The 71,254-nt window shown below is 48.1% G+C and overlaps 1 protein-coding gene across 1 annotated transcript; it reads left to right on the top strand.

Annotated features, from left to right (window-relative positions):
* The first annotated feature begins 34,478 nt into the window (after window positions 1-34,478).
* ACTL8 (actin like 8) lies at window positions 34,479-37,311 on the top strand. Its single transcript, XM_003783854.1, has 2 exons — window positions 34,479-34,826; window positions 36,559-37,311. The coding sequence occupies exons 1-2, from the start codon at window positions 34,479-34,481 to the stop codon at window positions 37,309-37,311; spliced, it is 1,101 nt and encodes a 366-aa protein (XP_003783902.1).
* The last annotated feature ends 33,943 nt before the right edge of the window (window positions 37,312-71,254 follow it).

Raw genomic sequence — 71,254 nt, 5'->3', positions numbered from 1 at the left:
GAGTGGCTGGTATGGGGGTAACAGAGGGGCTGATGACATAGGCCCTGCCAGGGTTGGGAGAGCTGGCCCCATCTGCTCAGCCAGCCTTCCCGAGCACTCTTTTGCTTAGAGGAGTCCCTATCCCTGCCCTTCTCACTGACTCTGTGCCCCTTTCTCTGTCCCATTCTCCTATACACATGTGCATGGTACCCAATTCACAGCTCTGAGTTTGTTTTCTCCCACGGGCACCTGTACCTGCTGACCCCTCTTCTGACTCTCTCTTTCCCTCAGCTCCTCCCACCTCCAGAACTTGGCCTTGGTGCACCTCCATGGAAAGCCTCCTCTGGCTTTTAAGTCAGAGGCAGTCCCAGACCACCTCCCTCCCTATTAAATTCCTTGCCGCCCTGTCTGGGTTGACTGCTGTTCCTCTGCTTTGTAGCTCTGTGAATTTGGGAATTCCTTTTGTCTTTCTGCCTGGATTGCTCATCCTCAGATCCTCAGAAGGAGATAGGACTTGTGTGAGTCAGGATGGGCCAGGCTTTCCTGCATTAATAATAAATACATCCTGAAATCGTGGAGGTTTCAAACAGGCAAGTCTAGTTCTTGCCCCTGCAAAGTTGAGTTTAGTATATTTCTGGCATGGCTGTCTTCCATGTAGTGACTCAGAGATCCAGGGCTGCTTTGACCGTGGCTCCACCCTCTCAACACGGTGTATCTGTGGTTACCACCAAAGGGGACAGGACACAGAGTTGGGCCACTGCCTTTTAAATAATTTAGCCCAGAAGTGATCACTTCAGCTCATACTTTATAGGCCCAAACTAGTCTCCTGGCCCCACTTGGGGCTGAGAAGCTAGTCTTTCATGTGTCTGGGTTTGGGGGACCTGGATACAGGTGAGTGCTAGTATATGAGTCCCAAGAGGTTAGGTTTAGTGATTGGCAAGAAGCAGCATTAATTCGAACAGACCTTCGGCTGCCTCCCATCTGATAGGACCAATGAGGGAACCAAGGTCCAGAGAGGGCTGGGTCTTGCCTGAGATGTTACCTAGAGTCTGTGGAGGGGCCAGATGGGGGGCCCTGGCCTCCCACTGTGGGATACTGGCTGGGACTGGGGCATCATCTCTGGGGCTCTGGTAAAATTATTTTAAGACCTCAGAAAACAAATTAGAATTTCAAACCATCCAGCCCTCTTGAAAGCAAACTGGGGGTGTGTTCAAGGCAATTTAATTTTTGCTTTGTTTTACTAATAGGATATGGGAGGTGGAGGAGGCTGGGAGCTGATAGCAGTTGAGGTGCTGGCTTCTGTGCCTGGGTTGATGGAGCAGTCCTGAATCAGGATTGCTGGAGGAAGAGTCAGGGTGGGGATATATTGGGGGTGAGGGGCTGAAGTCAACGTTGGGGCACACTGAGGCTGAAGGGCTATCGGACAGCCCGAGGAATGACTGTCCAGGGAGCTCTGGACTGAAGATACAGATTTGGGAAAATCAGCTCACATCATGGAGGTCCTGACCTGGGTCTGTGGTCTCTCTGGGACTGAGGGGCTGCTTTCGTTTTGGCAGAGCTGCTGTCACAAATGACCATGAATTGGGTGATTTAAAACAACAAAAAAGTATTCTCTCACAGCTCAGGAGGGCACAGGTCTGAGATGGGTGTCCCTGGATTGAAATTGAGATGGTGGCAGAGCCACGTTCCCTGCAGAGGCTCTGGGGGAGGGCCCTCCTGGGCTCTTCCAGCTTCCAGTAGCTCCTGGTGTTCCCTGGCTGTGGCAGCATCACGTCGGGTCCTACCCCCGTCCTCCATGGCCACCTGCCCTGTGTGGTTCTGTATCCTCTTCTCTTGTTATAGGGACACTGGAAACTTACTGTTTAGGGCCCTGCCTGAATCCAGAATGATTTCATCTTTAGATCCTGATTACATCTACAAAGACCCTATTTCCAAATAAAGCCACAATTTGGGGTTCTGGGTGGATATGAATTTGGGGAAACATTCAACCCAGTCCACGGGCCACTCATGGGTGGGCTTCGGAAGGGCTTATACCACGTAGATTCATATATAAAACCCCACGTGTACATTGACCCCCTGTAAAGACATAGCTTTTGGCTGGGTGTGGTGGCTCATGCCTGTAATCCTAGCAGTCTGAGAGGCAGAGGTGGGAGGATTGCTTGAGGTCAGGAGTTTGAGACCAACCTGAGCAAGGTGAGAATATATCTCTATTAAAAAAAAAAAAAAGCAAAAAGCTGGGTGTGGTGTGGGTGCTATAGTCCCAGCTACTCAGGAGGCTGAGGCAGGAGGATCACTTGAGCTCAGGAGTTTGAGGTTGTTACGAGCTATGATGCCATGACATTCTACCCGGGGCAACTGAGTGAGACTCTGTCTTCCCTGCCAAAAAAGAAAGACATGTAGCTTTCTTCTATTTGTCAGAGACCCTAAAGATGAGACCCCCACTTTCTCACTCTTGCAGGACCCATCCCTGGTGGGTGGACTATTGGGGTTGAGGACAGGCCTTTGAAATACAGAAGAGGATCTGGAGACTGGGACCTCTTTGAAGGGGCTGAGGACCAGGCAGAAGGACGTTTGAGAGGGTTTGGAACAGTGGGTCATACCTCCCCGTGGTCCTGGGTATATTTATGAACTTTTCAGATATGTCTGCAGAAAAATGTACATAACAAACACACATGCCTTTGGTGTATACAACTCCAGGGCCACGACCCTCACTCACCCCAAAGTCCATCCCTGGGCCTCTGAGGACCCCAGGCTGGACCCCCTGCTGGAGGAGAAGAATGTGAGGAGGACAGAGTGGAGAGGACAGTGCTAAACACTGCTGGCAGCTCGAGTTGGATTTGGCACTTTAGGAGGTCAGGGGGACCTTGGCGGGGCTGTTGCATCGCCTCTGGCGATGAGGATTACAAGAGATAATGTGGGTGACAGTGCTCCCTGGCTTTAAAAGTTAAATTACTTATTTTGTCTTTTTAAAATTTTTGTTAAACCGTATAAAGCAGTATCTGTCCATGATAGGAAAAAAAAAATGAGGAAATGCAGATAAGCCAAAGGAGGCAGATCCCTTTAATCTCATTATGCACAGATAGCCTCGGTTACCGCCTTCGCCTGCGACCTTCTGAACCTTTTCCTCTGGATTTTATTTGACATGAAAGGGATCATAATATACTTGGTAGCGTAACTCACATTTTCACCTAGACTATAATACCTTTCCATGTGAAGAAACGCTCAGAAAGCCGTCTTTACCAGTTGCATAGAATTCTGTTGTCCGACTGAACTGTAACTTAACCAGTCTCCTGTGCTTTTGAACACATTTCTGCATTTTATCGAAACAATTCTGTAGTGGACACCCTGGTCGTTTCTTCTGTGTTTCCGCTTCAGGGTGGGGCGGAAAGGCTGCTGTCCATCTACCCACGAGGCACGTCACTGCTGCGCATGTTTCAAAAGCCTTTATTTGACATCGTATCTGTGTGAGGCTGGTCTTGAGTTGCCCACGCCGAGGGTGGGCAGTGCCACCCTAACTGGTCCCTTGTGTTTGATTACACCAGGAGGTGGCAGTCCTTATTTAAAACTTTCATCACTTAAAATAGAGGCCAGGGAGTCCCACTTCTTCTGCCCTTTGGCTCTTTGTGGCTTCTGCAGCTTTGCCCTCCTTGTGTGTCCCAGGGATGAGTTCTTCCTCTCTTGTGAGGTTTAAGGGATCTGGAACTACGGGGTCATTGAGCTGGAGATGTTGTCTCGCGGTCTGGTTTTTTTTTTTGCAGTTTTTGGCCGGGGCTGGGTTTGAACCTGCTGTCTGGGGCCTCCGGCATATGGGGCCAGTGCCCTACTCCTTTAAGCCACAGGTGCTGCCCTCTCGGCCTGTTCTGTAGACAAGCTGCCTAGAGATCACAGCTGTGTTCACATCTGTTTTCCAGGGGAAGCTTCTCTTACTTTCCACCAGCCTGGAATTCTGGAATAAGAAATAACTCTTAGCCTGAGTTTGTGTAAAGGGGACATCTTGGCTTGCTGGCAGAAAGCCTTTGAATTACCAATAACTCAGAGCTTGGGATCTCGGATGGGGCTGCTGTGATCTAAGTAGGTGTCCCCCTTCAGGCCTGCCTCTCATTGTGCAGACTGGCCAAACTGGCATTAGTTGTCTAGTCCCTGATATGGGAAGCCAGCTCCTTCCCCCTTGTAGGAACGTCAGAGAGCCAGTTACGTTGTCCCCTGTGGGTGGAGAAAAAGTACCAAGTGCTTGGAAGGGTGATTTATAATAACCTATTTTTCCAAGAGTCGTTACTCTTCAGAAATGGAACTTCTGTTCTTTTCATCTTCATTTTTATTTTTTATTTTTGTGAGAGCAGCATAGAACATTAGGGAAGTGATTCTGTGTCTCTCCATGTTGGGGACCATGAGGCGTCCTCTCAGAGCTGTGCAGGCATTAGCCCATGAGATAAGCACCACGCTTCTCCCCACTTTCTAGGTGGTAGAGACCGAGGCTGGGAGGCAGACTGGTATGGGTCAGTGGAGTTAGACAAGATACAACATGATTTGGGTGTCTGGCGGGGCTGGTTTGAATAGCTGTGTGACCTTTAAACCTCTGTTCCCTCAACCAGAAATCGGAAGTGATACTTGCTCTGGGTGGGTCTGTTGGGACCACTCAGCACCTGGCTGGTGAGCACACGGCAAGCTGTTTTCACTGGAAAGGTTTAATTATTCTGCAATGTGCATTGATTTTCTCTAGGAGGATTTGGACTATTCCTTTCTGTTCCAGGGAAAAAAGCACCCACCTGATAGGTTGTTGTGATGATTAAAGGAGCAAAGGCCGGTGAATTCTTCACAGGATATGAGAGCTCAAACGTCCACTGTCCATCCATCTCCTTGGCTCCTTGCTTCATCCCTTAGGTTCTTAGCTGTTAATCTCCCATCCCACTGTGTTGGGGATGCTTGCAAGGTCCATTGCCCCAGCCCACAATGGCTCCTAACCATTGGGTTTTGTATGCTATTTTTGATCCTAATGCTCAGTTCTTACAGTTATTAGTCTCCTTTTTCAATCTAAAGTATTTTAGATTGTATTTTATTTTAGTTTCTTAGTTTGATGTGTGTATTCATTACAGATTTACAGGCTGAAAACAACACACATTATATTATCTCACCATTTCTGTGGGTTGAGAACCCAAGCAAAACTTAGCTGGGTCTTCTGCTTGGATCTCACAAGGCTGCAGTCAAGGTGTTGACTGGGCCGTGTTCTCATCTGGAGGCCAGACTGGGGAAGAAGAGCCACCAAACTCATTTACATTGCAGGCAGAGTCATTCCCTCTGGCTGTGTGCCTGAGGGCTCCAGTTTATTTCGGGCTGTTAGTTAGCTGGGCCTGTCCTTAGGTGTGTGTTGTGGGTTACCCTGGGCTCCTAGAGGCTCTCCTAGACCATTGCTGTACTGTCTCCATGGGCAGTTCACAGCATGGCCCTTTGCTTCTTCATGGCCAATTGGAGAGCATCTTTCTCTCCAGCCTGTGAAGATGGAGACTGGTAGAATGAAATACAATCACAGGAGTGATGTTTCCCCCACCTTTACATCATCCTATTGGTTACAAGGAAGCCGTGGGCCCACCCACACTCATTATACAGGGTAATTATACAAAGATCTGGATCACTGGGGTCACCTTCAGGCGTGTCTGCCACAGTGAGTTTAATAAGCGGATAGCTTATTAAAATGATATAAAATAAGTTCATTAGCACAAAGTACTTTCCTTTGAGCAAAGTGTATACAATCTATTTTGGCCACTAGATGCCCATGTACCTTGTGGTCATAGGCTGTGTTCTAGGGGGCTAAGGGTGCCAAATAAATAAGTTGTTTAGCCTCTTAGCATCTGTTTGTTTTTCTTCTCTGATGGGCTGATACGAGAGGGAGAATGGAGAAAAGGGGGAGAAAGTAAACAGGGCCCCAAAAGGGGTAGAGGAAGGAGGGGAATGTGTACATGAACTTTCCTTGCACAAACATGCAAATGCCTTTTAATAGGCTGTTTTACGGAAGTGCATAAACGTTAGGCACTTCAGTGTGATTTCCTCCTTGGTCTCCTAACCCTCTTTTGGTGACACCACCCTCACTCCCACCATGGAACCCGATTCATGATCGTGAATTTTTTCACATTTTTTCCATGCTCTTATAATCACAGACACATAAGAATGTTTTCATATTCCTCATTCAACTGTGCCCTGTGGAATCCTCCTGCACCAATAGCTATAGTTCTAGTATGTTCTTTTCAGCAGCTGTATAGTATTCCTGGGCGTGGATGTCCTATAAACTAGCTGACCCTTCCCCTGTCCCCTGGTGTTCTTTCCATTTCTCATTTTTTACCATAATAAGCTGCTTACCCTTTAGAGGGTACCCGCATACCCTCTAAAGTACCAGCTTTATTTCTCTGGGGTATAATCCCAGGAGTTGAATTGCTGGGTCAAAAGGTTTATGTACTGTTAATTTTAATAGCTGTTGCCAACTTGATTTCCCCAGAGGCTGAAACACTTTGCATTTACCCCAGTAATTTGAGAGTAGTGCTTTCCTGTATGCCGCCAGCGAGAGGTGTTATTGGTCTTGTTAGTTTTGCCCGGGCGGAGAGGTATAAAGTGATATCTCATTGTTGCTTTTAATTTGCATTTCCCTGACAAGCGGTGGGAAGCGTCTCCTGAGCAGCTCTTCATCTGTGTGGCCCTGTGGGTGCACTCACTTGTGTATTGCCTCTGTGAATCCTTTGCTCGTTTCTCTGCTGGGTCATTTGTCCCCTTCTTGTCCACTTGTCAGCTCTCTGTAGAGCATAGATATTAGCCCTCTTGTTGCCTTCTGCATAGCAGTTATTTTGCCAGAGACTGAGTTGTCTGTTCACTTTGTTTCTCAAAGTTAAATAACTGAATTGTTATTCGGTTAAAAAAAATCTCTCTTCTGTGGTTCCTGGGTCTCTGGCATCAGTGAAGAAGCTTTCCATTTGGTTTCCTTTTGCATCCGCAGTTCATTCTGGCAAATATATATTAAGTGTGTGGTCTGTGGTAGGCCCTGGGCTAAATGCTGCAGAGGTGGGATAGGCAGGAGATATGGCCCTGCCCTCAGGGAGCTCAGTGTTATCCAGGTCATTATAATCAGCCTGATAGGGCACAGGCTGCAGTGGGCGGGGGGTGAGGGTGAGGGTGCATGTCCACTCAGAGATTTCCAGCCAGGATGCAGGGGTACCAAGGTCTGATAGCCTTCAGAGCAGCCGGTGAGGGCCTGGGATGGCCAAAGTCCCAGGTAGTCACCACCTTGCCCTGTGAAGCCTCCTCCATTTATCACACACAAGTATAATTTTCTCGGCCCTCCATATCATGGGGCTGCCTAAACAGATACTTCAAGGGTGATGGCTGAGTTAGCTGGGGGAGGAAGGAGGGTAGGGGGAGGGAATTCTTAGAGGATAGAACAGCAAGAGGGATAGCAGGAGGGACTGTCCTAAGCGAGGAATCCCTCCCCTACCTGGGCCATAGGAAAAGGAAAGTCAGGGAGGGGTGGAGTGTGGAGACTGCACCACCTCCAGGCTGCAGATGGCCCCATGCAACCCAGAGAGGGACCCAGAGCTGATGTCCACTGCAAGGGGAAGTGGGGGACATAGTAGAGGGGTGAGTTGGACTTGGAAACGTCACCTCCTTTCCGGTGCATTTAACGTGGGAGGTGCAGGGCTCCTGCGTGCCAACTGCCCCCCTGGCACGCCTCGGGCCATTTCCAGGCTGCCAACTGCTTTGATCAATGGTCGCCAAAGGGGAGTCTGTGTCTTTGCAGGAGAACGTGAGAAGATCCACGGAGTGCAGGCGACAGAATTAGAACTGCATTTCTATTTATGGTCTCATTTCTTCCTCTCAAGGTATATTTTTGTGTGTGTTTAATGATGTACATAATATTAGGAAGGCAGTGCATGTTCCCAACTATAAACAAATACATATCGAGCAGTCGTAAGTTTGGAGACCCCCTGCTCTCTGTGGGATGTGGTTCTGCAACTCTTGGTCCCCTCACCTTCAGCCAGACCCAGGCCTGAGAGTGAGGGGACCCCGGACATAGAAGGGAGGGACTCATGTGGTAGGGGAGGTGTGGGAAAGGGATTTCTGGGAAGGAAATAACTTCTTCCACATTCCCAGAACGTCTGGCTCCTTCTCATACATCACCTCCTTGGAATAGCCTCCTTCATGTTATTTTAGTCCCTCTTTTCCTTTGGAAAAATGCCTTGTAATTGTAGTTACTTTGTCTATTTACCTTTTTTTTCTATTTCCCTATGGGACTGTCACCCTATGAGAGCAGGGACTGAATGTTTTCAGTGTTTGCGATGTCCCCAGCACCTGGCCCAAAACTGACCCTGTAATGTACAATGAATGAATGTGTGCAGCACAACTTAGGTTTATTTCCACTCTCCAAGAAGGCAGGCATCATCAGCTCCATTTTGTAGGCAAGATACTTGGGTTCAGAGAGGTTGAGTCATTTGCTCTAGGTCACACAGCCATTTGGGCACAAGGGTGGGAGAAAGAGAGCTAACGTTTTCTAAGTACCTACTGAGTGCCTGGCTCTGACCATGGCTTGGTAACCCCTCACTGGGTATGAAGATCAAACCTTGTTCACAGAAGAGTAAACTGAGGCGATCAGAGAGGAGATGTGGCTTGTCCAAGGCCACAAAGGGTAAAAGAGCTGGGATTTGAACCTGGGCCTGTGAGAGTTCTGTGCACATTCTCTTTCCTCCACTTCAGCAGTGATTCCTTTTTCTGGGTCAACTTCAGGGGCTCTGAGGTCCACAATGGACACACACAGGTGCAGACTGGATGGTGGGAGCCCTCGGCACACATCTCCCCATGGAGGCGGCATGGTGAGAAGGCTGGATCAGGCTGCTGCAGAGGCGGGCACTCGTCCATGGGCACCAGGCCCCGAAGCCAGCCTCATTTGCCTGCTTAACGAGGAGGGTGATGTTTTATGCATGGCGCCTAATTTTGCCCCGGCAGTCTCTGGCTATATTTAACACCATTAATCATTATTGTTGGCTCCCAGGGGGATAGATCCCTGATTAGTGTCAGAAACATATCACACGAGGAAGAGAGAGGAAAAAAATAAGAGCTCGCCCCCAACCTGATTTCTTCCAACTAGAGATGAGACTTGCATCCTAGCGCTGGTGCCGTGTCTCTGCCATCTGCGGAACTCATGACTGCGGCTTCCTTGGCTTGGGGTTCCTGCCCCTCATCAGCGCCCCCTGTTGTTGGGTTGCAGCCAGGACCTATTAGCCCCGTCAACCCCTCCTGGAACCTCAGTGTCGCTTTGTATCAGAGCACTGGGCAGATCCCGCCAGGTGAGGACAGCTATGCCGGTTGCTCCAGAAAGGGCAGACCCAGCATTCATTAGGCTCCTGCGGCAGGCAGGTGTCCCTGCTCATTGCCACCCCTACTGAACCCTGATTATCCTGACTCCTATCTTGACAATTGGGGAAACTGAGGCTCAGAGTTACATTTCACAGGTTTGTGGCTGGTTTGATGAAATGTGTGGAACTGTGTGAATATGGGGTAACTATGTGGTTTTGTCTTCAAATATCTGCAAGGGACTTCTGGTCACATCCAGTATAGGCAAGTACCAGTCTCTTTTGTAATCAAACTCAACCGTGTGTGGGGAGCAGGGATTCATGTACAACGTTCGTTTCTGCTCCCTTTGGGTAGGTGGCTGGAAGCCCCTTTCGTCCAGCTTCAACCCTCCAACTCTGCCCCTTGCTCCCCTGCACCCAACCTGTACCTTCTGCTGCCACCTTTGTGTTGACATCGGGGACACTATCTCCTCGTTTCATGTTGGAGTTCATGGGGCTCTTTCCTCATCAGAGTGTCTGCTCACCTGCTCATAGCAATGATACTCTTGGCATGACTGTGGACTTTGCTGAGACCCTTCCCTGCAAGGGTGAAGATGGGAGAGTAAATACAAGGTGAGGATAGGGGAGCCCATCTTGTCATCTCTTGTCACCCAGAGAGGTAGCAACTGAAGACCCAGGAGAATTGGACAGAGGTCAGTGGAGAGGGCCAGGAGGTGAACCCAAGGAACAGTTCTCATGGGAGGACATGGGATCTCCCTCGTGGGTGCAGGAGGAGAAAGGACGGCCATCAGGCACATGTCTGCATTTTCAGGGCCAAAAGTCATCTTGCCCCAGGGGGATGAAGCAGGAGGTGGACAATAAGCAACTCCTGTGCTGTCCATCCTGGCCATGACTGTCCAGTGTGGTATCTTCTGACTTTCTTGCACCACCGAGGGGATGCTGACCACGCAGACCTGGGAACAGAAGTGGTTTTTCCTAAGCAAGAGCTGGATTTCCCTTCTTTTTGCTTCAGATCCAATCTCTGGGTTACAGTCCTGGGTGCCCTTGGCCTGAGATGTTCAAATCTTGCAGTTCCCCTGGAGGAAGGCTGGCCCTGTGGGGTTCCCAATTAGGGAAAGGGTTTGGAGTGGCCAGCTATGGTTCTCTTCTGCTTGCGTGTGTGGAGAGCTGATAGTTAAGCACCTACTGTGTGCACAGGTCTTTATCCAGGCAGCCGGGAACCTGAGCAGTCTTTATGTGTAGAAATGGGAGCTGGGATTCATTTTTTCACTTGTTGCTTTTAATGGAATTTCTTCAAGTTCTCCTTTCTTGGGCCTTAATGTCCTTAGGCAGATTTTATTAGCTGCTGGTCATTTTTAGTTGTTAAAATGTAATTTAATATATTTTAGAACCTGAGATCGGAGATCTCATATCCCAGGTTCTAAGGTTTTTCCTCCATGTAAGTTTTTCCAGGCTTCTCCAGGAGGAGGGGAGGAAGGAAGCTCCCTCTTTACTGGGTCAGGCAGGTTAGGAGGGGCTGCTGCTGCCTTGGTTTTGATTGGTTCTGCCCACTCTGGTGGTGTCCACTGCTATGATAGGACAGCCTTACTCCTGTCCCCTAATATCCTCCATCTCCAGGCCTGTGTTACCTCTCCCACCCAGGCCCTGCTGTCTGTGAAGCTGGCCCTTCTGTACAGAACTGGTGTTGGGAGCTGGTTCTGCTGTATTCTGAACAATCCTGGTGGGGGCGAGGAAGGTGGCACATTTGGCTCTGATTGTGGGTCATTTCTTATTGGCTCTCTCTAGAATCTGGAGATACTTGGCCCTCCTTGTCCTTCATTTGGGCCTTGGGTGTAATTTCAGGGTTCTAGAAAATGTCTCACTCACATTCTGTTCTGTGAAAATTTCTCTTGCTGAGTGCTGCTTAGTTTATGGGATCATTCTCATTGACAGATGAGGAAACAGAAGCTCAGAGAGGTGCAGTCACTTGCCCAAGGTTGCTCAGCAGGGGATAGTAGGGAAGATTTGAATCCAGGTCTGGCAAACGTTAAAGACCTTGCTCAAGAGCCTGGACTGTAAGGTCTGACTTCCTGGACAGGAATCTCAGCTCTGCCATGTTCCAGCTGTGCGACCTTGGGCAGAGTTCCTTAATCTCTTTGCCTTGATTTCCTCATCTGTATGACGAAGATGGTGATTAACAATAATAACCTTGGGTTGTTGAGAGGATTAAAAACACCATTATTGCATTTGCCATGAGGACTGCTGCTGAAACTATCTGTCAACTGCACTGTCCCCTCTAGGCCCCATAGGAGAAATGGCTTTCAGACTCTGAAGTCTGGAAAATAGATGTCAATCAACCATCACTACAAGTTGATTGTTTTCCTCTTTGCTTTGGCTGCTAGGAAGCTCAAATTCCTGCAAGTATATACATCTTCTTGGTCTCATTTTATTTTTTCTACTTTTCTCATTGCCATATTTTTTTCCACTTAGTTGTCTTATGTACTATAGTATGAAGGGGTATAATGTTCTAAATTCTTATGTGAATCCCTAGTTGTCAGAATCTGTTGTTGCCATCAGAAGGGAAATTGAGGGCAATGTAGGATCCTAGAGAGTTGCTCTTCCAGATCGTGTCCAGTCCTTACCCCTAAGAGAAAAGCATCTTTGAAAGCAGAACTGCTCTTGTGGGAGTAGAGGAGGGTGTTGGGGGTGGTTAGTGATACTAGAAAGTCCCTTTGCATACTGAGGGGGGTAGGAGAATCTGCTGCTAACACCTGCAAAAGGAGGAATAGCCAGCAGGGTACATGCCAGTTTAAGATTAATGCAGAAGACCCCCAAATAAGAGGCTTAAACAATACTGAACTTGATTTCTTGCTCATGCTCAGATAGTTTAAAGGTGGATCAGTCCTGGGGTGACACAGGTCCCACAGTCTAGGAAGACCTAGCATTCCTTTCTTTCTTTCTTTTTTTTTTTTATTAAATCATAAAGGTCATGTATACATTAATGCATTTATGGGGTATAATGTGCTGATTTTGTGTACAATTTGGAATGCTTACATCATACTGGTTAATAGCATTCCTTTCTTTAACTCCACTGTGTAATAGCTTTCTTCCTCAAACACTCAGGTTACAAAGTGGTTGCTGGAACTTGCCATTGCATCCTGCATTCCAGGAGGGAGAAGGGCACTTCCTAGAAGTTGCAGATAGACCCCCCTCCTACCCTGCTTTAGTTCTCAGTGATGAGTTTCAGGACTACACTTTGCTTCAAGGGGGGAGGTTGGGGAAGGAGTCCTTGTTCTGTGCAAACTTGAGCTTCTCTGAGCTTGTACCCTCCAGTATAAACACTCTAACTACCTTGCAGGGTTAGTGTAAGGATTAAATAAGAATGTAGTAAAATAGAACAGGTGTTCCACACATGTAAATTTCCTTCTATTTTTAGTTTTCCTTTCCCTCCATTACTTGGGACTAAGAGAGAAGCTTTATCTACCTGAGGATAGATTTAGGAGCCGTAAACAAAGAAAACTCTTTAAGCTGGTACGTTGTAGCACACACCAGGAAGCTGGGATTACAGACTCCCTCTGGCTCCAATCAGGGAGGCTGTAAAACGGAAACTGGAAAGGAGGGTGGGGTCATGTGTCAACCCTAGTGCTTAGATATGTGTAGACATGGGGCACAGACCCTCAGAAGGAACTTCCGTGCCCTTTGATTCTGAAATCTTGCTGCAATTGTCTTTCCCAAGTTCAAGATGCGATATATATACAAGGCGGGAGGGTTGAATGTGCAGCTGTTTTCATCCTCAGTATGACCTTGGGCAATCCCAGGACTGTTTGCACACCAAGCACACAGGCATGGGCTGCAGTACCGTGCAGCATCTCATTCCCCTGACCCCCCTTTCTGCCAGCACTGAGCCCCCAGGAAGTCCTCTGGGGTCTTTAAAAGCTGAGCTAGTGAGTGAGGGAGCCTAGCTGGTCCCTCGCTGTACTCAGAGGGGGCTGCTGGGAAGTGATGCTCTCGCATGGGAGTCTCTCCTGGGTGCAGATATTGAAGGCAGAGGGGTGTCAGGTCCTGGGAATCCCCAGCTGCCCTGGCTACTGGGCATGCCCAGACTGACCCTGCTGGGTGTTGTCTAGTTTCCTGGAGTGTAAAGGAGGAGGAGTAAGAGGTGGGGTGGGGTGGACTTTAATTGAATGGATGGAGGATGGCAGCTGTGTGTGGGTATTGGTGGGGTTCCCTGCTGTTCCCAATATCCCCTGGCATTGCTGGAGTGATGAGGAACAGAAGGCGTCTCATTTAATCCTCACCATCCCCTGAGAGGTGGGCGTCGCTTTTCCCACTTAACAGAAGTGGAAACTGAGGCTCTGGGTGGGTGGGCAACGTGTCCAGGTGGGTGTAGCCAGTGGCATACAGGCGGTCCTCCAGTTATGAACATCTAACATATATGACTTCCATATACGAACAGTGGCTATTATAAGTAATTCTATTAATACAAATTCAAATTAAGAACAAATCTACAGAACCTATCTCGTTTGTAACCTGGGGACTGCCTATGTTTGGAGATATCCAGGTCCAGTTTTGTCACTCAGCTCTCAGCCTCACCTGGGACTCCTGTGGAGGGTGCTCCAGCTCACAGCTCCCGTGTGGCGATGCAGGGTTCAAACCCCAGGTCCACTTGGTTCCAAAAGCCAGCAGTGTGCACCAGGGTCCCCTCTTCTAACCTCTTGTATCTGGACTGGCCTTTGGCCACTGACAGTGTGTCCCACATGCAAACTACAGCATGTAGGAAGGTCAGGGGCAGCTCATTGGAGAGTTAACTTGCACTTGATCTCTTGACGCATTAACGTCTAAGCCTCAACTGGATCAGCTGCAAGGGCCGAGGGGGTGTGGAGCCCACTCTTGCCAGTGACAAGGACAGACAAACGGCCCCTTTGTCACTATGGTCTGGCCTGCTCTAGGGATGAGCTGCTTGAGCATGGCGTGTCTGGGGCCCCCCGGCAGCCCTGGGCCAATGTCCACACTCCTGGCTTCATGTTCCCTGGACCACAGGCTGATGGCTGAGATCCAAGCATCTGGACTATGAAGCTTGGTACAGCGGAAAGAACTCAGATGTCCACCTGGACTAGGGTTGGCGACTTGAATCTCTCCTGCCTCTCTTTGGTCCCGATTTTGGACGCTTAGTTTTTGCACCTCAACAGACAGGACAGCAGTTGCCACGTGCTATGGCGATTTGAGGTGACACTGATGTGTCTGAGTCCTGCTTTGAGAGTGTTTGATGTATACTATCTGTGAGTCATACATCATATTCGGGCTCCTCTGTCTTTTCTAAGAGACCGTGATTACCTTGGAGCCAAGCATCCCCCTTTCCGAAGTGCCTTGAACTGACTTAGTCCCACGTCGGCATTTTCCAAGCCGTGTTCTGCAGACATGAGTGTTTCCAAAAGGCATATTCTGTAACCAACTGTGTGTGGGAGACTCTGTGTCAAATAGGCTCAGGGTTCTTAGTGTGACAAAAAGCCCTGTGACTCTATAAGGGACACAGGGCAAGGTATACATCATTCCTCAAACTAATGCAACAATCAGACCTTCCTCTCATTCTCCCAACAGAACACAGTGTATTATGTGGTTGAGAGAATGTTCTGGAGCCCATGGGACTGGGTATGGCTTTGGCAGCTTCCTCCACGTACTGGCTACATGTTACTCTCTGAATCTTGCCTTGTTCATCTGTCAAGGGGGACAGGAATCCCCAGATTTCCCAGTGACTTTGAGAATTAACTGGTGTGATGGGGGTTAGTGCAGCACTGGGCCATTGTGGGTGCCCAGTGCACAGAGCCACTGCTCCCTGTGGTGGTGGGGTGTGCTCAGGGGAGCAAGGATCCGACCTGGCTTGGGACCAGCATAATTAAGAGGCTGAAATGCTATTGGATCTGAGTGGGGTGGAGGATAGAGCTGAGGGAGAAGTCCCCCTCTCCCCAGAGCCAGACCCTCAGGTAAATTCACAAGCTAAGCCACTCAGGTCTACATAGTAAGGGTAGTGGGTTTTCTCCCTGGATCTTAAAGACTTGGCTAATTAGACCAGCTCTGCCTAGAAGGCAGAGGTCTGTAATTCTGTGCAATGGAACTAAGCCACCCTAATCAACCCGGCCTCTGCCTCTGTCTCTTCCTGAATTATATAGCAGAAGTGCTATGGGGTGTGGGTACCTGCCACCACTTTATACTCCACCAACATTTGCCACCTCAAGGTGTCCAAGGAGCTCAACATCTAGGCAGGAAGACAGACCAGCAAATACATAATTAGAATAGGTAGCCAGGGTGGGGCTGGCAGCGGGTGTGGTGGGGAGGATAGGGACCCACTGATGCTGGGAGGAAGGGACCTGGATAGCACCTTGGGGTAGATGCCACGGTGTACCTGGCGGATACTGAGCGTGAGCCTGGGGAAGGACATTTTGGGCAAAGAGAGCTCTCTCTCTCTCTCTCTCTCTCTCTCTCTCACACACACACACACACACACACTCCCCTTTTGAAAATGTCATGGAGTATTCTTGGGAGCTCTATTGCAAGATTTTAGTCTGAGTTGTGACCTAATTTCTACCAGAATGATTGAGAAGCATGAGATTGCCTTGCATTCATTCCAAGCATGCTTTTCAAATGCAAATATATATATATATACTTTTCCCCTGTCTATTTTTGTCACTCAGGTGAAACAGGTTCATGTCAATTCTACCATTTGTCTGGTCACAGGACCCTCTTAGGTTTTCACTTTTTTATTTAAAAAAAAAATCTTTCATTCCGGATCCCTGCTGGCTTACCCTGCCTGTGGGAACACACGTGCCTGGTTGACCTGAGATGTAAGTGCGCCGATACAACATAAGCAGGCTCTTGCCTTGACCGACATCCCTAGGATTATGGTGTTAAGGCCTCATTTTACTTTACCATTTCTACTTAACACTGTTTTAAAGATGTGTCCGTGTTGCTGTGAAGTCCACTCCCAAGCATGCTTCCCAAGGACGCATTCACGCTTCAGTCTCTCCCTGAGTGATACCCGCTCTGGCTGTGTCTCCAGTTCTCCACTTTACAAATGATGCTGCAGGGAATGTCCTTGCAAAGTCGCGTCGCAGGCGTGGAGGGCATGGTTTCTCTGGGGTGTGTGCTAAGCAACAGGAACGCCGACTCACCAGGATATGCATGTGGGATTTGCCAAGTTCCACCAGATGGTCCCACTGGGCTCATTCCCATCAGCAGGGTGGGGAGCGTCCTTTTACCCACATCTGCATCCACCCTTATTGGTGATTTTCTAGTTTTTCAAATCCAGTGAGTGTAAAACGTCTCATCACTTTACCTAGTGTAGCTGATCAGTGTAGAAGGTCTAACAAATTCACAAACTCATCCCTCATTGCTGAATATCATTATGGTCACCTTCAAAGCCCTCCCCTTGGTAAACTATGCACCAATGCCAGAGCCTAGTTTACCCTGCAGAGCAATTCTGGAACTCTTTTTCTGGAATGACCATGAGAGCTGTCATTGTACAGTACACAGAAACATGCAAACAACAATTATGAACGCCATTCAGCAAGACACTGCCACACCTTGACATGAACACAGCTACGAGACACTGATATATCTAGGTTATGAAACTGTCCCAAGTTGTTTGTACAGTGCCGCCAATGTAAACGCATGGTGAGAAGTTCACAGATTTAATTCTCAGGCCTTTGTATGATGACATCTCTAATGGCCATTCAGAAAACAAGTCCTAAAATTGCTTCGAAGGATGGATTAGGCACTGGCATCAGTGCATAGCTTCCCAAGAGGAGAGCTTTGAAGGGGACCACAGTGATATTCAGCAGTGAGCTATGTTGTCCTTTTTCTAGGATGAGCTCATGAACTTAACTAACAGACCTCATATGCAGTAGTTGAACTTCATATACTTCCTGGCTGTTTGGATGGCTGGTCTCTGAATGGATGAGTTACATGCCGTGTTCATTTCCCCATCTTTTGTCTTTATTGCCTTGTTGGTTTCAAAGTTCCTTATTTGTCACTTTAAGACATTACTAGTATCAGCTCTCCTTTCATACATTTCTGTTAAATATATCTGTTTTCTCTAAACAGAAATTTATTATTTTTTTGAGACAAAGTCTTACTCTGTTGCCCTATGTAGAGTGTCATGGCGTCGTCATAACTCACAGCAACCTAAAATCATTGAGCTCAAGAGATCCTCTTGGCCTCAGCCTCCCAAGTTATTAATATTATTTTTATGTGGTTACATCTCTCTCCCACCCATTCTCTCTTCCTCTCACCTTAGAAATTGCGTGTATGTGTCGAATGTCTTGTTTTTAGAAGTCTTTCTTTACACCAAGGCCGAAAACGATTCTCCCACAAGCTCTTCCCCTATCTTTATAGTTTTCCTTTTTTAATTTAGTCTTTAATCCATCTGGATTCTATTCTGTGTTCTCTGATAAGACACACTTACTTTTCTCTATACTATAAATCAGTTCCGCCCCGCCCACTGTCCATCCTTTCTCCTCCAGTTTCGGGAACCACCTTTCTGGGGCTGTGACTTCTCATGCACAGCAGGTGCTAGTCTGAGCTTTGCCCAGCTGATCTGTGGGCCTGTTTTTATAGGAAAGCCTCAGCTATTTGTAATACCATGCCAGGCATGTTTCTTAATTCCTTCGAGGCCAGGGATTTTGCTCTTCTTTTTCCTAAGTTTGATCAATTGGCAGATGTTTCCTTCTAGATAATTTTATAATTTGTTGAACACGTACTCTGAAATCCCTGCTGTAAATGTTATTGAAATAGCATTAAAATTTCTGCATTACTTTGGAGAATTAGTGTATGAACAGTGTTAAAATAGTATTTAGTTATTTTTGGGGGGTCATTTTAATAATTTAAAACTTTTCTCTATACTTGGCCATTTGGATCAATTCTAAAATAGTTTATATGTTTGATTGACACTATAAACTGCATTTATTTATTTATGAATGACAGAGTCTTGTTCTGTTGCCCAGGCTAGATTGCATCATCCTAGCTCACTGCGACCTCCAACTCCTAGGCTCAAGCAATCCCCCTACCTCTTGAGTTGCTGGTACTACAGGCATATGCCACCATGCCTGGCTAATTTTTGTATTTTTTTTTTTATTAAATCATAGCTGTGTACATTAACGTAGTCATGGGGTACATTGTGCTGGTTTGTTTTATATACAACTTGAAATATTTTCACCAAACTGGTTATCATAGCCTTCATGGCATTTTCATAGTTATTGTGTTAAGACATTTACATTCTACATTTAGAAAGATTCACATGTACCCTTGTAAGATGGACCATAGGTGTGGTCCCAACAATCACCCTCCCTCTCTCCCTTCCCCATATTCTTGGGCTATAATTGGGCTATAGCTTTCATATGAAAGTTATAAATTAGTTTCATAGTAGGGCTGAGGACATTGGATACTTTTTCTTCCATTCTTTTTTTTAATTAAATCATAGTTATGTATTTTCTTCCATTTTTGAGATATTTTGCTAAGAAGCACATTTTCCAGTTCCATCCATGTAAACATAAAGGAGGTAAAGTCTCCATCTTTCTTTAAGGCTGCATAATATTCCATGGGTATACATATATCACAATTTATTGATCCATATATTTTGTTGTTGTTGTTGTAGAGACAAGGTCTCACTCTTGCTCAGGCTAATCTTGAACTCCTGAGCTCAAGAGATTCTCTTATCTTGGGCTCCCAGAATGCTAGGATTGCAGGTGTGAGCCGCTGTACCTGGTCAGGATTTCAAGTTTTATTGTGTTTCTAGTTGGTTATTGCTCGTGTAGACGGACATTATTAATTTTAAGGTTGGTCATTCTGAATGTGTTCAGATTCTGTTGGATTTTTTCCTATAAATGATAACATTGTTATCTTACAGGTGAACAGTGGTTGTTTCTCTCTTTTTCCAATTATTTTACATTTGATTTATTCTTGTCTTACTGCATTTTCCAGGATCTCCAGTGAGATCGTGCGTCATAGCAACATAGTAAGGCTCTTTGCTATAGTCTCAGTCTTAAAAGGAATGAGACTGAGATTTTTCAGCTAAGGGTGGCATTGGTTCTAAGTCGTACTATGTAGCATGTTATCCAGTTAAGGAGATTATCTTGAATTTCTTGTCTGAGGTATTAAAAAGAAATAGATGTTAAACTTGATTAAATACTTTTGTCAGCCTATTGAAATAATTTGTGTACTTCAATGCTAAACCTACTTTGCCTAAGAATACTCACAAAACTCTACGTGGCAGACTGTGTTGTAGATGCTTTATAAACCTTAACTTCTTTAATCCTATAATAACATTTTAGAGCTAGGCGCTGTTCTTACAGATCAGACAAGGGAGGCACAGAGAGGGTAACTAACTTACCCAAAGTCACACAGCTGGTCAGGCACAACTCTTGAATTTGTGATGTCGTGCGAATAGTTTGAATGAATACACTTAAGCGAATTCTAAATATTTAAAGTTACAAAACAAATAAACTGTTAAAACATACTCTGTCCTCCTATCTAAGGAGTACATCTCGATTAAGATAAAATGAATGAACAAGATACCAAGATGACCAAATTTAACTATTATTGAACATTTCGGTATTCTGTTGATAAATCTGAGCTGTTGGGATGAGTGATAAAGTCATACAGCACTCAAATTGTGTATTTATTCCATCAAACTTACTTTTCTTGGCTTCTGTAAAATAACTAAATTCTAATGGAACCAAGGTTTTCATATCGTTTGTGTTCTATTGATTGTAGTGATAGAAAGGATTAAAAAAATAAAACATTATTCTGTTCAAACTATACCAAAATTAAACTTTTAACATCTAGACGTTAAATGTAAAAAATTCTTAAACTTTCAAAAAGTTTTTCATCTAAAATCCAGTATTATCTGTAAATATTAAGAGGTAAAATATAAGTCAGGAAAGAATTTAAAAAAGTTATTAACGTTTAAAGCATCAACGTCTTCACCCTTTGAAAATACGATTCTAGCATTCAGTGTCCATCTAGTTGCCAATACATGTGTAAATCATTGGTGTCGTGCTGCTTATTCCATCCAGATCTAGGTACATATCATGCAAATGTAACAGTCAGATGACTCATTCAGGGCTTTGCTTTGTCCCAGAGCTGTGAGTCACTGCTGTTGGGAATACAGTTCTCATTCAGGTAGTTCATGAGGCTCCCTCCTACTCCACGTTGGAGCATAAAGAGAAACAAGTAACCCACCTGCCCAGACCATCCTTGTCCTGGGGCCAGGTGGGAGATCCCAGGGACCAGATGTCGCCGTCCTGATGATTTGTGATCCGTGTCCTGGACATAGGTGTGTCCACTCTGGTCCTTGGGGGAAGCTGGTTAAAGGCATTTCCTTTCCCTCCTCCCTCTAGGCTGCCAGGATCTTATTAGCCCTGTTTACATGGCCAGGATGTGGAGCGATTAATTTTTAATGGCTTGGTTTATTGCATGTTTGAACGGTTTATTGAGTAATTCCCACATTTAAGTGATTAATTCCCCAGAGTTCAGAACGACTGGTTAGTTTTACATTAATCGGGGTTTCTGAATGCCAAGAGACAATCAATCCTTCCTGCCAGGGAGAGTGATGTTAAAATACCTCAAGGTACAATGAGGTTAAGAAAAGGAGTAATTAAAACCCTGTCTTCCCCTCATGCAAATTTGATCTCTCTCTCTCTTTCTTTCTCTTCTCTATTCCGGCTCTCCCCTTTCTTAATAAGGGGCCTCAGTGGAACCAGTTGCTCATTAGAAAGATCAAATCTACCTCTGGCCCTGGAGGATCTGACTTTCCTGGTAGTGAGGCTCAATCCAGCGGTTGCTGGGAGGTGGGCTTGGCCCCCCGGAGGGAACTTCGGAGCTAAAGAGGCCTATCGTGGAGTCCTTGGCTTCTTTCTGCCCACACTGGTTCTTGATTTGCAAGGAAACTGGGTCATATCTGGCCTTGAATAAAATGCCTGGTTATGCCATATAGCCAGATAGAGCCCAGGTGGGCCTCAGGCAGATCCCTCCACTCCACTGGAAATAGGGGAGGGTGTTTAAGAAGAGGCCTTGTCTTCCAGCCCTTCCACAGAGGCCTGGGGTCTGCTCAGCATTGAGCAGGAGAAAAACAGGAGCTGCTTTTGCATCTGTTTGAGTCGCCTAAAGCTGTTACTGCAAATGACCAAACCAAGCAGCTTAAAACAGCATGAGTTTATTATCGTACTGTCCAGGAGGTCAGATGCACAACATGGGTCTCGCTGGACTATGATCAGGGTGTTGTCAGGGCTGCCTTTCTCCTGGAAGCTCCAGGGAAGAACCCATTTCTTTTTTTTTTTTTTTTTTGAGACAGAGCCTCAAGCTGTCCCCCTGGGTAAAGTGCCGTGGCATTACAGCTCACAGCAACCTCCAACTCCTGGGCTCAAGCGAGTCTCTTGCCTCCGCCTCCCAAGTAGCTGGGACCACAGGCGCCCGCCACAACGCCCGGCTATTTTTTGGTTGCAGCCGTCATTGTTGTTTGGCGGGTCCGGGCTGGGGATTCGAACCCGCCACCTTAGGTGTACGTGGCTGGCGCCTTAGCCAGTTGAGCTATAGGTGCCGAGCCGAAGAACCCATTTCTTTGCTTTTTCTAGCTTGTAGGGGCTGCCTGCCCTCCTTGGCTCATGGCCCCTTCCTCCAAGGCCAGGCGTGAAGCTGCAGCCTCCCATCTTTCTCTGGCTCTGACTTCTCCCTCACTCTTCCACAAGGAATGGACCCTTGTGATTACACTGGGCTCACCTGTGTAAACAAGGATCCTCTTCCCCTCCCAAGGCCAGATGATTAATAACCCTAATTCTATCTGTGGCCTTAATTGCGCTTGGCCTTGAAATCTGACCTATTCACAGGTTCTGAGGATTAGGGTTGTAACTATCTTTGTGCTGTGCCAATCACAGCACTGATAGCATGAGAAACAGGATGGCTGACAAATTGGGGGCATAGACTCTGGAGCCAAGTTATCCTGGGTTCAAATCCTCACCCAGCCCCTCATGGCTTTGGGGACTTGGTAAGTTTACTAACTGTGCTTCAGTTTCCTTATATATAAAACTGGAAGCTGATAACAGTACCTTCCTCACAGAGAGATTGTACTGGGGAAATGAGTGAATTGCTTGGCCTGGTGCCTGCATTATAGGAAGTGCCTAAGTGTTATCACAGACAGCAGTGCTGATATTCATTAACTGGAGTGGAAACTAGAATGATGTTGCCTGCTTCCAGAGGCCGTCTAGGATTCAGTGAGAATGTAGACAAAACTGCTGAGCAAGTGGGAAATTCCCTGCAAATGTTTACAATCATAAAGCAATTCATAAGGACCTGCAATGGAGCTTTGATGGACAAACCCTTGAGAGCCTATGTATACAAAAGCTGTGAAGAGTCGAGGGAGAGGAGACCCCAGGTCCACCATTACCAGGAGGTAGACAGCAGGAAGGAGCAAACAGGCGACTGTATCTTGTTCAGATACGGTTCTGTATCTTGTTCAAATCTTTCCAATGGTATTGCTAATCCTTTGAGCATCCCTGAGAGGTATTTATTCTCATCTGAAAACTAAGGTTTAGAGAATTGATTAACCTGAGGCCACTTGGTTAACCAGGACAGTGGTTAAGAGCTTGGGCTCTGGACCCATAGGCATAGGTTGGGGTCCTGGTTATATCCCAAGGTGGGTGGCTTCCTTCACTTCTCTAAGCCTCAGTTTCTCCATCCATAAGCTGGAGATGATACTGTGCCTTTGTCAGTGGGCTGTCAGGCAGATTAAATGAGATACTATGTGGAAGGTGCCATGCCTAGTGCCAGGCACATAATATGTGCCCAGCAGTAGTTCTGTGTTTGTAGCAGTGGTTCTCAACCTGTGGGTCACGACCCACCGGAATTATATGAAAGGGTTGTGACATTAGGAAAGTTTAGAACCACTGGGTTAGAGGACTGAGCTCTGTTGGGAAGTTATCAGAAGCTTTATGGAATAAAGGTTTGGTTTGGGTCTTAAAGAACTGAGGAATGTGGAAAGTATTTCCAGCAGAGAAAGAGAGAGAAAGGACATAGTTCTCTAACAGCAAATGTCCCAGCATGGCCGTGGCCTCAGGTGCGTGGAGAGGATGGTGGCTTGCATGCCACGCTGATGTTAGATTTAGTCTTGTTGGAGGTGGGAACTGGGGAAGGGCTTTGAGGGGGAAAGTAACCAGAAGCCTGTAGAAGAAACTCCTGTTTCAGGGACACGGGAGCAGAGCCCAGATGGAGCTATCCTGCTGCCAGCAAGCCAGTGTATTTTTAAAAATTTATTCATTCAACACAAACTGATTTAGCAAAAATATGCCCATTACGTGCTGGGGATAAGGAAGGGAAATACAAATATGAACTTGTCTGCCAGGAGCCTACGTTCTGGTGGCACTCGGAGAGACAGACCCCAGCCTGGAAGCGCATAACGTAATTATGTATGGTAGTACGTGTTATGAAAATAATAAAATGAGCTGATTTGGTGTTGGCTTGGAGTCGAGTGGCCAAGGAAGGCTGTTTTGGAGAGGTGAGTGGAGACCAGAACGATGAGAAACAGATGGTTTCTGGAAGGACTGGCCCGGTGTTCCTGCCAGAGAGGAAAACAAATTCAAGGTCCAGGGACAGGGAGCAGAGCAGAGAGGCCAGTGAGCTGGGGGAGAGGGCAGAGGATGGCGTTGGAGAAGCGGGCAGAGGCTTCATCACAGAGCATCTAGATTGAACTGTAGCTCGTTCTGATTTGATTCAACTTTTTTCCTCCACTAGATCATTCCCAGCCTTATAAAACCTTACCAAATTATTTCACATCTTAAAAAAAATCTCCAGCCCTCCCGGGGCTCCATCGCTCTTGCACACGCACTGTGGTCTGTCTTTGCTCCCTCTCACAGCAGAACTCATCAAACTTGTCTCTCCTTGCCGTCTCCAAATTCTCTCCTCCCATCCTTTCTTTTCCTAAAAACCTTTTCATTTTAAAAACTGCCCAGACTCAGAGAAGATGCGAGAACAGTTCAATGTATTCTCGAATACCCATCATCTGCATTCGCGAGTTATTACCTTCCGACCGCATTCGCTTTGACACTTTTTCTAGCCGCACATACACACGCTGGTTTTTGTCTTGATCTAGTTGAAAGTAGATCGTATGACATTTTACCCATAAATACTTCCTCATGCGTCTGCTTAAAATCGAGGGTATTCTCTTTCAGAACCACAATGTAGTGATCAACTACAGGAAATGTAACATCGAAAATATAACCCGTATTCAAATTCACCATCTGTCCCTACCACGTTCTTTAAACATTTTTACCTTAAAAGTTAACATGCAGCCAAACCCGGTCTTTTTGATGTATAATTCTAAGAGCTGACAATTGAATGGCGACAAATCACCACGATGAAAATATAATACAGTTTCATCACCCCGCAAATTCCTTCCTGCCTGTGGCGTTAACTCTTCCTTCTGCAACCTCTAGTAATGACTGATCTGTTCTGTGACTATAGTTTTGCCTTTTCCAGAAAGTCATATAATTGGGAACATACAGTATGCAAGCCTGGATTCTTCCATTTAGTGTACTGATTTTGAAAGTTGTTCATGTTATATGTTCGTATCAGTAGTTTCATTTCACTGCTAAGTAGCGTACATTGTCTGGACCCACCACTATTTGTTTATCAGATCACTGGCAGAAGAACCTTTGGGTTGTTTTCCAGTTTTTGTTGATTATGAATAAAGCCTCTAAAAACCTTGGTGGAAGGTTATTTGTGTGCATGTAAGTTTGTATGTCTCTGAGGTGCTTAGGAATAGGTTTGCTGGTGTGTCTATATATTTAACTTAAAAAAAAAAAACAAACTTCAAAATTATTTTCCAGGTTGTAACTTTTTATATTCTCACGAGCTATATAATGAGTGTTCTGTTCCTCCACATCCTTACCAGACCTTCCTATTACCCTTAAAAATTTTTTCTTAGCCATTCTAGTAGATAGGTAGTAGTCTCTCATTGTGGTTTTAATTTGCATTTCCCTAATGACCAGTGATATTTAGCCTCTTTCCACATAATTATTTGCCATCTCCATGGCTTCTTTGGTGAAGTGTTCAAGTGTTTTGCCCATTTTTGAAAGTGAGTTGTTTGCTTTCTTATTATTGATTATTGAAAGTTTTAAAAAATATATTCTGGATACAAGTCCTTTATCAAATGTGTGATTTACAGTTATTTTCTCCTTGTCTGTGGCTTTTCTTTTCTTTTTTTTTTCTCATAATAGTGGTGGCATGGTAGCTCACATCTGTAATCCTAACACTCTGGGAGGTGGGTGGATTGCTTGAGCTCATGAGTTCGAGACCAGCCTGGGCAAAAAAATGAGACTCCATCTCTACTAAAAATAGAAAAACTGAGGCAAGAGGATAGCTTGAACCCAAGAGTTAGAGGTTGCTGTGAGCTATGATGCCATGGCACTACCCAGGGTGAAAGCTTGAGACTCTGTCTTAAACAAAAAAACAAAAAAACAAAAACCAGTGTGTTTCAAACAGCAGATGTTATTAACTCTGATAAAGTCCAGTATATCAACTTCACCAACTTTTTCTTTCATGAACTGTCGTCATTGTCTTCTCCTCCTCCTCCACACGAGTTTAATTTTTTTGTATTTTATAGAACCATCTTGCTGTTTTGTTGAGGCTGGCCTTAAACTCCTAGCCTCAAGGGATCCTCCTGTCTCAGCCTCCAAAAGTGCTAGGATTACAGATATGAGCCTGGCCTGGATTTTATCAGAGCCAGATATGAGCCAGCCCTGGATTTTACGTTTGATGTTTCTTCTAAGAACATTTACATTTTCTTCAATCTAAGGTCAAAAAGATTTTCTATTATGTTTTCATATAGAAGTTTTTGTTTTTTTCTATTTTCTGTTTACATGATCCATTTTGAGTTAATTTTTGTTTGCAAAAAAGGTAAAGACTGATTTGAGGCCATTACTTTTTGTGCAGAGAGGTACAATTTTTCTAGAGCCTTTTGTTGAAAAGCCTCTATGTTCATCACCAAATTGCACCTTTGTTAAAATCAGTTGATGAGATTTGCATGGGTTCATTCTTGGACTCTATTCTTCTCCACTGATCCAGGTGACTAACTATTTTTTTCACCAATATCACACTGTCTTGATTGCTGTACATTTATAGTGGGCCTTGAAATCAGATAGTGTGAATCTTCCAACTTCATTCTTCTCAAAATTGTTTTGGCTACTCTAAGTCCTTTGCCTTTTTGTATTTAGAATCAACTTGCTGATATCTGAAAATACTCCTGCTGGGGATTTGGACTGGAATTGAAACTATAAATCGATTTAGGGAGAAATGACATCTTAATGATCTTGAATCTTCTAACCTGTGAACATGGATTTATTTAGGTTTTCTTTGATTTCTTTCATCAGTGTTTTGTAGTTTTAATTATATTTATGTTTTGTTAGATTTATGCCAAAGAATTTCATGGTTTTTGATACTACTGTAAATGGCACTTTTTTTTGAGACAGAGTCTTACTAAGTTGCCCTCTGTAGAGTACCATGTCATCACAGCTCACAGCAACCTCCAGCTCTTGGGCTTAAGCGATTCTCTTGCCTCAGCCTCCCAAGTAGCTGGGACTGCAGGTGCCTGGCTATTTCTTAGAGACAGGGTCTCACTCTGGCTCAGGCTGGTCTCGAACTCCTGAGCTCAAGCTATCCACCTGCCTTGGCCTCCCAGAATGCTGGGATTACAGGCGTGAGCCACCACGCCTGGCCCTTGTTTTTCTTTTCTTGTCTATAGAGTCTAGCGTGATATTGCTTCATCTTAACATCAGCTTTCTGTCATTTCTCTTTTTTTCCCAGTCTGGCTAGAGGTTTGTCAAATTTATTGATCTTTTTCCCCCAAAGAACCAGCTTTTGGTTTTATTAACTTTTACTATTGGTTTTTTTCGTTTTTGATTTCCATTATAGTCATGCACCACATGACGATACTTTGGTCAATGACGAACCACACATACAATGGTGGTTATCATCAGATTATAATATTGCATCTTTACTGTACCTTTTCTATGTTTAGATAATATGCTTACACAGTACTTACCACTGTGTCACAGTTGCCTGTGTTTTTCAGTATCATACTGTACAGGTTTGTAGCCTGCGAGCGTTAAGACTATACCATAAAACCTACGTGTATAGTAAGCTATGCCATTTGGGTTTGTGCCAGTACATTCTCATATTCCCATGACAATAAAATTACCTAATGACACATTTCTCAGAACATATCCCTTTTGTTAAGCAATGTGACTATCTTTTTCTTTTTGTAGTTTTTTTTTTTGGGGGGGGGGCCAGGGCCGGATTTGAACCCACCACCTCTGGTATATGGGCCAGTGCCCTACTCCTTGAGCCACAGGTGCTGCCCCATGTGACTACCTCTTAATTGTAATTACTTCCAGCCTCTTTTGTCTTTGGGTTTAATCTTCTCTTTTTTTTTTTTTCTAGTTTCTTAAGGAAGAAATTTAGGTTATAAGAATTAAAATATAAAAATTTAAAAACAAAATTTAAGTCATTAATTTTAAACTTCTTTTTCTTCTAATATAGACATTTGATGCTATGAATATCCTCTGAGTACTGCTTTAGCTGCATTCCACAAATTTTGATATGTTGCCTTCTTTTTATTTAGTTTACAATATTTTTTTATTTTTTCTTTGATCTGTGAGTTATTTAAACATGCATTTTTTTTAAACTTCCAAATATCTGGGGATTTCCGAGATACCATTCTGCTTTTGATTTCTAGTTTGATTGCCTCGAAGTCGGAAAACATACTTTCTATGATTTTAATCCTTCTAAATTTGTTAAGGTTTGTTCATTTTTTATGGTGTGGCTTATTTTTGTAAGTATTCCATGTGTTCTTGAAAATAAGCTGTTGTTTGATGGAGTGTTCTATAAATATCAGTTAGAAGATTAACAAAGATAGGACATTTGTGAACAACCGACTTGACTTTTCTACCTGTCCTATTGATTACTGAAAAAAAGAGTCGAAGTCTTCAAGTTAGGTGGTAGATTTTTCTGTTTCTCTTTGCCTTTCTTTATGGTTTTGCTTTACGTGTTTTGAATATTTGTTGTTGGGTGCAAATGTGTTCAAAATCTTTGCGTCCTCTTGGTGAATTGACCCTCTTGTCATTGCATAATGCCCTTTATTCTGGTAACATTCCTTGTTCTGGGGTCTATCACATCTAACATTAAGATAGCTACTACAGCTTTCTTTTGATCATTTTTTACAGTTTTGGCCGGGGCTGGGTTTGAACCCACCACCTCCGGCATATGGGGCTGGCGCCCTACTCCTTGAGCCACAGGCACCACCCTCTTTTGATCACTTTTTACACAGTATATCTTTTCATCCTTTCACTCTTAACCGATCTTTGTCTGTCTATTTAAAGTGGGTTTCCTATGGATAGTTGGTAGTTTGTTTTTTCTGTTTTTGTTGTTACCATCAGAGAATCTGCCGTTCAGTTGGGGTGTTTGGAACTTTTAAAAAATGTAATTGTTGATGTGTTGGTTATAGGACTATCATTTTGCCTTTTCTTTTTCCCCCGTCTGTTCTTTTTTTGTTTATGTGTTTGTTTCTCTGATCCGTCTTTCCTGCCATGGTTGGGTATTTGACTATCTCATAGTATTCCTTTTTAACTTATCTACGGACAGTTTTGCTTTATCTCTGTTTATTATGTTTCTTTGTTGTTGTTCTTGGAAGTACAATGCACACTCTTGACCTTTTGCAGTTTAATTATTAGAGTTAATATTTACACTTAGGTACTGTGTGAAAGCCTTGTAGCTGTGTGGTCTCTTTATCCTGTCTCCTTTTTCTTCATTGTTTGTGTATATTACATCTATCTATATTAAAAACTCCATCATACATTGTTACAACTTTTTGCTTTTAAAGACCGTACATATTTTAAGACGAGAAATACGCTTTTGTAAGTTCTCAGGTGTTTACCATTTTTCTGTTGTTTTTTCTTCCTTCCTGAAGTGCCAGCTTCTGGTATTATTTCTGATCAACCCAAAGAGCTTTCATTACCATTAATTTTAAAGCATTCCTTCTAGTAATTAATTTTCCTTCCTCTAAGAATGTCTTATTTTGTCTTCATTCCTGAACAGTACTTTTGCTGGGTATAGTATTCTGGGTCGACAGCTCTTATCTTTCAGGATTTTAAAGCTATTTGAATGTCTTCTGGCTTCCATTTTTTTTCTGATGAGAAATCTGTAGTCAAAGTTTTATTCCCTTATAGGTCATGTTTTATTTTTCTCTAAATCCTTTCAAGACTGAAAAAAAAAAAAAAAACCTGATACTTAGCAGTTGAATTATGATGTGTCTGTAAATTTAAAAAATTTTTTTTTTCTCTTTGGGGAAATCTACAGCTTCCTGAAGCTTTTCAGATTTATGTCTTTGACTAAATTTGGGACGTTTTTAGCCATTATGTCTTCAAATTTTTTCTGAGATAATCTTTCCCTCTCATTTTAGAACTTCAATAGTGTGACAGACGTTTCTGTACTATCCCACAGGCCTCTGAGGTTCTGCTTATGAAAAATTTTTTTCTCTGTTTTTCAAATTGAAAGATTTCTATTGATGTCTTAAAGTTCTCTATTTATCTCTATTCTGCCGTTGAGCAGAATTCACCTGTATTTTTATTGTAAGTCGATAATTTGTAGTTGTATAAATTTATGGGGTACAAAGTGATGTTATAATTCATGAATACAATGTGGAAAATTAAGTCAAGCTGGTTAGCACATCCATCACCTCAAATACTTAACATTTCTTGTGGTGAGAGCATTTGAAATTTACTTTCTTAGCAGTGTACCATTTCAAAATACCCTATTATTAACTATATTCACCATGCTGTGCAATAGAACTCAAAATATTAATGCTTACAGGATGAAAATATTTGAACATTATGTTACAGGACCCTGTGTTCTGCTAAAATTCTCTGCACTCAGTCAGCCCAGTCAGGCTCTGCCCATCATTCTGTTGTACCCACAGTGGGTAGCGGTTTCAATGTCCAGTTCAGTTCAAAGGCCTTTGCTCTGCCCCACCCATTCCCAGGTAGGCCTAGGACCTTAGCCAGTCCATACACCAAATCAAGGGAGTCTTCCTCTGTCTGAAAAGTTCCCTTGCCTTTGGTATTCATCCCACATTCCCCAACTTGCATGAGCACCTTTTCTTGGTCTTACGGTCAGAAAAACAGGGTTTTGCTCAAGTGTGGCTGCTGGTCAGCTCTGCTGGAAACCTGCCGCCTCATAAAGCTTTGAGAAAAAATAGGAAAGTAAAAGAAATAGGAGCCTCACCCTGTGCAGGTTGCTTCTTAGATTCTCCCCTTCAATCTTCCTGCTTTTCTCTCCATTGTCCTCAGGGAGTTGTTTTTTACGTTTTGTCCAGAATATTTAGTTGTATTCTGCAAGAGAGAGGGCTGAAATGGGCTCATTCCATCTGGCCTGGCACCAGAAGGCTGCAATAATGTTCTTGATGACCTGGGATCAGAAAGTTTGACATTGCATCTTTTAATTTTGATTGCTGCCTTCATGTTTTGTTGTTTTCTATGCTGCTGTTGTTTCTGCAGGGCTTGGGCCAGTTTCATATCATCTCTGTCAATCTCTTATTCTTTCTCAAATCATTCTTTTATGGATTTTGTCCTAAGCTCTCCAATGAACGGCTTTGGCTAGGCCTACTGATGACCCCTGTGTTACTAAGTCCGATGGATATCCCTGTGTCTTTATTCTCATCTGTCACCCTGTTTGAGACTTCCCTTCTTGAAATGTTTTCTCGGCTTAACCCCTGGAGTACAGTTTCTGCTCGCCACCCCCACCCAGCCCTCTTTACTGTCCAAGGCCTGGCTACTAGACCTTGGATGGCCTCAGACATGAGTCTCTGTCTACTCTAAGTCCCTTCCCGATCACATCCATCCCAGCAACTTTCACGACCATACATCCAGTGAGTCCATTGGCTTGAACATTTTTACTGTGTCTCACGGACACCTCAAACTTAACATGTTCAAAATAATTTTGAACCTAATTTTGTCCTATTTTCCCCCCCAAACTCCAAACTGTTCTTCCATTTCCATAAATGGATACTTCCTCATTCTTACAGCTTTTCAGGCTCAACATCTCAGGGTCTTCCTTCTTCTCCTGGTCTCATGTTCCAGCAGGTCAGCCTTTCTTAAACGTATCCGAAATCTGACCACTTCGCACCCTCTTCCCTGCCACTGACTTAGCACAGGCCACTCACATCTTTCACCTCCTTTGCTATTCCTAATGCTTTTGTGCCCTGCAGTCTGTCCTTCATATCAGCCAAGATGATTCTTGTCCAACTCAGGTTAGATCAATGCTGTTCCTTGGTTAAGCCCCACGGTCTTCCCACACCTGTAAGCACAGAGGCTTGCAAGGTCCTTCCTAGATCTTCAGTATCCTTCCCTTCACTTAACTACTTCCTCACTACACTGGCTGATCGTAGAACACATCTGACCTTTCTTTCCTCAGGGCCTTTGCAGTTGCTGTTCCTTTGGTATGCAATGCTTTTCCAGGCATTCACACGCTATATTTTTTCACTTCATTCACTTCTGTGCTCAAGTGTCACCCTGTCGAGAGGCCTTTTGTGGTTGCCCTATTTAAAATAATATCGTGCATCTGTGCCTCTTACATTTCTTTTTCTTTTACTGAGCTTTATTTTTCTCCACTGTACTGATCCCCCTTGGCATGCTGTGTTTGATTTGGTGCTTAGGGACAGATGGTCTTTCTTAGTAGAAGGTAAATTCCATAAGGGGAGAAACCACGTTGATCTAGAACAGTTTTTGGTACCTAGCAGGTGCTCAGTAGGGATTTGTGGACTTGATGGCTCAGGAAAAATGCTTTCAAATATGTAGATTTTTATCTCTGTCCTCATTGCTGGCTCCGTGAAGCCCTCCAAACTTTCTTCTTACAGTCATAGCCCAGGGGTGGGGGTTGTCAACACTCCCAGGCCAGGTCTTTTGGACCTCTAGCCTGCAGTCTGCCACCTCTCCACCCCGACAATGAGCACCTTGATTGACAACTACAGTGGAGATCACCCTGCCAGCATCTCCCACAACTCCAAATGCAGGGCTGAAGAAGGGTTTATCAGTCACTGGTGCTCTTGTGGTGCGGAGGAGGTCGTTGGCAGAGCCTGTTTCCCGGAATGTCATCCAGGCGGCCAATCCATCAGTCTGGGTGACTCAGCGTGAGGATCCATCACTCGGCCTGGCAGCAGGCAGGGTAGGAGACCCGGTCGCCTTGGCTCCGTCTCTCTGCTCCTTCTGGTGCTCCTTGAGTCTGATGTCAGAGCTAATTAAAGGCAAGGAAGCCTAATCTCTGCCCCAAGGCTGGTGACAGCAGGGAGCCACTAGCTGGGGCTAGGCAGTGGCTGTCATGCTCAATAGTGTTGTACAGAGGCTACTGCTGCCCAGAAGCCAAAGCTGAGCAGATAGCTGGCGAGTGACAGCCCCAGAGCACAACCCCTGAACAGCCTCCCTGGAGGGCTTAGTTACGGGAAGCATCATGTGCAGTCTGGGCACCCCGTCTGCTGTCTCAGGGACAGTCTGTGTTCTGTCTGCAAGGTGATTTCATAAAACTTTCTCTGGATGTCCCCACACCCAATAGATTTTTCCTTAATTTTTTTTACTTACTGTAAAGTTTACTCTAAGAAGGGTACAGTGGGGAGAATTTGACAAAACACGTACAGTCATGCGTCTGTCCCCCCAGTCAAGATACGGCACGGATCCATCACTGCCCCTGATTCTGCTGTGACCCCTGTAGTGAAGTCCTCTCCCCACTGGTGGCTGTTGGCAGCCACTGACTTGACTTTGGTCCTTATGCTTTTGCCTTTTCTAGAATGTTCTAGGAATGGAATTATGTAGCATGGAGTCTCTTGAGTCTGTGACGGATTCGTGTCCTTGTGTGTATCAGTTGCTGCTTCCTTTTTATCGCTGGGTCATATTCCATTGAATGGAAATTTGTTTATCCTTTCCCTAGACGAAGGAGATTTGAGTTGTTTTCAGTTTTGAGCCATCATGAGTAAAGCTACTATAAACATGTGCATAAAGGTTTTTGTGTGAACATAACTTTTTATTTCCCTTGGGTAAGTACCTTAAGAGTGGAAATGCTAGATTGTATGCTAGCTGTATGTTGAATTTTTTTTTTTCTTTTTTTGGATACAGAGTCTTGCTCTGTTCCCTGGGCTAGCATGCAGTGGCATCATCATGGTTCTCTGCAACCTCAAACTCACACCATCCTCCTGCCTCAGCCTCCTGAGTAGCTGGAACTATAGGTGTGCACCACCATGCCCAACTAGCTTTTGATAGAGACAGGTCTCACTCTTTGCTCAGGCTGGTCTCAAACTTCTGAGCTCAAGCAATACATGGATATAAATATATATATATGTGTGTGTGTATACATATATATATATATTTATTCATATTCCTGGGAAAGTAACTTTAACCTCTCTGTTCCTCAGTTTCCCCTGTCTGCAAAATGAATGTAATGATGGTACCTGCCTTATAGATTGTGGCGGAGATGAAATGAGTCTGTGTATCAGGTTAAACCATATGAAGTTGCTGATACCCGACCATTTTTCATGACACACAGGGCAATTTTACATAGTTCAGCTTACCATGCAGTGGTCCTTGTAGTGCTAGACAGAGGCTGGTCCTGCAGAAGCGGCACCTATAGCTATCGTCGTCATCATCACCGTTATAACAACTGCTGCTGTTGCTATAACATTGGTATTGTTGAAGGTGGTGACTCTGAAGCTGATGTTTCATGTTCCCTGTGACCTCTAATCAAGCAGCCAGTGTCTACCAAGGACTTTTAGGACAAGCTTCTTTCTGAGGCTACAAAGAGTAACTTGATCCAGGCTCTGCTCTTATGGAGCAGAAATGTCCAGCTGGTGTGACGGACTTAGGTGCAGAGTGCAATGGGCAAGCTTGGTGGGCAGGCCCGTTAGGTGAACCGTGTAGGGTGATTGGGAACTTGGGATAGGGAAAATGAGATGGGCAAAGGCTTGGGAGGGGTGACAGACATGCTTCAGGAGGAGGCTGAGATCTGACTCCAGGGTGGAGGGTAAGAGGCAGCTCATGGTGGCCAAGACTGGGTTCAAAAATAACCCCCATCCTTTCCCTCCACAGCTAGAAGACATCTCCCACCTCTGCCTCCACCATGTCCTCAAGAACCATTATCATTGACCACGGATCTGGCTTTCTGAAGGCTGGCCTGTCGGGGTGGAATGAACCCCAGATGATCGTCCCAAGCATTGTCAACTACATACCATGCAGGGAGAACCCGGGCCCCAGCTACGCCCGGAGGCGCGTGAGCCTGGGCATCGACTTTGGCCGTCCTGACACCTTTAGCTACCCCATAGAGCGTGGCCGCGTCCTTAACTGGGAAGGTGTGGAGCACATCTGGTCGTTTGTACTGGAGAAGCACAGACGGGAGCATGAGGACTCTCCCGTGATGGTCACAGAGTTCCCCATAACTGAGCCAACAGACCGGCAGAAGACGCTGGAGGTGAGTCCTTCTGGGGGCTGCGCCTACTGGGAAGGAGGGATGGCCTGACACTGTGTCCAGGCAAGACTGGGCACCAGGAGTACTGCTTTGCCACACAAGTGTTTCCTTGGGTACCTTCAATTTTGAGAGCCTCGTGGAGGCTCCCCTATAGATAGTGAGCCACAGCCCCGGTGGTGGACAGGGAGTTGCTGGATGTGTGCTCATGGGTTCCATGGATGTTCACACACTGAGTTCTGGTCCTTACACTTGACCATGAGGAGGTTAATAAATAATTACAGATAGTGACCAGTTCTAGAAACGAAATGACATGGGGTGATGGCCAACTGCTGGGGAGCAGGGGAGCCTGTTGGGAGAGGGTGACCAGAGAGGGCTTCTCTGGGGAGGTGATTTCAGCCTGTTAGGCTGGAGCCCAGCAGGAGACATGGCAAGAGACAAGTAGGACAGTGAGGTTGGCAGGAGCCAGATCTTCAAGAGCTATGGTGGGCTATGGGGAGCATTTGGGTTCTACTCTAAATCAAGGATTGGCCAACTCTGGCCCAGCACCTTTTTTTTGTAAATAAAGTTTTATTGGAACATAACCACACCCATTCATTTACATATCGCCTGCGGCTGCTTTCACAGAGTAGAGTAGTTGTAACAGAGACTGTATGTCGTGTAAAGTGTAAAATATTTATTATCGTAGGTTTGCTCATTAACTACATGGTGCCTAGTTAGATTTGAATTTTAGATGAACAACAAATCGTGTCTTAGTGTAAGTATGTCCCCAGTACTGCATGGGGGGTACTTGTGCTAATACATGATTTGTCATTTATCTGAAATTCAGATTTAACTCAGCATCCTGTGTTCTTATTTGCTGAATTTGGCAGTTTTTACTGTCTACAGAAAGTGCTTGCCAACCTCTGCTCTGCGTGACTAGGAAGCTCCTGGGGAGTTTCAACGGGGGAGTCGTGTCTGATTTTCTATTTGGAAAAGAGGGCCTTGCCTGCTGTTTGGGAAATGGCTGATGGGGGGGACAACATTTTAAGAGTAGGAATGGAGGGAGCTTCCTCTCACTGAGGGGGGGAAGATGGGCCCACGGGGCTGAAGAATGGCCAATGTCACAGGGCAGGGTACTGCAGACTTTCTGCAGCGTCTGTGGGGTCAGAACCATAGGGGGTGCTGCAGAGCTGGGGTATTGGTGAGGGGTGTTTCTGTAAGGACCCAGGGGGTGATGAGCCGGGGGAGAAAATCAGCCCGGGGACTCTGCCAAATGCTAAATCCCAGAGTTCCAGTTTTGTTTGATGTTTGGAAAGTTTTTATTAAAAAAAAATAATAAGACTTTGCCTACCAGGTATTGAGTATGTTTTCCTTTTTTCTCTCTTTCTACCAGTACTTTTTGGATGTAGTATTGAATCTTCAGCTTTCATTTCTTTTCTAATTTGTTCTTTCTTCTGAAGAGGTGGTGCAAGCTCTAAATATGACCCTTGGCAGTGCAGCTGCCCGCAGAACCCTGTGCCCCAGGGTGAGGGCTCTTCCTACTACCCCACCAAAGTGGTCTCTTAGCGGCCACAACTGGACAAGCTTCTGATGGCACATCCAGACTTTTTTCTAATCTCCAGAGCTCCTTCCTTATACCCACCACTGTCCTGGGGACAGCCTGAGAGTCCCTGGAGGTCATGCATCTATGCTGACCTCAATTTTGAGAGCTGAGTGGTTTGGGGAAGATAACTAAGTGCCTTCACCCTTGTTGCAGATTATGTTTGAGTTGCTGGAGGTCCCCTCCGTCCTCCTGGTTGACCAGCTGCAGATGTCCCTGTATGCCTCTGGCCTGCTGACCGGCGTGGTGATCGACTCTGGCTACGGCCTGACCCGTGTGCAGCCCTTCCACCTGGGCCGCCCCTTACCCTCCTGCAGCAAGACGCTGGAGTTTGCTGGCCAAGACCTCTCCGACTACCTCTTCAAGAGCATCTTCAAGGCAGATTGCAACAAGCATGATCTGTTTCAGCTGGAAACAGTCACCACGACGCAGATAAACAAGTGCTACGTGCCACAGAACCTGGAGGAGGCCCTGGAGTTCCATCAGAGCGTGCCGAGTGGCTCTGATGAGACCAACACCTACCTGCTCCCGGATGGCACCCCTGTGGAGCTGGCCCCCCTGCAGCGCCTGGCTCCTGAGATGTTTTTCAGCCCCCAGATGTTCAACCATCAAGGGCCCAGCATTCCGCAGGCTGTGGTGGACTCCATCCAGTCCTGCGAGACCTGGGTGCGCCCGCTGCTCATCTCCCACTTGGTGGCCTGCGGGGGCAACACCCTCTACCCGGGCTTCACGAAGCGCATGTTCAAGGAGCTGACCGAGGATCACTTCTCCTCCACCAATGCCACCTTTTGGGTGGGTTCCAACAGAAACTTTAGTGTCTGGCTGGGAGCGTCCGTTGTGGCTCACCTGTCCACACACAGGTCTGAGTGGGTGACCAAGGAGGAGTATGACGAGAGTATGAGGCTGTGACCTGCTGTTTCCTTCTTGGGAATGGGCTTAGGCCAGACGGGATCAGGTAGATTAATTTCAGCAAAATGCTCTGGGCAGGAGGAATTGAATGGGGTGGGGTGGGGTTAGGTGGCTCTGGAATTCTGAGGTTATGAGGGATTTTTGTTTGTTTGTTTTTTTGAGACAGAGTCTATGTTGCCCTTGGTAGAGTGCTGTGGCGTCACAGCTCATAGCAACCTCTAACTCTTGGGCTTAAGCAATTCTCTTGCCTCAGCCTCCCAAGTAGTTGGGACGACAGGTGTCCATCACAATGCCTGGCTGTTTTTGTGTCGTACTTGTCATTGTTGTTTAGCTGGCCCAGGCTGGGTTTGAACCCGCCAGCCTGGGTGCATGTGGCCGGCACCATAACCACTGTGCTATGGGCGCCGAGCTATGAGGGATTTTTTTTTTTAGATTCTTAGGTTTTATCTTGTTTCAGGAGTGGGATCCAAGTTGAGGGAGGATGGGATGTCATCCCTTGGATACAGGGGACATTTTTTCCAGAGTTCTCTGTCTTTGGGGTGCAAATGGCCACCTGCCACCTCCATGCCTGATGCCACTTATGTTTTCCTTGGCATCTCCCTTGGATTGCCCCTTTCTTCTTGATCATCAATTAGGTTTTAACTGGGGTAACCCTCCTGCTAGGAGCCGTAGTTATTTTTGACTAGGGGACAGGAAGGGTAGGGATGGGGACAGTTAGAGGTTTTATAGTCCTACAGGCCTTTTCTGGCCAGGGGTGGGGGGCATTGCTGCGATGAGCCTGGAATGTTCTTTCCCTGGCCAGGGCGTTGTTTTATACATGCAAATAAACAACTTGTTTGGAACCAGTGCTGGCTCCTGTGATGGATGATGTAGGATGGGTGGCCCCTGACAGAGACTCAGGGAGAGTGTGAGAGAGTCAAGGTAGGGGCTGGGCAGGTGCTGAAGAGCCCCAGGGCCTATGAACAGTGGCGGCCACTGAGCAGAACAAAGAAGGCCTGGAGTCCTCGTTCTCCACTGACACAATCTCCCATTCATCCCAGCTGCCTGGACTCTGTATAAAAGTTAGAGTTCTTATTCAGTTCCTATGTATCCAGTAAATATTCCATTACTTACTGTGTTTCAGGCACTGTGCTGGGTACTGGGGACTTTGAGGTCAAGTTCCTGTTTTTAAGATTATAAGCTATTAGGGGGTTTATTGTAGACAGTAAATAAGTAACACATTTCAGATGAAATGAATCGAGTGTGACAAGGTAATGTGATCTCGGATGGAAGGACAGCTTCTCTCGACAGGGGGACCTGAGATGGAGAACCACTGGGGGCTTCGGTAACCATGTCCTCTCTTTCCATGCTGCGTGGTGAAGCTATGCTTCTGCCTCCCCAACAGTTAGGTGGGGCCACGTGGCTGAGTTTCAGCCGATGCAGTGTGTGCTTCACCCTTAAAATATCCAGTGTAGCCTGTGCAGTGGAGAAGGTTCAAAGGAGGGCTCAGAAGTCTTGGGGGCTGACAGAGCTGCCGATGGAAAGAGCCTGAATGAATGGGCTGAACAGAAGCCCCTTCCAGCCCACCAGCCTGCACTAGCTGGGACTTGAGGAAGAAATCTGTTGTGTTTGGCCCCTGAGATTATGGAGCAGCTGTTTTGGTTGTTCTGACTAATACAGAGAATTAGACCATCATTTGTTATTTACTTAGTAAATTTTTTTTTTAAGTGGAAGAATTAGGGTTTGAACCCCATCTGGGCTTACATCCCCCCTGTGACATCAGTTGTTTCTGAAAGGGGTTCTTGGTTCCCAAGAGCTGGAATAGACACACACACACACACACACACACACACACACACACAGTGTGTGTGAAAGAATTAAGCCCAAGGAAACCAGTGGCTTGAGGGAAGGTGGAGGAATTAGGAGGGCAGAGACCAGCTCACCTGGTCTTTGAACATATGAATCATGTTCTCTTAGCCACAGCTTCACCCCCAAACTTGGCCCATCAGCAGTCCCCAGGGAAAGGAGTGGGTGCCTAGAACAGGGGCCTCTTGAATAGAATAGCTCAGAACCAGCCTGGTGCAAACCTGAGGACTTGAAATCAAATCCAGTGATAGGCTGGCCCTGCCATTAGCTTTGCTACTTTAGTCAAGTTGTTTAACCTCTCTGAGTTTAAAAAGGTGTGAAATAGGGAGAAATACCTTCTCCTCTCAGAGATTTGGTGTTGAGGATAAGCTAAGGCAAAAGACAAGATCACCCTTTAAACTGAAGTGCTGTTGACATACGAGGTGTGACTTTAATTTTATAATTTGATATCACTCCTATTAATCATGAACATTAATAATAGCGGCTACTGTCACCTTGCCAGGCATGCTGGTGAGAGCTCTACAAATGGAGTTACATTTAATCCTCACATGGGTGCTGTGAAGGGAGTGGTATTTATCCCCGTTTATAAATAAGACTGAACATTAGAGATGGTAAGCACTTACTCAAGTTTATACTCAAGCCCAAGCTAATCGTGAATTGCCAGAGATAGGAATGGATTCAGCATTCCTTTTTTAAAAAAATTTTTTCCCACTTTTATTTCAAAGGACATTTTTTTTTTAATTGTTGGGGATTCATCGAGGGTACAAAGATCCAGGTTACACTAATTGCATTTGTTAAGCAAAGTCCCTCTTATAAATGTGTTCCTCTCCAAGAGGTTTGGATTCAGCATTCTTAAAAAAAAGACAAAAAAACAAGGCTATAATTAGGTTATGACATTCCTATAAAAGCTAAGAATTAGTTTCAAAATAGGGCTGTGTACACTGGATACTTTTTCTTCCATTCTTGAGATACTTTACTGAGAAGAACATTTTCTAATTCCATCCATATAAACATGAAGGAGGTAAAGTCTCCATCTTTCTTTAGGGCTGCATAGTATTCCATGGTGCATTAATGTACATAGTTAAGCTATAAGACATAAAAAAAAACCCCAAAACTAGACTAAAAGTGGCTGAAAGATTTATTTGTCTCGGGTAACAAGCAGGTAGTTCCGGGGAACAGTGGCATAGCTATATGATTAAGGACTTTTCTGTCTTTCCATTTTCCACCGTTAGCAAGTAGGCTTGTTGGATCATGGTCACAAAATGGCTGCAGCAGCTCCAAGCATTACACCTATAATCCCTGTGTGAAAAGGGAGGGTGAAGGGAGTGTTCCATTTAAGCGTCTCTCTTTGAATTAAGAAAGCATCACCCCACAGACTTCTGTTTATGTCTCATTACTAAAAGAAAGAGCTGGCATGTAGGCATGGGTGAGCAGATCCACGGTATCCATTCCTTGGCAGAACAGGAATTTGAACCTAGGTCTATCCATTCTAAAGTCCATGTTATAACCAATAGAGCCATGCTGCCTTCTCAGCTTTCTAGGCCTCACTCGCCCCCCTGTCCTGAGAGATGCAGATGTGTGATTTTCTTCCCAGGCTTTAGTGAAAGCCCCTTTGGGGTGGCAATCAAGGTGTGGACATCCTGAGCCGTAATTTTGGGACTCGAAACCAGTGTATTTGTGTACACCTGAGCCTTAAAGGGCAGAGGGGGTGATACTCAGAAATGAGTAGAGGGAGAGGAAGGCCTGGAGAAGAGATGGGCAAGGGGTATTTTCATTCCTTATTTAGCTCCGGGCAACTGTCATCAGAGCGCTTTTTCTCATTTCATTCCAAATGTAACATTTAACCTTTCTGTTCAAGCATCAAATCTGGCTGCCTGGTGTATAATTACGAACTTTTCTTCGCTTTCTCTCCCCCACCCCCACTCCGAAAGCTTTTAAAACTCCCTCGCTGGGTACCATCTCACTCCTCTGACTCTCCAATTAAATTAAAAATAGCAGCTCCGTGGGGCTGTGCAGGGCCATCAACCTAACTCGGAACTGCTGGCACTCCAGGCCTGGAGGGGCGGCGCATGGTGCCCAGAAGATGCCTGCTGGCTCTGGCAAGGCCTAGCAGCTGCTCAGAGCTGGGGGAGGCTTCTCCTCCATGAGAGGTCTAGGGCTGCCTGCCAGGGGCAGCCAGGTGCAGGGGGTGGGAGGCAGAGTCTTGGCAGCTGGGCTGGGGGCTGGGTGGGGTTGGCAGAAGGGACAAAGGGAAATGCCCCCAGGCGGGCCATCCCCAGTTGTGAGGGTATAGTGTTGCCAGTTTCTGTTGCCAAGGCTGGGGCCTTGCACCCTTGCATTTGCGCTTGGGTGAGATTTGGACGTCCAAGTTCCCTGAGATAACCCTGGTAGAAGCTTTGGATTCTGCTTATGCTGAGGACGTTTATTACCTCTCCTACTTGTAGGACTCTTTCTACAGAGAGGCAGGTGGTGGAATGGACAAGAGCAGGGATTCTGAAGACAGACTGCCTGGATCGGAATCCCTGCTCTGCTGCTTCCTGGTTCTGCTAACATCCCTGTGCCTCAGTTTTACCATCTGTAAAATGGGAATAATAAAGATGCTTACTTCACGGTGCTTTTGATGATCACCATGTGGCTTTACTGAGTTAACGTATATAAAATACTTGGCAGGTACTGGGCATGGAAGGGTTAGTTATTATTACTCCTGAACATACCAGCCTCTATTGACCAAGTCCTTAGGCAAAAACCTAGTTCTTCTATTTGTATTTACTTGCTCATAGGTAGATAGATGCTGGTGATGGAGGAAAAAACATCACAAAGTGCTAGTTTACTTTCTCAGGGGGAAGGCATTACAAGGGTAATTTCTTTGTCCGAGTACTGTGGGTTGAATGTGTCCCTATGAAATCCGTGTTGGAACTGAATCCCCACTATGATGATATTTAAGAGATGGGGCCTTTGGGGAAGTGATTTTCCTGAGCCCTCTGCCTTGGGCATAGGATTAGTGCCTGTCTACGGGGCCTTAGAGGGCTGCGTGGGCCTTTTGTTCTTCACCACGTGAGGCCACAGAGTTCGTCCCCTATGGAGGACACAGCACCAAGGTGCCATTTTGGACACAGCATCTCTCACAAGAGAGACGTCAAACCTGCCGGTGCCTGGATCTTGCACTCCCAGCCTCCAGAATGGTGGACAATAAATTTCTATTATTTATAAATTACTCAGTCTGTGGTATTTTGCTATAGCAGCAGGAACAGCCTAAGATGCTGAGTGATGGGGTCAACTTACATTCTGGACGCAGAGGTACGATGCCTCGCACAGAAAGAGGTGGATTTTCTGGAGGAAAGGATGCTTGAGACGGTTCCTGTCAGAATATCAGGACTCTGCACACCCTGTTCCTCCACTATTACCCTCCTTACAACCTGGGTTGTAGGGATAAATGGATGAGTTTGGAACGTCCAGGGATTGGGGGGCTGGGGAAAGATGGAGGTGATTGTTGGCAGGGTCAGCTCTTGAAGGGTGTCAGGTGTCACACCAAGGACAGAATTGTCAGTGGAGTCACGATGTCACTGGAGGAAGTGGAGCTCTGGGTATAGCTTGGAGAATGACTCAGAGAGGAATTGGACCAGAACAATAACATAAACCAGAAAAATCAGTATTCTTTTAGACTCTAGGCTAAAACTTCTGCACATCTAGGACCTCAGTCCTCCCTGGGAATTTGGTATTGATGCGACTTGGGGTGGTGGCGGATTTGAGGAGCTGGCATATCTTCCCTCTATTGTCCAACAGTGGTTGCCAGGAGTTGTCAATTTTAGAACAATTTTAGATCCTAAAATCTAAAGGCGGAGGGCAGGAGAGTAAGCCCAGAATACAGAACGAGGGGGGAGTCATCTCTAAGGGGGAAGAGTAAGACGAATTCACATGGAGGGTGAGATGAGCCCCTGTTCAGCTGGGAGGGCTGTGCTTGGCCGCATTTGCCCTTCTCTTCAGCACCTCGGACAGCTCCTGGAGGCTTCTTCCATCCTTCCATGCCTCATTCATGATCTGTCCCAAGAAGCCAATCCTTGAAGTCACAGAGACTCAGGCTGGAACGTCTGTTCACCATTTGCATGCTGTGTTGCCTGGAGGAAAGATCTGCCCCTCTCTGGTCTTGTGGTCTCGTCTGTAAAGTGGTGATAATACTGAACTCATAAGACTGACGTGGGACTTTTATCTACTCAATGAATATTCATTAAGCACCTACTCTGTGCCCTGGGTCCTTTGGTAGTTTTTGTTAAATTGACAAATTTTTTAAAGAGGCTTAGGAGAGAGCATGGCGCATAGTAGGTGCTCAGCAAAGGTTAATTTCCTCCCTGAGTCACTGTCTGCAGGACTAAAGACACCAGGAGGCTTTGGGTTGCTGCTGTGACCCCAAAGCTCATTCCTCCTCCTAGCAAACTTTCCCTTTTTATCCTGTCTTTTTTGATTAACTTTTCCTCTAAGGTGTTAGGCTCTTGATAGACAACCCCTCTAAGGGATCTTTAGAGTTCCCTGAGGCCCTAAAATCAGAATGTGAGAGATGGGTCTCACTCCTTTTTTTAAGTCAGAGTTAATTACACTCACCCCAATTCAAGCCATTCTCCCGACCCCCCCACCCCCTGTCCTAGGGTCTTCCCCTCTGCAATTATCTCCCTCCAGCGAGGAAATGATGTTTAATCCAAGAAGGATGATGCTGACAGAATTGAAGACACACATCCACTTTGACAAACCTTGCTAACACCCCGGCTGGGGGCTTCTTGAGACAGAGGACAGACCTGATTCCCACTCCCTCGGGTTTAAAGGGGGGTGAACACACCCCAAGGGAGATGGGAGAACAGGCCAGAGCCACCCCCTCTGTTACCCTGTGCTCACGGGGATCACAATCTTGGCCCAGCTCTCCAGGTCAGCAGATCAGGCTCCTGTTGGGGCTGAGGGCCCTGGCGCACGGTTCCCACCGGAGACGATCGGCTGGGGGAGGGGGTTGGCCGTAATCCGTGTTTAATTTCTCCAGGGCCTCCATTATAAATTCCATAACTCCACCAGTCAAAACATGACTAATTCCCGGGACTGCAGCCCCCACCTGGGAGTAGAAAACCCTGTGCTGTTTTTGCTACCTTTTATCACCACTAATAAAGGCTTGGCACTTGGAATTTAGCTGCTGTGGGTGGCTTTCTTATGCTGTGGGCTCTCTCCCTCCCCCACAGGATCGCTATAGAATGAAGGCTGGCCTGCTGGGCTGCTTCTCCATCAGCTTTGTAATATTCCCAGCCTGGAAAGCCACGAGTTTGGGGACAGTTTGCAGAGAAGGGGCCACAGCGTTCAGGGTTAATTGGGCCTTTGATGATTCTGACAAGGGTAGGACGCTGCGTGATTTATGGAGAAAAGAATGGGTTGGTTGAAAGTAAATAGAGCAAAATTGCAGGTGTGGTGTTTAACCTTCTGAAGAGGACGTGATTCTATACGTATTACCTTGCCTAGCCGCATGGTGCCCGCTGGGAGAGTGGACCGTGTAGGCAGTGAAACAGTGCACATCGTTACTGCCCCTCTCATCCTCCTACACTAGCTGTGAAACCCTAGGCAGCTTACTGAGCTTATCTGAGCCTCAGTTTCCAAATCTCCAAGATAGTCCAGACTAACCATCAGCCCCAAGTGCATAACAGGGTCATGAGTGGATAAGGACAGGGGCTGGCCCATCTGAAGGCCCTGCAGGTTGGGGAACAGTCCCCTCTGGTTCCATTATTTCATCTAACACCTTAGTCATTACATAGTCATTAGAGATGTTCCTCGGGGGCCCGGCTAAGGTATGAATTTGTTGGCCTTGCAATAAGCAACCAATTTAGCTTTCATGTCTCAAAAAATAGTGCTCATTTTCAACTGCCTGGCCCTTTACCTGGAGTTAACGCAGTCTCACTTCAGGTAGGAAGTGGTGGTGACTTTGACTCAGGGAGTCGGTAGGGACGGTCTGTGCATGTGGATGGAGAGATGTGTGTGGAGGGCTGGCCCTGTCCCAGAAGAGAAGGGTGGGGACAGTGGAAGATGATGATGAGATAAAGAGATATGGGTCTGCCTGGTGAGCCCTGGGAGGGGCCATTCAGCCAAGAGCTGGTCAGCCTAGAAATCTAAAGGGCTGAAGGAGCTATAGAGACCCACGTTTCAACTGTGGCTCTGTCACTCTGTACTGGGTGACCTTAGTCTGATTACTTAGTGTCTCTGAGCTCCGAACTCCTCTTCTCTAAAATGGGGATAATAAGAGTACCTACCTCATGGTGTAGAAAGGATTACAGGCGCTACTGTAAGCAAATGCCTGGCATAGTGCCTGGGATTCAGTAAACGTGTCGGCTGCTCTTGTTATTATCGTTGTTATGATTGTGATTCTTAGAATTCATCCTCTTTTCAGCTGCTGTAAGGAGAAGAGCATTGGCATTGACAGACACAGTTGTTGTTCCAGGGTTCAGTCATGGCCGGAGGCTGTGAGTAGGTCAGTTTGCTGCAGGGTAGCAGAATCTTGCCAGATGGGGATGGAAGCCCTCAGCAAGGCCCAGCGCCCTGCAGAGCTGAACCACACATCTCAGGCCAGGCTCGGCAGACCTGGCCTCGCCTCGAGCTGCCACCTCTCTGGCTCTCCCCTGCCCTGAGGTAGTTCTTAGTTTTAACATGAAAAGCCTCTTCCCAGATATCTTCTGGGGGACTGGAGTCAAAGGAGAGAATGTCAGTGTCAGCCAAGGACTCCTTTAGGCAAGATTGTTGACCTGGTGGCCAAGACCTCTAAAGTCAGATTCACCTTGGAGAAGCCAGGTAGCAGTAAGTAATCTTGTTGTCTCAGACTTTAAAATCTTCCCAGAAACTGCCACTTGACCACTAATCCACAGTCATCCCCAAAGGTCACCATCTCTCACCTGGGCTCCACCTGCCTGCCCCGCTTCCAGGTGGCCCACCCTCCCATACCACTCAGTCTGTTCTCAACACATGGGCCACACAGCAAGCCTGGGAAGGGCTCTGTCACACTGCGTGCCCCTCCTCCAAAGCCCTCCATCGGCTCCCACCTCATGCATGGTAAAGAGCCAGAGTCCCCACTACGTCCAGTCCTAGAGGGGCCTGCTGGGTCTGGCTCCTGCTGTACCCTGATCGCCTCTCATCCTCTCCTTCCCACAGGCCCTGCTGCTGGGCCTACCTTCCCACTACTCTGCAGTTGCTCTGGGACCTGCCAGGTTCGCCCTTGCCCCTGCCTTTGCCCTTGCCGCTCCTTCTGCCTGGAGCATCCTCCCAGACACCTGCCTGCTGGCTCTGTCTCTTGCTTTTTCACATCTGCCCGTGTGCCACTTTCCTAGAGGGACACCCCAAACTCCTCACCTGTCCTTAAAAAGTAACCACACCCACATCTCTTTCCTCCCTCTGCTTTATTTTATTTTTATTTTTAGCTGGCTGGGGCTGGGTTCGAATCTGTCACCCTCGGTATATGGGGCCAGTGCCATACCCACTGAGCCACAGGCACCACCCCTTTATTTTCTTTTTTAAATAAATGTTTGTTTCTCCATTAGAACATCAGGTCTCTGAAGACAGGACTGTATGTGTTTACTGTGGCATCTCCAGTGCCCAGAATACTGCCAGCACCTAGTGCTTGCTCCGTAAATGTTTGTTGAGTGAATAAGTGAGTGAATCTTCCTCCCCTGGGAGTTTGTCTATCGTCAGCACAGAGGATGCACAGCCAGCTCTTCCTTCCCTCTCAAGGCCCAAGCAAAAGCATGCAGCTCCAACATCCAGCAGGAGGTATGGAGATTAGCCACTTGTAGAATTTTCTGGCCTTGAGCTATAATGGATGTATTCTTGAGAATACACTGATCGAGCTGACTTCCTAGGAAGTTTGAAAGCCTATCATCTACAAGAATGTTTAGTTGGCTGCCTGGTAGAGCTTTCAGGAGGGGAGATGGGTCTGATTCTAGAAGAAGAAAGCCCAAGAAGTGACAGGATGCACTCAGGGTCACCCACTTATCAGCAGCAGAACCAATGTCCAAATCAGGTCATCTTGTTCAGCAACCTTGCTTCCATCACAAGCACATATGATGGCACAGGCTGCAGCTCCAGGCCAGTGGCTCCTCTCCTTGAGGGCCTCTATCTGGACCTTTCATTATACCACCTGATCTTCCCATCCCAGATCCCATCACTTAGTTCTCTATCGCCTGTTCTCCCTTGTGCTAGAATAACCCAGAGACCCCCTCCGCCTAAGTGCCCCACCTCCTTCCCCTACCACCTTGCTACCTGGACACTTTCTGTGGCTCCACCCACTCCCTTCTTGTCGGACTGGCTCAAAGCACCATCACCTACGTAGCTGGGCCTTTGCCCCCGCCCGTGCTGCCTCGGCCCTTGCAAGCAGTGAATTGGCATCATCCTTATTTCTCAGATGTTTGGGGGAGGCTGAACTTTATCTCTCTCAGCTCAGGGAATGTATCTCAGAGTCCTCAGGCAGCAAAAAAATGGAGCGGGGAGACCTCAGGCTGTGTCGTTAGATGGGAGACTCAGGTTGACAATCTGGCTTTCCTTCTGTGAACCTTGTTTTCATTGTTTATGAACGAGGATGAGGAAACACACCTTGTCATTACTGGGAGGATGTAATGAGCCCTGACATGTGAGGCACCCATTGCCACTTCTGGGCCACTGTGATCATTCAGAGAGGAGCTCATAGAGCTGTGGTTGGAGGCCTGAGCTCTGGGGCCAGAAGCCCCGAGAGCAGAGCCTGACACTGTCTTTCTCCAGCACTGTGACCTTGGAGAAGTCACTTGGCTTTTCTGTGTGATAAAGTTAGCATCTGCCTGATGGGATTGTAGCAGGATCCGGTGAGAACACACGACACAGGGCCTACTTGGAAGAAAGCCTTCATCTTGCTGTCATTGTTAGGAATAACATTGGAATGTCATAGAAGAAAATGAGGGGAGCCAAGTTCTCTTTCTTTCAGTTCTCTAATTTACAGGTGGGGAAACTGAGGCCCAGAGCTGTGGAGCGGAGACAGGTATAGCTGACTCGTCCTCTCTCCTCGGTTCCACTGCCACTGAGCTGTTCTGCCTTTCCAGGGTGAAGGGCAGTGGGGGTTGGTGCCCGTGTCCTGCCCCCCCACATGACTCCTCCAAGGGAGCCTCGGTGGGGGACTGTAGCTGCCACGCCATTCTGATCCCCACTTGGGAGTCTCAGTCGCTGGTTCCATGAAAACTGCTTCTTTCCTCCTAAATGAGGAAAAATGCCTTGGATACGCCTTGTGCCACCACCACGCCTAATCTGCAAACCTGTAATTCCCTGAAATAGGGAAGCAAAAGAAAAAAAAAAAAAGCCTACGCAGTCTGGCTGACTCCTGGGCCAAGATTTAGAGACGGGAGCTATAGTGAGGTCTCGCATTACTGAGCCTTCATTACTTTTACAAAATATGTTCTGGTGGGTTCACCCGCAGCTAAAAGTGCCGTCGTAAATAATTAAACTCCACTTGTCAAGGGGGCCGAGAGAGGGGTGGTGAAATGGGGGCACGTGGTGAGGAGCACTGGGTTGGGAGACAGGAGTCCCGGGACCTTGGGTTGTATCTGACCCCTGTGTCTTTGGGTGAGTGGCTTCACCTCCCTGGGCTTCCCAAGTGTAGGGCGAAGAGGCTGGAGCAGGTGGTCTCCTGGGTGCCGGCCAGCTCTGACAGTCACGGTCGCTCAGCTCCAGTGAGCACGCATTCCAGGGAAGACAGGGCCGGGCCTCCCAGTCTTCCTTCCTTTGATCCTTCCTCCCATTGGCACTGTCATCCCCTTGGAAAACAGGTGATTACAGCACGGGCAGCCTCAGCTCTTTAGAATCACACAACACAGGGTGGGAAACTATCTAGGAAACTGATCACAACATCAGAGAAGCTCGGAGCCCCATGGATGTGCAGCGAGCCAACCTGGGAGGGCCTGGGAAGGCTTCCTGGAGGAGGTGCCATCGGGCCGAGTCTGGAGAATGGAAGGAGTTAGATTAAGGGAGGACAGTGCAGACAGAGAGGACAACCTGTGCAAAGGGGCGGAGAAGTGTCCATGAATTAAAAGGCTGGTGATTCCGTCAGGAGCAAAGGTGACCTAGGAGGGTTGAGGACTGACAGGGATGGACCCAGGGGCTTTAAATGCCTGGCTGAGGAACACCAAGCTGCTTTATCGCGAAGGTGGTGGAGCATCCTTAGCTCTGTACCTTGGCCTGTGATACACAGCCTCTAGCGGAGCCTGCTTGGAGTTTAAGTAGGTGCACCTTCCCCTTACCCATCCCACCCCTCATTCCTCTCTTGAATTAGGCAGAACTTGGTGGAATGCATTAGGTGGCCAGGGTGTCTGTAACCAGTGCCACAGACTGGGGTGCTGAAACAACAGAAATGTCTCTTCTTACAGTTTTCAAAGTACAAGGTCAAGGTTTCAGCAGGGTTGGTTTCCTGTGAGGTGTCTGTTCTTGGCTTCAGAGGGCTGCCTTTTCCCTGTGTCCTCATATAGTCTTTTCTCTCTGCATGTTCCTGGTGGCTCCCCCTCTTCTCATAAAGATGCCAGTCAAATTGGATTAGGGCCACGCCCACGGCCTCATTTTAACTATCTCCTCTTGAAAGGCCCTGTCTCATTCATTCTGAATTACCGGGGGTGGGGCTTTAGCAGATGAAATTTCCTGGGAGGGGGGACGAATAAGTTGGTCCATAACACGGAGGGTCCTTTCTGTTATTTATGGAGGAAGGGGGAGGGTGCCCCTTGGGGAGATTTCTGTAGGTGAGAAGATTCAAAGAATGTTCCAGCCAGATGGGGCAGTCTTTCTGCTTCCCCTCGCTTCCCAGTTTAACAGATGGAAAACCAGAGCCCACAGAAGAGGTTCGGCTCACCCAAGGACTCAGCAAATTGGCACACTGGTGGCGAGAAGTCAGCTTGTGGGCTTGCTGGCTGAGTCCCTCCTGCCTCCACACCGGGCCTTACGAATGGAGCCCTGTGCAGGCTCCGTCTTTTCATACCTTGGTCCACTTTATTGAATTTTGGCCACTCCACTTATCAACTGGATGTTCTTGGAAAAGTCCCCTCCGGCTGCTCATCTGTGAGACAGGGCTATAATCCCCTGCCTAGCTTCTAGAGTTATTATAAAGATTCAGTGGTGTCCTGGATGGGAGGGCATCTTTAATCTAAGGTCAGTTGCTGTTATTAATGTAATCATGTACTCTGGAGGCATAGAGATGGCCCGATGACTGAACATCACCCAGCCCTAGTGCTGGGGGCTGAATGTTCGTGTCCCCTCCCCAAGTTCACATGTTGAACCCAAATCCTCAGAGCTATAGTATTAGGAGGTCCTCATGGGGTCAGTGCCCTCCACTGCGAGGGTCCCAGCTGGAAGGCACTTCCTGTGAATCCGGAAGGGGCCCTCCCAGGCGCCAGATCTGCAGGCGCCTTGATCTTGGATTTCCCAACATCCAAAACTGTGGAGGATGAGTCTCTGTTGTGTGGAAGCCCCCCAGTTTCTGGTATTGTGTTGTAACAGTCTGAACAGACTAAGATCCCTGGCCTAAGGGTCCCAGCTTTGGAGAGCTCACTGCTGCCTCTGTTTCCCTGAGCTCTCCAAGGAGCTGCTTCTCTACAGTCTCTTCCACATGGCAGGACAAGTCGGACCCGTTCCAGCCCACTTGCAGCCACCCAGCTTGGTGGTGGCTGGCTAGTGGCTATAGTGACAGATACAGTGGGTACCAGCTGGGCACAGGTCTTAAAGGGGCAGTCTTAGCTCTTTGCTGGGGTTGTTCCCCAAGGCCATGTCTAGGTGGAGTCGCTAGCTGAGGTTTTGGGAACAGGTGCCTTGAGCAGGCCTGGGTCAGACAGAGGGGAGTAGGGGGAAGTCCGTGGGAAGGGGAGCTGGTTCTGGGAAGTGAATCCCAGGGCGCTGAGATCCCCTCTCACCTCAGACTCTTGTGCTTTAAATTCTCTCTCCCGATCTCTTTCCTCTTTCTTCTCATTTCTCAGCCCCCTTTCTCTCACGCTGTAGATAAACTGCTCCTTGGAGAGCTCAGGGAAACAGAGGCAGCAATGAGTTCTCCAAAGCTGGGACCCTTAGGCCGGGTATCTTAGGAGCTGCACTGTAGAGAATCATGGAGCCAAAGGCATGCTTTCCATTCCTCCTCCTGCTGCCTTGTGGGGTGGCTCAGGGCAGACCCACTTCTCTGAGTGTGTTTCTTGTTTGCAAACTGCAGACAGCAAATCCCACCCTGAGGCCTGACTGTGATTGTCATGGAGAGAATAACTGGGCACAAAGCTTGATGCCCCTGTGTGCAGGTTTGTTCCAGCTGCGCTGGCCTCATTTCTGACCCTGACTCCCCATCACTTTGGGCAGATGAGACTTTCAGGGTGAGAAGGGGAACAGCTAGGTTTCCTCCCCTGTGTCTTGTGCTCTGTGGGGCAAGGTTTGTACTTTGCCCCTGGATAAAATCGAGAGCAAGTCCCACTACCTCCTAGGTCACTTTTAGGCACTGAAAGTTCCTATGGTCACTTCTGTAATGTCTGGTCCCACAGGACAGTGGAAACTTGCACATTCATCCATTGAAACTCAAGGCTTCTCCAGTCCCTCCATTCAGGTTGGCTGGGGTGCTGGAAAGGGGGGTGTGGCCAGAGTCTCAATTTCACCCCCCCTTTGCTAGCAGCATTTTATGAGGGTCCTGCCTTTTGGAGTCGGAGGCAAGGAAGTTGGGAGCACAGAGGAGACAGCAGAGGCAGCTGAAGTTTTACCAGATTGGCACTGCCGTAAGTTGGGACCAGTGTACTCTGGGCTTGGCACATGTTTAAATCTGGTGCTTTCCCTCATGGAAGATTTTTGTGGGTTCTTCCGAGCCTCACCCCTTTCTGGGGCTTCCTCACCTGAACCTCCTCTGGCTGATCTGTCATAGGTCCCCAGCTGCCTCCTGCTGAGGGCTCTTTGTCCCTTGGGAACCTTTCTAAGCATCCCCCACTCCCGTGCCCACCTCTGGTCCCTGGGAGATGCTTTGCCCTGACAACACCAGGTTTTATGTGCCTCCTCTACCTGCCACATCACCATGGTGATTTCCCTGGGGTGAGGCACACGTCAGCTAGCTAGCTTTCCAAGCAGTCTTGCTGGCCACTGTCTGCCTAGGCTCAAGGGCAGGGCAGGCACCCTGCCCTTCTGTCTTGAGAGGGGGCACTCTCAGAATTCCCACAGCTGTCCCCAGGGCTCCCCTCCTTATCTGCAGCCCCTTCTTGGCCTCCTCAATCACTTCTCAGGTAAAGACTGGGAGTGAGTGACACCTATTATCTTGTGGCCTCATCCAAATGGAGACCAAAGTAGTCCCATTTTAACACCTTGTTACCATCAAACATACTTAAGCATTTATACCCCAGGACCTTTGCACGTGCCACTTCTTTCTATCCTTGAATACCTTGTCTCCGGATCCCTGCATGGTGGAGGCCTCATATGGTGATCTCAGCTATGATGACCTCAGATATGCATGTCCCCCTCCCTAGCCAGCCACACTGTGAAATCATCCTGTCCTTTTTTGCTCTGCAGAGAATCATGATCTGAAATGATTTGTTTGCGTGTTTATTTTCTGTCTTTGTACCCCACCCACTTCCTCTGCTCCATGGTTTTGCTTGCCACTGTAGCCCCACCATCAAAGGCAGTGCCTGGTGTAAAACTAACACCTGGTGAGAAGGTGAGAACGCCTAGGGTGATCGTCCCATTGGTATCCACAGGTATCCACAGGTGATCATCCCAGGTATCCACAGTCTGGTATGTAGGATATGATCAAGATACCCAGATATCTCAAAGGGCTGAGGAACAGGAGTAGCAGATCTCGGCCCATCTGTGTGATGTAGGCAGCAAAGGGTGTATCTCTGGTCAGAATGGCATGAGCCACACTATCCAGCTTCCCCTGAGAGCTGGAACTCAGATGTGCAGAGCCCAAGTGGGAACTCAAGGGCCAGGGGGATGGGTGTGAATATTGAAACAGGAAGAAGCAGTTTCAACTTGGTTGGGTGGGTATAGGTGGGGTGCTGCTGGCCTCCCTGATCAGCTGGGGGGCCATATAGAGCCCTGAGATTGCCCAGGAGTGAGTGGGGTGGCTGGGTGGAGACTGTGGAGCTTCCTCTAAAGCAAGGCCAGCCTTCAGGCCTTCACAGCAGGCTGGCTTGTGGGATCAGACCAGGATTGCGGGGGGGGGGGAAGGTACAGGCAGACCCAGGGGCAGTGGGGAGGCCTGGCAGAGAGAGTCAGTCTAGCTCTCAGAGAAGGGGTTAGATACTCTGGGGCGGGGGCCCTGGTCCCAGCTTCCTTTGGCTGTGCTGGCTACAGTCCATGTGGGGGCAGTAGTCAATGGGCCTGGGACACACTCCGTACCCAACCTACAGCTCACAAACACTTTTCCTCTTCCGCATCTAGTTGAGATCAGGCGTTCAAAGGCGGCAGCCTACCTGGTGGGGAACAGGGCAGCTCTGAGTGCTGTGCTGGTAATCACCTTGCAGGAAGTGGAGGCAGGTGTGAGCATAGCTTCCCCGTGCACAGTCTGCCCAAGCCCAGACTCAGCTGCACTTGGGACGGGCCAGCTGTGCCAGAGTCCATGGTCTGAGGGCGGCTCTCCACCAGTAGGGTTGGGCCAGCTTGCGAGGTCACTGCTCATTAGTGCCCCCAACTGGCCTTCTTCCCCTCCTGCGCCCTCTGTTCCCACCTCCCTCTCTGCTTCCTGAGTCCACCTCCTTAGAATCTGCTTTTGAGGGAACCCAAATTAGAAAGGTGGTTGGGAGAGTCGCAGAAATGGAACGTTTTGTTCCTCTCACAGCAAAATGCAAGTTCAGAGACTTAAGCAGCACTGCACCCCCTCCCCCCACCCCAGTAAGGGAGGGAGGAGATTGGTGGGTTTGTGGGGTCCCTGGGGTGTGTGGGGAAGCGTGGGGAGTGGGAGAGAGGAGCTGGGTCTGTGACCTCAATGCCTGGCTGGGGTCTTGCTTATAGGGCAGCAAAAGGTTGGTGTCTACGCTCCCTTAGGAGAGATTGTCTCTGGGGGTCACATCCAGCTCAGCTTTTGCAAGGAGCAGGATTCAGAAGAGAGACAGCTGACCCAAGTCTGGGGTCGGGCATCCTACAGGGCGAAGGCCGAGGGGTCGACACCACGCATACAGAGGTGGCAGAGTCCTAGGGAGCAGGTGTCCAGGCTTCAGGCTGGCTATGTCCAAGGACAGTGGGTGGGGCCGGAACAGGAGAGCCGCCCAGCCAGAGCCTGCAGGCGGGTGGGGGGTGGGGGTGTGGAATTAAACACACAATTGGAGGGGAAGAGGCTGTCATCCAACCCCGACCCCACAGCCCTTCCCAGCACAGATGGTGCAATTAGAGGATTGGACAGATTCTCTGCAGAAGATGATGCCACTTGAGGAAAGGAAACAGTTCTGTGGGGGGTCTTTGCTCTATTTTAAAAGCAGCCAGCAGTGTATAATTCCTTCAAGTAAATTGTATATTTAAATGCTTAGGGTGGGGATGCAGCCGTGGTCCTTGCTTCTATGTGGAAATTAGGGTGCTGCCGGGCCCTTGGATCTGGAACTCCTGCTGAGGGGAGGGGGAAAAGGAGGAGGGAGCACAGAGCCATGTGCTTGGGCCCCCTTTCCCCTGGGGAAGGGTGGGCAGGCAGATGGCATCTGCCTATGTTATCTTGTGAGGCAGGATGGGGCCCACCTCTTATCCTCTCTGAGATGAAGACAACAGAAGACCAGGCCAGGGCAGAGGGGCCAAGCATCTGTGTTCTGTCTTTCCAGGTCCCCTCAGTGGTCACGCCACCTCTCACTGCTCCTGGGTCTGCAGGAGGCAGCAGGATCTTTAAGCATTAGTGGGGTCACAAGAGGCTGGGGGCCCTATCAGTTTTGTTCATGTGGTATACAGCAGGTGCTCAATAAATATGAGTGGAAGGAAGTGGCGAGGACTCCCTGATGAGGGCTGCAGCTGCAGCTCCACCACCTTTTGGGGGAAGGTTATTTAACTGTCGGATCCCCCACTCTGGCCCTATGGGGTGGGGAGAATGGTGATCAGTTGGGGAGTTTTATAGGCTTGTTGGCTGCGGGCCCAGCTTGCGGCACAAGGCAGGTTGTTCAGATGGCAGGGCCAGCATCCTCTGGGATCTTTCTATCCTGCTTCTGTCATGCGGCCCCTGAGCCAGGGTGGTGCAGGCCACATTCTGGGCCTTTAGAACCATGGGGAGGAGTCATTGGTACTCCCTGTATAAGCCTGTGTCCCTGCCCCACGTACCTCCTAGCTCACACCCTGGGTTCAGATTCCACTTGCAGGCCATGGAGGCAGAGGAAGGAGCCTGGTGCACCTTTCCCGTCCTGCTGCCCTCTGTGTCAAGGGCAGGTCCAGGCTTATTGAAGGGGCAGGATGGAGGTAACCTCCCCACCCCATTCCGATGCAAGGGTGCGAATATGACATTTTCTTCCATGCCTGGAAGGTATAGACAGGGAAAAGAATGACGTCTCTCTGTGTGTGTATGTCCCCATGTTTCTCCTCCCTGGGTATCTAAGGATATGATCCCTCTCTGCTGCGCTCCCCTCAGCTCAGTTCCCATCTGCCTTCATCCTTCCAAGCTTCAGCCAGACCAACCCCCTCGAGGAGTAACTCTGGTTGGCCTTCCCCAAGTCAAGTGTACTCAGCACCAAATCCCCCCATCAGCTATCTCCTGGCCTCTCCTGAGCAGGCCAGGTCAGGGGCCAGAGGGTCAGGGTGTTCTTTCTGGGAGGTGGGGGCCCAGGGAGGCCTGGACACCAGTTTATCTGAAGGCTCTTCCAGATAAGGCTCCTCTTATTTGAAGGAGTGACTCTGTGGTCTCCAGTATAGAAAGGTCTCCTCCAGGGGCCTTGGGAAATATGGAGCAATTTCCACCCCAGCCAGGGCCCCAGCACATGTAATAAATGTCTGTGAATAAATCTGAGCGTCTCTTCTGTGGTTAAGGCTGTGGCCCACGGTGGGGTAGGTGGGCTTGGGGTGGGGCGCTGGGCTGTCTTCTTCCCTGTACGGTGTTCCAGGATCACAGATTTCCCTCCACCAGGGACCCTGGACTCTCAGATGGCATGTTGGATGCTAGGAGATGTGTGGACATGATGGGAAGCCTGAGTTCAAGGTCTGGCTCTGTTGAGGACCTAGCAGTGAATGAACCAGACCCCAAATCCTCCCCACTCCCAGTCCCAAATCTGGTTCTGATTGAACCAGATTTTTTCTAAGGGCTCTTCAGCTCAGGCGGAGATAGACCCATAAGATCATATATTATGAAAGAGAGATAGAATGAGGGATGGAGGGAGGGAGAGATCAAGTTTAGGGAGTTGGCTTATGCAATCATGGAGGTCAGCAAGTTTGAAATCTGTAGGGCAAGTTGGCAAGCTGGGAATTCAGGTTGATATTATAGTCTGGAATCTGAAGTTCATAGAGCAGTCCAGCAGGCTGAAATCTTAGGCATGAGATTCTCTATGCTGCATTCTTTTTTTTTTTTCCAGTTTTTTTTTTTTTGGAAGGGGCTGGGTTTGAACACACCACCTCCCGTATATGGGGCCAGCGCCCCACTCCTTTGAGCCACAGATGCCACCCTGTGTTACATTCTTGAAGCAGAATTTCTTCTTCTGTAAACCTCAGTCTTTGCTCTCAGGCCTTCAACTGATTAGACGAGGCCCACCCACATGATGCCGGGCAATCTCTTCTCTACTTACAGTCAACTGATTGTGGACGTTAATCACACACCAAAAAACACCTTCACAGCAACAGCTACACTAGTGTTTGGCCAAATAACTGGGCACTATGGCCCCGCCAACTCGACACATAATTAACCATCACAGCCTATGTGGTCCATAGGGAAGACAAAGAAAGCCCTTGGACTTGTCATGTTCTGCCTCTCAGGCGTAGAGCAGGTGATAATGACCATGAGTGATGGTTTCCCTGTGAATGTGGAAGCTCCACAAGGTGGTGTTCTGTCTATTTCATTCACTGCTGTGGCGCCCAGCTCCTGGCACATAATAGTTAAAATAAATTTTTATGGCATATAAGGTTCCACAAGGGCAGGGGTTTGGGGTCTGTTTCATTCACTGCTAGGTCCTCAATAGATATTTCTGGAGTGAAGGAGTGACTGCTTCTGGGTTGTCACTGGAGCTGAGGGACTCAGATGAATTTCTGCTACTTCCTCCTTCCTTTTCTACAAGAACCTAGACTAAAGCCCGGCCCTGAGTCTGCCATCTGTCTTCTGGTTCGCAGGTGCCTCTTTCCTCTGTCCTCTTCCTCCTCTGCCTGGTCAAGTGCAACCTGGTCTGCTCTCCAAGGTCCTGCTCCGGCCCAGCTCCCCCAGCTCTGCCCACAGCTGTCCATCCACCTCCCCAGCCCCTGCTGAAGGTGGGTCATCCTGCACAGCACCTATGGAGAGTTGGAGGGTCAGAACTTGGCCAGTGAGCTGTAGTTTGTTGAGGCAGGTGTGGGCTATGCTGTCCTTGGATTCTGAGTGAAAATGATGCCACATGGCCCTGTAGTGACCTACAATAGACTTCTGAAGCATTGAGGTTTTCCCTGTAGTGTAACCAGCCCCCTGTCAAGGCTACCTTTTTCCTTCTCGCCAGCCCCTCCTTGTCCCATGTTCCACTGCACTTACTGATCATCCTTTAGCCTTTTGTGCCTATCATACCCCCTTCCTACCCCAGGGCCTTTGCACATACTGTGTCTTCAGTCTGGAGCTTTCTTCTTTTTCCTCCTTAGGAAAAATTCCTTCCAATCTCAGCTTCAGCATCATTTTCTCCAGAAAGATAATCCTGACCCTGCTGGCCTTCTTGACAAGGTCTGATTTCCCTATGTGAAGTTCTCAAAGGCTATGGGTCTGCTTTCCATTAATTTGAGCGATTACAAGATTTCTGTCTAGTTTCCAGACTAGCTGTGAGCTCTGAGAGCAGGGCCTTATCTGCCTGGGAATGGGCTGCCTGTGCTGTATGTGTTTGAGTGAGTGAATGAATGAATGATCTAGGTTCTGTGAATTCCTCATTTCTTCAAGGATGTAGAGTCCTTGCCTCTCATGCTGGGCTCTGCCCCCACTCAGTGCTCCCTGAGTTCATGGATGTCTGGGGCCCAGTTCTGCCTCTGTGGGAGTTTCTGTTTTCCCCTCAAATCCAGTGCCAGTTGGGATGCCCTGGACAGAGGTGCCTTCCCTCTCTGGTCCTCCACATTCCTCCCTCTCCTCTCCCTGGGCCTCCCCCAATTTAGGGAATGGAGTCAGCATTAGGAATGAGGGAACTGTGGCTCAGAGGAGGGAAGTGACGTGCCACCTGTCCTCATGTCGTGATGGATCTCCTGTAGTCGTGTCCCCTCCTGCCACTCCCATCCTCTCTCCTGCAGCACCACCAACCTGAGCCTCCTAATTGTGCGGCCTGCCTGCCACCCCCCATCTTCTCTCCACCCAGCTGCCAGGGGGATATTTTAAAAATACAGATTAGATCATGACATTTCCCAGTTCCAAACCCTCCAGGGGCTCCCAATTCAGTTAGCATAAAACTCGCCGCCCTGCCCCAGGAATTGGCAACCTTTTCTATGGAGGACCAGACAGTAAATATTTTTGGCTTCGTGGGCCATATGGTCTCAGCTGCAATGATTTGACGCTGCTGTTGTAGCACCAAAGTAGTCACAGAAAATTCGTAAGTGTGGGCCATGGCGATGTTCCAATAAAACTTGATTTATAAGGACAAGTGGTGGGCCAGATCTGGCCCACAGCCACTTGGCTACAGCCCAACTTACAGGGTCCTATGTAAGCCAACCCTGCTCCCTGCTCCCAGTCCCCATTTTTGTCCTCCTTGCTGTCCCTGACCAGGCTGCTCTGGCCTCCTTTATGACTCGCAAACATGCTGGGCTTATTCCCATCTCAGGGCATTTGCACTCACTGTTCCCTGTGCCTAGAATACGGTCCACCTAGATCTTCGAAAGACAAATGTCACCTCGTCAAAAAGCCTTTTCTGAGCAGTCTAGCAAAAAAATCCCTTCCTCAAGTCTTGCTTTACTGTGTCCTGTTTTATTTTCTTTAGAGCACTATCATTCTTTGCATTTACTTATTCATTTGTATTAATATGTATTAAATCAACCCTTTCATCTGTCCATTCATCTGTTCACCCATCCATCCGCCCATATATCCATCCATTCATCTATCCATTCAACTATCTGTCCACCCATTTGTTGGTCTGTCTATCCATCTGTCCATCCATCTGTCCATCCATTCATTCATTCATTCATCCATCTGTCCATCCATCCATCTATCCATCTGTTCACCCATCCATCTGCCCATATATCCATCCATTCATCTATCCATTCAACTGTCTGTCCACCCATTTGTCGGTCTGTCTATTCATCTGTCCATCCATCTGTTCATCCATCCATTCATTCATTCATCCATCTGTCCATTCGTTATTTTTCCACCCATTCTTCTGTCTATCTATCTATCCATTGATCCAACTGTCCATTGCTCTTAGTCTGTTTGGGCTGCTATGACAAAGTACCATAGAGTAGGTGACTTATAAGCAGCAAAAATTTATTTCTTACAGTTCTGGAGGCTGGACAGTCCAAGATCAAGATATGGACTGGTGCAGTGTCTTGTGGGGGTCCACTTCATGATTTGTAGATGGCATCTTCTTGCTTATGTCCTCACATGGCAAAGGAACAAAGGAGCCCCTTGGGCCTCTTTCATTGAAATGGGCACGGATCCCATTCACAAGGGCTCCACCCTTCTGACTTAATCACCCCCAAAGCCCCATCTCCAACCACCATCACATTGGGGGTTAGATGTCAACACACAAATTCTGGGGGGCATACAAACATTCTGTCCATAGCACTACCCATTCACCTGTCTATCCATCCATGTCTAACTCTCCCTTCTAGAATTTAAGCTCCATGAGAGCATCACTTTGTCTGTCTCCATCACTGACATAGCCCCTGCATCAAGGGTCATGGTAGGGTGTGGATATGGCAAATGCTCAGAAGTGTGTGTTAACTGACTGTCCAATGGACCTGCCTGTCCATGGTCACAGAGACACTGTGTGGCTAGGTCCAGAGAGCCCTTTCCTGGCTTAGCTCAGTGTTCAGGGCACCCTCACAGGGGCTTCTCGTGTTTCTGACGCAACCACGTCCCGTCCTCCTCTCCACATGGTGCAGCTCTCTGCTGACTTCTGGGCCACCCCATCCTTTCCCAAGGAGCAAGAAATGCAAAGAATCCAACAAAGTTGTCACCTTTGGGAGCCTCCCTGTGAGCACGTTGAAGGCTAAGTTGAGGAAGCTTTGCTCTGGGGACTGAAGTGATGTGGAAGCACTTGAACGTGGAGTGTCTCCCGTGCCAGTGTTTAATTATCCTATTATAGGACAGTAACTGGGCATTAAGATTTTTTATAATTATTAATGGAGTATTAAACAATGAATTATCATGAACAATTAAAATTAATTACATTTCTTGGAGTTAATTAAATTATTCCTTTGATAGGACAGTGGCTAGGAAGACATAAAAATTATGAACCGGTGTTAGGAAAGTCTGCAAGAATGGGGTGTGGCGAGGCAGGCTGCATTTCCCTCTTTAGCCAGGGGGAGGGGCTCAATGAACAAGGCTGGGGCCTTGGGAGGCTCCAGTTCTCCCGGGATGAGGATGGGCTGGCAAGGTGGACCCAGACTGCCTGCTCGGAATCCCCCCAGACTCAGCTCTTGGCTTATCCCTTTCTCTCTACCTTCCTTTCCTTTCTTTATTCCTTCCTCTCGTTATTTTTTTTCTTCTCTTTTTGATGTAGGCTAGGCATTTTCCTAGGCACTGGAAGCACAGAAATAAATCAGTCAACATTTTGTCCCTGAGTCAGGTGTGGTGGCTCCCACCTGTAATCCTAGCACCCTGGGAAGCCTCAGTGGGAGGATCTCTGGGAAGTCCGGAGTTGGAGACCAGCCTGAGCAATAGCGAGACCCCGTCTCTACTAAAAATAGAAAAATTAGCTGAGCATGGTAGTATACGTGCTCAGGGAGCTGAGGCAGGAGGATCACTTGAGCCCAGGAGTCTGAGGTTGCTGTGAGCTAGGCTGTCGCCATGGCACTCTGGCCTGGGCAACAAAGTGAGACCCAGTCTCATAAAAAAAAAAAAAATTCTGTCCCTTGTAGAATTCAAGGTCAAAGAGAGAGAACTAGTTGTGTATTAATGCATAAGAGATGGGGGTTCAGCTTTGGGCTCTACCTCTCACCAGCTACTTGACCTTAAGCAAATTGCTTACTTTCTCTCTGGGCTACAGTTCCTCATCTGTAACATGGTGCCTACCCCATGAGGCTGTTGCAGGAATGAGTGATAATAAATGAGATAATGAATGCTTCTTGTTGTTTTAGGACCCTGCATTATGGGGCTACTTGTTACCAGGTGTAAAGCATTCAGTACAGTGCCTAGAATATAGTATATGCTCAATAAATATTCATGAGTATCATTATCATTATTGGCTATTTATTTATTTAGTTTTTGAGACAGAATCTCACTATGTCACCATCAGTAGAGTGCTGTGTTGTCACAGCTCACAGTAACCTTAAACTCTTGGGCTTAAGTGACTCTCTTGCCTCAGCCTCCTGCGTAGCTGGGGCTACAGGCACCTGCCACAACGCCTGGCTATTTTTTGTTGCAGTTGTCGTTGTTGTTTAGCTGCCCTGGGCTGGGTTCAAACCCACCAGCCTTGGTGTATGTGGCTTGTGCCGTAACTACTGTGCTGTGAGCTCTGAGCCATTATTGGCTTCTCTTTTCGGTCAGAGAAGCTATTCTAGGAAAGAATTCCCTATCTGAGTCTTTAAACATGCGTAGACCTTGCAATGTGAAGGAAGAGCATTTCAGGCGGAGGGAACAGCATGTACAAAGGCCTAGAGGCACGGCCCATGCAGTGAACCACAGCAGTTCTGCCTTCCAGGACTGTTGTCTGAACACTGTAGGGTGGGGAAAGATGCAATGTGGAGAATGTGGAGTGTGGGAACCAGCCTCCAACATGGGGTCCTGCCCTGCATTGTCCTCTCCCACAATGGGTACATTGGGCTGAACTATCATGGGGTACTGCAGAAGGGATGGATGTCACCTTGCAGATCTGTAACGGTGCTGCGGCACCCTCCTTTTTCTCTTGCTTTTGGATCAGTTTATCTGCAGGAAACCAGCTGCCATGTCCAGCAGCACTGTGGGGAACCCATGTGGTGAGAAATGGGGGCCTCCTGACAGCAGCCAGCAGGGAACTGAGGTCTCCAGCAGGAAACTGAGGCCTTCAGCCAATGGCCATGCGAATGGACCACCTTAGAAGGGTCCTCCAGCCCCTGTCAAGCCCATATGTGTGGTTGGCTGCAGTCCCAGTGGACACATTAACAACTGCATGAAGGACCTAGAGCCAACACCGCTCACGCAGCCTACTTTGATGTCTTAACTCACAGAACCCAGGGGAGAGGAGGAATGTTTCTTGTTATTTTAAGCCACTACATTTTCGGGCTACTTGTCACACAGCAGTTGATAACTATTACAAGTGCTTAGCAAGAGCCCAGATTGGGAAGTGTCTCGTGGGAGCAGCAGGTCAGGCTTGCAGGTCAGAAAGATCACTCCCTGCTGCACCGAGGATGCTGTGTGAATGAAAACCAGCCAGTAGCTGTTGCTCATTTATTACGTTCTGGGCACGGCTCCAAGTGGCACACGTGTGTTAGCTTGTTTAATTCTCACAACCACCCTACGAGCTGGGTACTGTTATTATGCTAAGGATAAGAAATCAAGAACGGTTGAAAACTTAATATAACACAACTAATAGGTCACGATGAAGCCGGGTTTTGAATGCAGGCTGTTTCTGGAGGCTGAGTGTCCTATGCGCAGGAAGGATGCTGAAGAGAGTGACAGGTGAGGGGTGGTGAAGAGTAGGACTGGTACCCGATTGGATGGGCCGTGAGGACAAAGGAAAGCACACACGGCTTCTTGTCTCAGCCCATCTTAGACCGGGGTCGAAGGTGATTCTGAAACCTGAGAAAAGGACCTTTACCAGGAGCAGTTTTGGTGGCAAAGTAAGGAAGTCTTTTGGGGTTGTGTTGAGTCTGGGTATCTAGGTAGCTTGAGGAAGATGCTAGGGTTGGAAACCTAGGTGTTCCCTGTCATCACGGCTCCCTCTTTGCTCTTACCAGACTGTGCAGTTGCGCCCGTGGCTGTGTCCCTGACATTTCCACACCGTGGCTTGGTGCCACTTCCAGTCCTCCAATGCCAAGTACGCTGCACTGGGGAATGTATGTGGACAAATAAGCAACCGGAGCTCCAGGTCTTGAATCTGATCGTGGTTGTGGATGGGTGGGATGGGTGATGCAGTGGACATGTGGGCTCCCAGAGCCATGCTCAGGAGTGTGGTTGGGACCCATGATTTTGCCCCATAAGCTGGTATTCCCAAACTGACAGCCACCTGGTCCTTCCCCAGCCCAGTGACACCAGGCCCAGGCCCCTGGAGCAGCCAGTCTGTCACCTAGAGTGGCTGCCAGGACCAGGGGCTCACAGAACAGGACCTGGTTCCTGGCTGAGGCTGAGAGATGCCAGTGATCCTGGGCCCGGGGCCAGGTGGGGGTGTTGGGAAGAGAGCTCCCCCCCATGCAGCTTGGGGGCTCTCTTTCCATCACCCCTCCTGGCTGCTAGGGTTGGAGCACCTGCTTTTGCGTTTGTCTTGCTCTGATGCTCTGGCCCTTGCTGGCTTTGATGCTGTTTGGTTCTGTGAAGTCATTCCCCAGGACAGATGGCCAGACCCACATGGGCAGTTCTCTTCACATGCCCACGTGGCCTGGCAAAAACCCAGACCCTCATACCTGCTGAAAGAACCCCCTCATGTGACCAGGGCCAGGTCTTTGAGAAGGGCTCAGGTAAGCCTCAGGAGCAGCCCAGGGCCTAGAGAATATCAAAACACAGTAAGAGCCCAAGACAACCCTTTAGAGCAGAGATTCTAAGCAGGAAGGAGAGGGCAGGGAGGGAGAGTGGAGTCTGTTCCCCAGGGGGCAGTTGGCAATGCCTGGACGTGTTGTTGGTTGTCATAATTGCAGGTGGGAATGTTACTGGCATCTAGTGGGCAGAGGCCAGAGATGCTTCGAACATCTTACAGGGCACAGAGCAGCTCTATGTTCAATAGCGGTGAGGTTGGGAAACTCTGCCATGGAGTTCAAAGCTTCAAGGGGTGGACAGTGCTGCTATGCCAATTGTGAGGACATTGGGAAGTTCTATCAGGCGTCCTCAAACTACAGCCTGAGGGCCACATGCGGCCTGTTGAAGACATTTATCTGGCCTGCTGGGTGTTTTTGCTGCCACTGCCTGTCCTGCTTAGCAGCTGACTCGTCCCGGGGCCTGCAGTCCGGCCCTCCAGCAGTCTGAGGGACAGTGAACTGGCCCCCTGTTTAAAACGTTTGAGGACCCCTGTTTGTGTGCTTGCCCAGACCTGCTCCTGGACAGGACCTGGGCCGCTAATCTGTGGTCACAACTTGATTTAGGAGAAGGGAGATAGCCCACAAGCCTGGAGAGCTGCAAGCAGCCACCCTTCTCTTACCCACCCCCTTTTGGCCTGGGGCAGAAGTTTTCAGACTGTGTTTCCAGAGCCTTCTGTACACCTGGAGGGAGGCTGAGCGAGTGGGGTCTGGGACCCCTCCTCTTCCCAGCTGCTCTTTTTATTATTTTGAAATCTAGGGGCTGTCTATCTAGTAAGTATGAATTTTCCAGCCACGTACTCTGGTGCACAAAGAACTGTAACTTTATTTTTCTATCACTGAACTGAATTTCGGTCCCAAGTTTCCTTTCTGCCTGAAGGCAGAAAATGTAATCTCAGACAATTCCAGGTAAACTCAGTCATCGCAGGTTTAAGCTCAGTCGATGTGGGACTTCCCTCCCTTCCTGCCCTTCAGGGTGCCGTGGAAGTTCCAGAGGGGTGTCGTGGCATCTGCTGGCAGAGCCTGGTGTCTACCATCAACACCTGTCCACGAGAGCCTCCGCCGGGTGGGCAGTGGCCAGCCCCAGCCTTAGGTGGGGCAGCTCCTTCTGGAAGGCGTCACACTCCTGTCTGACCTCCAGGACTCAGGGCTTGTGTCTCATGCCTGCCTTTTGGAAAACAAGATGGGGGTGGTGGTGGGATGGTGGCAGGGTCTCCTCCTCTTCCTCTCTTCTCCTCCCTTTTCTGCTCTTGTTTCCCCTCCTTGGTGGAATCCAGCACATTTCTGTGTTCTTCCCTGAGAAGCCCAGAATTTAACCCCAATTCCCAAGGGACAGCGGTCTGCTCAAGCTGTGTTTGCGAAGCACTTGGGGATTCATCTGCTGGTTTTAGACACCTCAGGTGAGCTTTTCAGGGGCAGAGCTTTGAGCTTTTGCATAACAAGCCTTGTTTACCAAGAGCTCTGCCTCTCTCTCCCTCATTCCCCATCCAGAGGCTCCACGGAATCCTGCTTGGCCACATGAGGGAATCAGGGACACTGGGCTCCCATGGGAGGCAAGCGGGAGACACCTACCTTTCTCTGGATGGGGCCACTGGAGCTCGGAGAGGGATGGGCTTTTGCCAAAGTCATTTGGCAGCAAAATGACAGAGGCTGGATTAGCACTTCCAGTGGCTGGGGGTAGCAGAGAAGGTGGGGTGATATTTGTGGAGGGGAGTAAGTATCCTGCAAAAGGAGGCCATTGGCCACAGGGCTGTACTCCTTCCTTCCCATCACCCTCCCATTCACCAGGTGCCATGAGCCTTTAATCCTCACTGGGAGTCCACAAGACAGACATGGTTATTCCCATTTTACTGGCGGAGAGACTGAGGCTCATGTCCTGGTGTGCCCAAATCCCACTGTAAATCAGTAACCAAGATGGAAGTTTTAAAAATTGCTATTTCTTTTTATAAAATACTGGTATATGCTAATTAAAGCAATTTAAACAACACTGAAGTCTATAAAATATTATGAGCCATTCCTACCTTTCTTTCACTTTTTTTTTTTGCAGTTTTTTGCCGGGGCTGAGTTTGAACCTGCTACCTCTGGCATATGGGGCCAGCACCCCACTCCTTTGAGCCACAGACGCTGCTCCCTTTCTGCCCTCCCTCACTGGCGCCTCCCTGCTGTAACCAGTCTCCTTCTCCACCTATACATTTATATGCAAACATATATACACATCTCGGGGGGCAGCGAGAAAGTGGAGGTGCCACTATTATGTCTACTCACCAACTTTATTTTCTCCTTAATCTGCTTTTTTCCCCCAGCAATATATTTTTGGCTTCACAATGTATCCTGGACATCTCAGGTCAATAAGACTGATGTTACTCTCATTAATGGCTTTCTAGTGGCCAATGGCACGAATTGCTGGACTTGCTCAGCCTGGCCCGCTTTGGAGACTCGTCTCAGCTGTTTCAGGATTTCTGCTCTTTCAACACTGTGACAGCTGCTGTGGAGTGAATCTTCATCGCTCATGGTGCTTTTATGTCTGAGGATCGATTCCTGAAGTGGGGCTGTGGGTCAGGAGTTATAAACATTTTATGTTTTTAGAGATACCAGAGGCAAGATTAAAACCCAAATACGTCTGACTCTGAAGCCCAAGAATGACCAGGGTAAAAGGTGGTGGCACAACCCTTGGAGCCCCCAGCCTGAGGGCAGAGATGTGGGTACCCCCACTCCAGTCTGGAAGGAGTATCTGGCTGCAGGCCACTGCCACAGTGACCCCACCGCAGGCATAGCCTGGGCACGCATGCCCTCCTTCATCCTTGGAAGCAGCCAGGGAGGTGGGTGGCCTTCCCTTGTCACGGATGGGGACATGCCTGAGCAGAGGAGTTTGGCCCCTAGAGCAGCAGGGGCAGGGGCAAGTCTGGAAGTGGGAGTTTGCAGGTTGAGTGTAGAGGAGACTTCAGCAAGGCCATGTGGCAGGTAAGTTAGATTGGGAGTGAAATTGCCATGCTGGGGTTTTGAAGCATTGCTGTGGGCTCTGCTATGGGGACCGGGGGTGGGCAAAGGTCTGGAGACTGTGCATGGCCTGGTCCCGGTGTGGGTTCTGCAGGGCCCCTCCACTCCCTGCACACAGGGACATGCACATTCCCTTTGCTCCAGCTGTTGGAGAGCACGGGTGGCCTGCGCGGCTCCTTTTAGTGAGATGATGGATGTGCTCTTTGCTTCGATGAGAAGGAGATGAAAGAGGGGATCAGGAAAGGGCTGGTGCCAGGGCCACATGCAGGGAGAAGAAGGTGGGGCCTACAGTGGGCCCCCTCTCACTTGTCTCATTCATGGAGTAACTGATGGGGTGGAGGGTGGAGGGCAGAGCAGTGGTGGGAGGTGGAGTGGAAGGGAAGGGGTGATCTCCTTGTCTGATGGAGAAGGCACATTGTCTGCCTTCAAGGAACTACTGTCTGATTGGGGAGGCCTGGCTTCCACCTCAAAGAGCTCCCAAATTTGGGGGGACCTCTCAGTCTTAAGGAGAAGACGACAGAAAAATACACACATGAGAAAGCCTTGGTGTGGTTTTCAGGGGCTGAAAACCCTGCTGGAAAACACCGGAGGTGGCACCTGCATCATGGAATGCTACAATGTGGCAGGCAGTGTGGCTCCGTGGGAAGAGCTTTGGCGTCACACTGGCTTGGGTTGGAATCTCTGCCCCAAAGCCCATGCTGTGCAACCATGGCTATGTTATTTCACCTCTCTGAGCCTACATTCTCATTAAATACATAGTTAATATTTAAATGAGTTAATACCCCTAAAGTTCCAAGCACAATGCTTGGCTAAGTGTGGAGCTACCCAGAGCATGATAGCTACTGTGACTAATCTGATTCCAGAAGGCTTAAATCTTGGAGGGCTTCCTGTAGGAGGAGTGTGTGGAGGCTGGACTTTGAGATGTTGGTCTCCCTTTTCACTTCCCCTGGAGGATCTCAGCCGCTAGGTTGTTCTCCACCCTCGTGGGCCTTATTGGCTCTCCTTAAATCTTTCCCAGGCACTGAGCCAAGCTGCTCAGAGCAGTGATGGATTCAGAGCAAAAGGATAGGTTTAAAGGCTGTAATGGAAGATGTGATGAAGATGATTAAAGGAGATAGAAGACGCTCGCTGGGGGAGCTCATAATGGAAAAGCCACTGAGTTCGAGTAGCCCTGTGCTTTCCGGGCCACGATACTCTGCAGTGCCGCATCGGGTGCTCTTGGTCACCTGCCATGGCAGTGTTTAGTGTAGACAAATTGGATGCCAGAGCTGGGCCAGGTAGGAGAGGCGGAGTGTTAGCAACACTTGGAGCAGGTGAGGCAGCAGCAGTCTGGAACCACAGAGGTCAGGAAAGGCTGAGAAGCTCCACGAGTCTTGGAATATGGCCTGGGGGTCAGGCAAAACTGCGGGGAGCGCATTTGTAGATGTTTCAGTGGGTTTAAAGGCTGGACACTGCCTGAGCCTCTCCCCGAGCTGGCTTCTCTGGCCTTCACCTCCAACAGCCTGGTGCTGGGGATTGGCATCCTCTCTTGGGCGTGGCTTAGGTCCTGTGGGGCAGGTGGAACTCATGTAAACCCCTGGGAAGCTGGAGGGTCAGAGACCCAAGGTCTGGTGCAGCAGGAAAGAAATCCCCCCGAGGGAGGGCTGCCCTAGTACACTGTTCTTCTCCTTGTTACTTATTGAATAACTGCTAGGCCTTACACAATGTGAAAATTATGTGCACCATCCATGGCCCATCTTCCCGACCACTCTCTGCAATTGTTATCTTCCCTTTACAGATGAGGAAACCAAGGTCCAGAGAGGCTAAGTCACTTTCCTCAGGTCACACAGCTACTTTCTGATGGAGCCAGGGTTCAAGTGCGAGTCTGTTTCATTCCAAAGGCAGTGTTCCAAGCTGGCCAATCCCAGGGGAATGTTTAAGGGTAGGCTGGGGCCAAACCTTCCCAGGAAAGTGACATGGGCAGGGGGTGGCGTGGGGAGTCAGAGCTAAGATATGAGAAGTTCAAGTCCTCTGCAAGGGTTTGTCTGCACCTTCACCCCTTCCGCTGACCCAGAGATCTACCTTTAGGAGGGGGTCTCCTCTGGCTTTGAAAGAAGTGTCCTTTCCCGGCCAGGTTTATCCTTTCATGCACTGTCCATGGTTCTGTACCTTGGAATGCTCCAGACACAGCCAGCTCTGTTGGCTTCTAGAGGGGCACTGGGACACCTGGTGATGGTGTCGACCACTGTCCAGTGGCTGTGCCCACTTGGGTCAGTTCCCTCAAGGGGCCTCCCTCTTGGACTTGCCTCCTGGGTCTCACTCTTAGGCCTGACCCCGATGTTTTTTGCTCAGCCTGCAGAGTTCTGGCCTCCGGCTTTAGAGTCCCTTTCCCAACCCAACCTACTCCTGGACCCTCCGAGCACAAGTCCTGCCCAATGTAGTTTCAGAACCTTCCCCTGGGCCCACTGCCCCCCCCACCCATTCTGAAGGGGTCGTCTGCCCTCGTTTTGGGGCTCCATGTTGACTAGAACAGTGATGGGAGAGGTTAAGACAGGTGTGGTGCACGGGAAATGGAGAGACAGAGAAACAGCCTATAGAGCTGTTCCCTCCAAATCCCTGGGACAGGGCTGCTCGCAGATAAATGGGCAAAACAGCACGAAGGTGCGAGCTGACTCGGAGTTATTTCAAAGTGATTATCTGGGATAACAGTAATTATGTCCAAGAAGAGAGAAGGTCAAAGCGGCTGTCCCGCTGCTCCACTCCAGCAAGACTCTTGCCAAGAGAGCACTGCTGTGTGCAGAGGGAGCGGCGGGGAGGCAAGAGGCGGGAGGAGGAGGTGGAGGAAGGCCCAGGACAAGAGGCCAGCTTTTGACCAGGGACTTAGAGGAGGTCATCCTAGGGTTGGGTGGCTGGAGAAAGCTTAGCTATCAGAGCCTGGGATCACTCTGGAAGCCCTGGCTTTGACTGGTTCTTGGGCACACTTTGCTGTGTGGGTCTAAGGATGTCCCTCTGCAGTGCACGTGGGCTGGGATGAGCCCTCCCCTCTGCTTCTCCTTCACTTCTTCTCTTCCTTTGGCCCTTTCTTCTTCTCTTGTTTCTATCATTGTGCAATGCACAGGCCCACACCTGTGGACACCATCCAGTCACCGTACCCTCCTGTACCCAGACACCTGTTCATTCTTCCACACTTCTGCTCCCCAGCCCCCACCCCCACCCTCCTGTCCCTATGCACCTGCCACCTTCCCACATTCTCAGTCTCCCAAATTCTGTCCACCCCTTCAGCCTTCCAGATGCTCACGTTAACACCCATCCACATCCCACCTGCCCCCATGTTCCCGTGTCTCCCCATCCCTCCCCACCATACCCTCCCCACCATTCATCAACCCATCCGATCTTCACTGTCACCTTCCACCGATTCGTCTGTCTACCAAATCTCTCTCCACCCATCGCCCTTCCCTTCCTCCTTTTATTCCATTTTCTACTGTCTGCTCATTCTCGGCCCCACCTGCTACCATTCACTGGGCATCCTTTCGCCCATCCACTCTGGCCTCCTCTCCGTGCAGTCACCTACCCGTGGTCCTGTTTACCCCTCCACCTGCCCACCCAGTTACCCATCAACCACCCCTCCACCTCGCCCCCCTCCATTCCTCCATCCACCCTTCCTTCTTACCACTCCCTGACCACATGGCCTTCTGTCCACAGCAATTCCTCCCCTCCTGTGGATACCTGTGGCCTATGCAGTATTGTCTGACCAGCCCTGTCATTTCTAGCTCCTTTCTTCTGCTGATGCTGCCCTGCTCTCATGTCCTCCTCCTGAACTCTGATTGTTGAAATCATACCCACTCTTCAAGGTCTATTTTAGGCCCTCTATTTCAAGCAAGCGCAGCACACTGGCAAATACGCAAATCTGCAACCAGAGAGTAGAGTGTTAGAATCTCGGCTTAGTCGTTTATTGGCTGCCTGACCTTGGGAAGGCTGCTCCACCTCCCAAAGTCTCAATTTCCTCATATGCAAAAGGAGTGACTAATACCCACTTCGTGATGTAGTTGAAGGGTTAAATAAGATTATCTATAAAGTGCCCGGCAACATGCACGGCACCCAGGGGAGACTCGGCAAATGTTAAACTCCATTGAGGAGGAAATGCAAAATTGATTAAAGACTCTCCTGTGTCCTCAAGGTACACAGACGAGATAGC

This window comes from Otolemur garnettii, unplaced genomic scaffold (assembly GCF_000181295.1).
Source record: "Otolemur garnettii isolate 467f Iridium unplaced genomic scaffold, OtoGar3 scaffold00009, whole genome shotgun sequence".
NCBI classification, from domain to species: domain Eukaryota; kingdom Metazoa; phylum Chordata; class Mammalia; order Primates; family Galagidae; genus Otolemur; species Otolemur garnettii.
Note: the sequence above shows the minus strand (reverse complement) of the source record. Positions and strands in the feature narration are given on the sequence as shown.

Excerpts from the sequence above, each read along its gene's own strand:
- ACTL8 (XM_003783854.1), top strand. The coding sequence starts at position 34,479 with ATGTCCTCAAGAACCATTATCATTGACCACGGATCTGGCTTTCTGAAG. Across the intron at positions 34,827-36,558 it reads ACCGGCAGAAGACGCTGGAG|ATTATGTTTGAGTTGCTGGA; the intron begins GTGAGTCCTTCT and ends CCCTTGTTGCAG.